At 45.0% G+C, this 59,305-nt stretch overlaps 7 protein-coding genes across 9 annotated transcripts; 5 read left to right on the top strand and 2 right to left on the bottom strand.

Annotated features, from left to right (window-relative positions):
- Positions 1 to 10,623: 10,623 nt before the first annotated feature.
- On the bottom strand, positions 10,624 to 12,842 carry LOC124063887 (C-type lectin BML-1-like). The gene is made up of 6 exons (XM_046397995.1): positions 12,735 to 12,842; positions 12,386 to 12,503; positions 12,154 to 12,299; positions 11,787 to 11,933; positions 11,013 to 11,136; positions 10,624 to 10,746 (listed from the first exon to the last, which is right to left on the bottom strand). Exons 1-6 carry the CDS (start codon positions 12,825 to 12,827, stop codon positions 10,676 to 10,678), a joined length of 699 nt encoding a protein of 232 aa, XP_046253951.1. The 5' UTR covers positions 12,828 to 12,842; the 3' UTR covers positions 10,624 to 10,675.
- Positions 12,843 to 18,791: 5,949 nt separating this feature from the next.
- gpn1 (GPN-loop GTPase 1) lies at positions 18,792 to 24,174 on the top strand. The gene is made up of 13 exons (XM_046397940.1): positions 18,792 to 19,112; positions 19,454 to 19,547; positions 19,748 to 19,854; positions 20,597 to 20,634; positions 21,338 to 21,416; positions 21,501 to 21,595; positions 22,067 to 22,112; positions 22,194 to 22,340; positions 22,484 to 22,566; positions 22,867 to 22,906; positions 22,983 to 23,073; positions 23,370 to 23,486; positions 23,631 to 24,174. The coding sequence occupies exons 1-13, from the start codon at positions 18,945 to 18,947 to the stop codon at positions 23,735 to 23,737; spliced, it is 1,212 nt and encodes a 403-aa protein (XP_046253896.1). The 5' UTR covers positions 18,792 to 18,944; the 3' UTR covers positions 23,738 to 24,174.
- A 4,650-nt stretch (positions 24,175 to 28,824) lies between these two features.
- Positions 28,825 to 33,925, top strand: stmn4l (stathmin-like 4, like). 2 transcript variants are annotated; one of them, XM_046398069.1, is made up of 7 exons: positions 28,825 to 28,943; positions 30,503 to 30,567; positions 30,683 to 30,778; positions 31,146 to 31,351; positions 31,680 to 31,844; positions 31,959 to 31,976; positions 32,507 to 33,925. In XM_046398069.1, exons 2-7 carry the CDS (start codon positions 30,555 to 30,557, stop codon positions 32,513 to 32,515), a joined length of 507 nt encoding a protein of 168 aa, XP_046254025.1. In that variant the 5' UTR covers positions 28,825 to 28,943; positions 30,503 to 30,554; the 3' UTR covers positions 32,516 to 33,925. The 2 variants fall into 2 exon arrangements, with proteins under 2 accessions (XP_046254025.1, XP_046254016.1); XM_046398060.1 differs by having other exon boundaries at positions 28,832 to 28,943; positions 31,143 to 31,351.
- Positions 33,926 to 34,756: 831 nt separating this feature from the next.
- il17a/f1 (interleukin 17a/f1) lies at positions 34,757 to 37,196 on the bottom strand. The gene is made up of 3 exons (XM_046398046.1): positions 36,366 to 37,196; positions 35,262 to 35,488; positions 34,757 to 35,128 (listed from the first exon to the last, which is right to left on the bottom strand). Exons 1-3 carry the CDS (start codon positions 36,393 to 36,395, stop codon positions 34,870 to 34,872), a joined length of 516 nt encoding a protein of 171 aa, XP_046254002.1. The 5' UTR covers positions 36,396 to 37,196; the 3' UTR covers positions 34,757 to 34,869.
- A 6,953-nt stretch (positions 37,197 to 44,149) lies between these two features.
- il17a/f2 (interleukin 17a/f2) lies at positions 44,150 to 46,724 on the top strand. The gene is made up of 3 exons (XM_046398080.1): positions 44,150 to 44,308; positions 45,349 to 45,506; positions 46,343 to 46,724. The coding sequence occupies exons 1-3, from the start codon at positions 44,276 to 44,278 to the stop codon at positions 46,575 to 46,577; spliced, it is 426 nt and encodes a 141-aa protein (XP_046254036.1). The 5' UTR covers positions 44,150 to 44,275; the 3' UTR covers positions 46,578 to 46,724.
- Positions 46,725 to 48,272: 1,548 nt separating this feature from the next.
- On the top strand, positions 48,273 to 50,802 carry LOC124063972 (membrane progestin receptor beta-like). Its single transcript, XM_046398149.1, has 5 exons — positions 48,273 to 48,699; positions 48,788 to 48,900; positions 49,130 to 49,272; positions 49,350 to 49,576; positions 49,852 to 50,802. The coding sequence occupies exons 1-5, from the start codon at positions 48,415 to 48,417 to the stop codon at positions 50,161 to 50,163; spliced, it is 1,080 nt and encodes a 359-aa protein (XP_046254105.1). The 5' UTR covers positions 48,273 to 48,414; the 3' UTR covers positions 50,164 to 50,802.
- Positions 50,803 to 52,329: 1,527 nt separating this feature from the next.
- On the top strand, positions 52,330 to 57,875 carry si:ch73-204p21.2. Of its 2 annotated transcripts, XM_046398007.1 has the most exons (9): positions 52,330 to 52,454; positions 53,254 to 53,316; positions 54,996 to 55,122; positions 55,598 to 55,658; positions 55,760 to 55,826; positions 56,185 to 56,244; positions 56,421 to 56,459; positions 56,621 to 56,680; positions 56,946 to 57,875. In XM_046398007.1, the coding sequence occupies exons 3-9, from the start codon at positions 55,001 to 55,003 to the stop codon at positions 57,188 to 57,190; spliced, it is 654 nt and encodes a 217-aa protein (XP_046253963.1). In that variant the 5' UTR covers positions 52,330 to 52,454; positions 53,254 to 53,316; positions 54,996 to 55,000; the 3' UTR covers positions 57,191 to 57,875. The 2 variants fall into 2 exon arrangements, with proteins under 2 accessions (XP_046253963.1, XP_046253972.1); XM_046398016.1 differs by lacking the exons at positions 52,330 to 52,454; positions 53,254 to 53,316; positions 54,996 to 55,122 and adding an exon at positions 55,136 to 55,429.
- Positions 57,876 to 59,305: the final 1,430 nt, after the last annotated feature.

Below are 59,305 nucleotides of genomic sequence, written 5' to 3' on the forward strand. Positions count from 1 at the left end.
GAAATCTCCATGACAGCAGTCCTCTGTCTCTATCACGGGGCAAGCGAGGCATGTTCAGCCAAACAGGCCCACCGCTGCACAAAGGAGCTGCCAACATGCTAACAGCAGGCTTCAGACCTGAGCAAGAGGCACTCTGGGTAATTATATTTAGAGTGCAGTAGTTTAGTTCATACATGAGTGTGGAGGAAGGAGGAGATGTTTTGTGAAAAGGCTCAAGTACAGGTTTTACCAAGCATGAAGAAAAGAAGGAGCAGGTGAAATGAAAGTGGATTAGATAGAAGTACTCACTATTAGTATAATTTCACAGTAAATTTGCATATTTCTCTCAGAGTAGCACCATTGTGTTACGCCATGAAATCCTGCAGGATGTGAAGTAATCAGAAATGATTTTAAAGTATTGTTAAACCACCTCAGCTTTCTTCGTATAAAATGCACTGTTCTGTATACAAACTGTATTTCTCGACTGCAGGGGGACCCAGGCCTTTATTGGAGGCAGGTTTATATTAGAAACAGGCCTTTGATTCCAATTCCACCTGACTGATAAGTTTATTTGGTCATATTTTAGTATGAAGCCTTGTTATTTCCTAATCTGGTCCTGCTGAAATGGTCGGGTGAAATGGTGTAAGGTAATTTCAGGGTTAGAACAAAATTAAAATGGCCATAAGCCTCACTGTTGGAGGTTTTAATTAGCAGAAAGCCTCAAACCTCCAACTGTGCTCACTGAACCTGTTCAACGCCAAATCAGCAGACGATCATCTGAAATACTCAAAAACATCAGAGGTGACCAATCAGACATCAGGGCCTCATGGAAGCGCAGGTATCCGGGCAGATCAGCAGCAGCAGCAGATTGCATGGAGCTCATTCAGAGTCGGTGTGAGTCACACATTGCTGCTTATGTAACATGACGGCTGTATGTTAAAGCTTCGTCTTTAGCCTTCAGTCACCATGTGTTTGTCACGGTGGGCACCATCACGAGTGTGACCCCACTGTTGGTCGGACAGTCCACCTCTTTGGTCCAGACTTAGGAGATGTGGTTCATACGTCCATGTTCCCAACAGTTTTTAGATCTGAGCCAATGAAAACCCTGCAAACTGTCCCAGGAACCACAAAATCCTCAGAGACTCAGACCGGTTTATCTCTATATGAACTGACAAATCAAAGTCTGGTGGAGAATTAAATCCTGCTGGTGTTGGTGGTTCAGCTGCTGCCTGTAGAGTTTAACCTCCACCAGCATCCAAACCACAGTCACCGGAGACCAGCGACCAAAATAACTTGGTCATTCAGTTTGTGGGTCACGCAATCACATTCAGCTGCTCTGAAAGTGACCGAATCAGCTCATTCAAAGCTGATCTGAGATCTGAGCAAAGCTCCTGCGAGTTGAAGGTGAGTCTGAGGTCAACGCAGAGCAGTGACGGCAGGTCAAACGCCATGTGAACGGCGCGTGAAGGACTTCACTGTGGAGTTCAGACGAGCTTTGATGCCTGAGAGTCATAGCTCAGGGAAGAAGAGAAGAAGATGAGTCCTACTCTTGGCTTGTCATCACAGCGAATTTAAAATCTAACAAGAGACTTTAGCCAATCACAGGTCATTTCCTATTGGCTGTTCTGTGCTGATGTGTGTGCACGCCCCTTCAGATGGTGAAAGCATGACTTGGTGACGTGATTTTTGTCACACTGTCCATTGCTGCAGCACTTCTATTCACCCCAAAGTTTTCTCTTTAAGATCCGAGAAGCCCAGTCTGTTTTGATTGGTCAGCTCTCCTAGGCCTGATCAAGCACCACCCACATCAGCTCTGCGTGTGCTTTTCCCACCACGTCAGTGCTGGAGGGGGCTGAAGGCAATGACTGTACAGCTGTGACATCACATCCTGTCCCGACAGCTCGCCTGAAGGCGCACTTTCTGAGTACGATACTTGATTCAATCACAGTACTTAAACAGAACCAAAACCTGCTAACCACAGAAATCATCTCAAGGTCCAGCGCTGTTGATGAAGTGACTGACAGTGAGGTGGACCAATCAGTTTGTTTTCCTTTAACCAGCTGGTCTGAGACTTCTGTCTCCTGAGGTGTTCAGCCTCAGCTTGGAGTGGCAGAACGTTTCCAGAACGTTGCTGCTCGTCATCATCACAGTTAGTTGCCCTAACTGTTACCGCTATCGTTCTTGGTGCGGACAACCTCCTGAGTGTGGGAGTCTATCAGCTTTAAGCCGAGGACATGACAGGAGGTCAAGTGATTTACCAAAATAACAACACAAAAGGCAGAATCAGAGAAGTCGTTCATCCCGACTCAGTGAGCAGCTGTGAAACACCTTCATGATCCACAAAAGGGACGAGACGGTCGACACACTGAGAGAAAAAGATGAAGGCTCACATTTATTGTTTGCAATGATGCTAAAACAGTCTGGAAGAGGAAGAAGAGAAGAAGAAGAAGTTGTATAGGCGAGTCAGAGAATCCTCGAGGGGCTGAGACACTCGTCTCATATGAACACGCAACAACATGAAAACGAAGACGAACACAACAGACAGAAAAAGTAAAGTGTGTGTGTGGACTTGTAAAATGGGGATCATTTTGGGCTTTTGGGAACACTGTGTGTGGACATGTTTTTCGGGCCCGTTGTCCAGAGGGTCGGCGTGTAAAGTTTCAGTGGTATGAATAAAGTTTTCTGTTGGTGTCCTTCAGGCAGCGATTTCAGCCTGAAGTCCATTCACAGGTCTGTTCTTAAAGCTGTCACACACTTCTAACCCGTCACCTCTTATGCAACACACTCCTGCTGCCTTCAAGTGCTGTCAGAAACAGCATTCTGAGGAAATTTCACACATTTTTATGTTTAATACACAACAAAATGTCACACACAACCTGTTTTGTTTGTTTATTTTCAGAGAATTTCTGGCTTTCCGGGATGATGTGAACATGAAACCTGTGAGGTCGTGTGCTGTGACTGCACTTGTAACAGAGCATTTTTACACTGTTATATTAATACTTTAACTGATTATTTCTCCCACTGGTTTCGTCTCAGATGCGTCAGCTGTGTGGGTCAACCAACCAGCGGCTGTTTCAACACCATAAATGGCTCATCGAGTTTACAAGATGTCTTTGAATGCAGCGTGGGACCCAGTGATCTCTGGGAGATGATTTTTATTCATCTCTCAGTATTTGCTGGGCTCCTCTTGTCTGCTGTGGGAGTTTTCCTCTCTGCTGTTACGTAACAAGCTGAATGAAGCTCGATCTGACCGCCTGTCGCCCTCTCTGCAGAGCTGCCTGATGAGCCAGCTGCACTGCCAGCACGGTGTGTGTGAGGGTGTGTGTGTGTGTTTCTTAACAAACAACCCGGATACACCATCCATCCACCTGACACTTGTTTACTTGATTAATCCCGTCACTGTTTCATCCAGGATCTGCGGGCCACAGGTTGGCCCACCATAAGGTTTGTCCAAACACCTTTATCTGTCTGTGTCCGTCTGTGTGTCTGTCTGTCTGTCTGTCTGTCTGTCTGTCTGTCCGTGTGTGTGTCTGTCTGTCTGTCTGTCCGTGTGTCTGTCTGTCTGTCTGTCTGTCCGTGTGTCTGTCTGTCTGTCTGTGTCTCATCAGTGTCACACCTGTATAAGATGCAGTCACCAGACGCTTCAGGTGTGTCTGAGATGAAAATGAAGGTGAGCCTTAAACGTTTATCAGTCCTGCAGGGTCACGGCAGCACGATGGTGATGACGGTACAAACAGGAGGATATTTACTCTAGTTTTTTGTAATAAACTGTACAGAAACACGCAGTATTTACAGTACTAGTATTCACATATCAGCAGTAAGACCTTATTGCATTTAGCAGGTGAGTTACTGAGTTACTGAGGCTCAGTTTCAGTAAGTCTTAGTGTGCTGATCTCATCACGTTGAGCTTTTCATTACGGATTATTATTTTTGTTATTTTCCTGTAGCTCATTGTTTTGTCTATAAAATGTCAGAAAGAAAGCTGAACTGTCCCAAAGACGTGAAGTTCATCCCGCCTCATCTGAAATATCACACACACGACTGGTTCAGCCGGTTTTCACTGTCAGCTGGAGGCACGTTGTTCACCTAACGAGCTGATCCGACCTCCAGACCTCCACCACAGCCTGCTCAAGCTGCTGTGTGTGTGCGCGCATGTGTGTGCGTACATGTGCGTGCGTGTGTGTGTGTGTGTGTGTGAAGTTGTTGCGCTACAGCCTGACACAACAGAAAGCTCAGGTCTGACCTTTGCTGCAGCTGGACCCGGAGCAAGCGGACCCGGAGGAGCTGGAGGAGCCGGAGCTGCTGTGTCTCCCGGCCGGAGGCGGGTGCTCTCCGTCCCTCAGAGTCTCCGGGCTCGGCGTCGTGGCGGACTCAGAGCCGCTCCTGCACGTGTCGTTCGCTGAATCCTGCGGGGACGACGACTCCATCCACGCGGCAAAAGAGCGCAACAAACGACCCAAGTCCCCCGCCGCAGTCAGCGAGTGTGTGAGGAGAAGGAGCCGGGCTGAGAGAGAGGGAGGGCGGCGCTGCGCACAGCTGAGCTGCCCTCCCCGGAGGCTGAGAGCCGGGCAGGATCCGTCTCAAGTCCGTCTCAGACGCTGAACGGAGTCGTGCCAGCAGGAGGATGAAGCTCCTCTGTGATGCTGAGGCCTGCAGACGCGGATGATCTGTGCGCACTGAAAACACACCAACACCAGTTTAACTTCGTGAACTTTGAACACCGTGGACTCACTCGTGTGTTACACACTGATGGAAACTGGACCCGACAGTCCACCTGTTCACATGTCGGGATCAGAACAGGAGGAGCTGAGCGCAGGCCGGCAGGAAGAGGAGGCATTAAGTGAACAAAACATGAGCAAATCCTCTCAGTGGAGTGCAGGCCAGTGGAACATCAGCGCTAAGAGGACAGACAGTTTGATTAGGTTGCTGTGGTTGTGGACTCCTCTGCAGGCCTCCACCTCTCACTGAAGCCTGCCTGCTGTGTTGCTGCCTCCTTCTCACCTTTTCATCATCAGCCTTTTCCTCCACTAATTTCCTGTTTGCCCAAAGCTTCCCAGCGCCATGAACATTTTAAAAGCAGGTTATTATTGCTCCAGATTTCATCACTTTAATTAGTTCAGATGAAATAAAAGAGCTGAATATGATGATTATTTAGAGGTGCGATGAGCACTGAAGCAGCCTTCGTTAGCCTGCAGTGAAAAGCCTGAGGAACGCTCACATTTCCATCTCAGGAACCGTCCACCTGCTCCAAACTGACCTCAGATCAGAGAAGATACTCTGCCTTTTAAGCACTGGTCTGTTTTAAAAGCAAAGGTCTTCAGGGGGTTCATGGCTGGTATTGTGGATTCTGAGGAAAGCTGCAGTTTGCCACATGAATAACGAATTAATTAACTCTTAGTTGTTAATTTTATTCATGAAAATCTGAGCGACAGAAACAGGACTTTGTTGTTGGGTAACTTCCTTTCAGAACCTGCATTTGGGAAACATCACCCTCCACCTGAGTCCACACTGAGGACAGTAGAGTCCACATGTTCCTGTGCACGATGCAGTCAGGCCTCGGCGATGACCTCCTGTCCACACGATGTGTCGGGGAGGCACAGGTGGAGCTGTGATGCCTCCGTCACCATCTCACAGCATCATCAATCATCCACCCCCTCCTCCTCCTCCTCCTCCTCCTCCTCCTCCCCCCTCCTCAGTTCCAGCTCAGAGAGCAGCCATCATTTATCTTGGCGGGAAGCGAAGCTCTCGGTCGTGAGCGACTCTGAAGTCGAGGGAAGAAAAGGACGAGTTTGCAGAGCGAGTCTGACTGAGGCGACAAATGCAGAACGTCAGCTGTGATATTCTGTCATCTCACTGCTTTACTGAGTCCCGTGAAGCAGCCCTCACACTGTCAGTTCACAGAGACTGACGGGAAGCCCGAATTAAACATCAGTTAGCTGAAGGAAATCATTCATGGCTACTTCCAAGAATTGAAAATTTGAAACAAACTCCAGGTTGTTTAACACATTTTTGTTGACTACATAATTCCATATTTGTTTTGTCATAATTTCAACGCCTTCTGTATGAATATAAAATGTTGAATTAGAAAGTGTGTCCAGCGTTCTGACTGGTTGTGTACACAGACAGCTTTGCAGCTCTAACAGCTTCCACTCTTCTGTGAAGGCTTTCCACAACATGTTGGAGTGTTTCTGTGGGAATTTGTGCCCATTCATGCAGTAGAGCATTTGTGAGGTCACACACTGATGTTGGACCAAAAGGCCTGGCTCACAATCTCCGTTCCAGTTCATCCCAAAGGTGTTGGATGGGGTTGAGGTCAGGGCTCTGTGTGGGCCAGTCAAGTTCTTCCACACCAAACTCATCCAACCATGTCTTTATGGAGCTTTGCTTTGTGCACTGGGGCACAGTCATGCTGGAATAGAAAAGGGCCTTCAACAAACTGTTGCCACAAAGTTGGAAGCATAGCATTGTCCAAAATGTCTTGGTGTGCTGAAGCATTAAGATTTCCCTTCACTGGAAGTCAGGGGCCAAGAACAAACCCTGAGGAACAGACCCATGAAGAGGGCTGTCTGGATACTTTTCAGTAATGAAGAGATATGTCCCAATACTTTTGTCTACACAGTATAATTAATGTTTCTGCAGTTGCTGGTTGTGGTCCAACATTTTGATTTGGATGTTCACGGCTACCTGGTCCGAATGCTGTGTCTTAAAGAGTTAATCTGAGTCTTAATCAGACACAACAGCAGACTTAGCATACCAGCAGAGTTCAGCCGGGTCGAGTGGAGGGATCGCAGTAGGGCAGGTCAGAGGGGTCAGATCTGCAGGGGAGACCCCAGCAGCTGCAGGAATCCAGTTCAGCACATGACCCGACACATGAAGGAGCAGGATGCTTTCATTTGGTACAACCCAGTGTCAAAATAAAAGTCCACTACAAATAAAATACAACAAGTTCTGGTCCTGCAGGGGCTGGAACGAGCCACCAGAAAGCTAACCAGACTAGGTCAGAACCTGGTGTTGGGCTGGGCTAACCTCGTCATTACATGTCAACGTAATTTCAGGGACTGAAAGTTGAACCTGCAGTGTTGATGCTTTGCTCTGCCGCAGCTGTGCAGGAAGTGAATGCATGTTGGCCGTTACATAACTACAGACGAGTTCAGGGACGGGAGGAAAATATGCTGCTGTCAGCGTACTTCACTCATGTCAATGAAGGCTCAACAAAACATGTTCCTCATGTATTCGATATCATGTGAGAGAGATGACTGACCTGAACGTTTCCATCGCCTGCCACTTCATTTGTCTCCTGCAGCACTTTTACCCTCCCCAGTCAGTGAATGTGATGAAGTGTGATCAGTGAATGTGGGGGTGTGGACGGTTGTTAAAACTAAATTAGAACCAAATTAGAAAAAGTAACACCCCAAGATGAAATAAACCAGAGAGAAGACTAACACAGTGAGGACACAGTTATCACACAGTCACAACTTAATCACAGAAAAACAGAATAAAAAATAAAGTAACAGCTTTATAGTTCCTCCACTGTCCAGTCATTTCTCCAGAGACATTGTCTTCTATTAAAAACTACATTTCAAATGAAGTGTAATGTTAGCAGTACGTGTAGTTGGCGGTGGTGTTCCAGGGTGGCACCACCCATCCAGACCCATTTAACTCCCAGCTACGGCCCTGCTCAGAGTCAGCTGAAGTTTATCTATGAGTTCACATGGTGTTTTAACAGTCAGTCTGATGTCCTCCTGCCTCCTGACTGTTTCTCTGATATGGAGACGCGCAGCTAATAAGCATCCATAACTTCCTCCATTTTGATTGTCAGTAAATGCAGTAATCTCACTATGTACAAATACTGTAATACAAGGACATTTTTGTAGAATAACTGACATTGTATTGCTGGACTGTAATTTTGCTGGGTAGTTTGTAATTTTACCTCCAGAGATAAAGTCTTCTCTTAACCTGTCATAATGTGAATCTGATGTAAAAGTACAGTTTTTAGGTATTTGTACTTGAATGAAGTATGTGAGTACTTCCTGTCTGTTAGGAATAGTAAGATGGATTTTTGTACAGCTGAATGAATTACAGCTGATGACGGAGGGGATAACAGAGATCTGATCACAGATCAGCTGCAGTCTGATAGGAGATCAGAGAATGTGAAGCTCTCACAGCCTTCATCAGACTAACACTTCAATAATTCAGTCTTCCTCTGTGAGCTTGAATTATTGAGACGGTGAAACCACTCGGCTGAATGCTTCTCCTCTGATCGGGAACAGCTTTTCTCTTCTCAGACCATCAGCTTCACCAGTCCAACGTGAAAACGTCTGCTTTCTAAAACGTACTAACAAAATGAATAAAAAGCACATTTTGGCCCACAGATTTGCTGATGATGTGCTGCGTGCTTCCGGGTTTAGCTTCCACTTGCTGTTCACAGACATACGCTTTAGCGTGCAGATCCTGTGATTGTTTGATTCTGGACGTCGTGGCCAGCAGCTCGTTCTCTGCAGGAGTCAGAAGATCATAGACGCCGACAGGAGCTTCTTTCACGGAGCAGACAAGTCAGTCACAGTTCAGAGCACCATGTGAACTCGCTTTTCGTGATCCGATCCTTCAGCTGTTTCACTGAATGCTGCGACGCTGTTTTACTGTGAAGACTGAGGAACTTCAGTGAGTGAATCTTTATTTTTGGGTGGACTGTTTCTTTCATGAACATCTCCCAGTAAGGCCTCTCTGTCTATTGTAAATCAGATTCTTTTATTGTGACAACAGAAGGAAGTGAGTGTAAAAGCTGTGACAAGCTTCCTCTGAGCCGTCAGTGAGATCAGGTTGTTTTAAAGAACACGCTGCAGTACTTCCTGTCACTCCTTTGCGTGTGCACGTAAGAAAAGGTGGACAGAGTTTAACAGAAACATTAAAGGCAGTAAGAAATCTTCTGCGCTGTGGTTCAATACAGCAGAAGTCTTCAGCAGTGGAAGCTGAACATGCAGAGCGTGTCGTTAAACTCAGTGAGATTCACATAAAAAGCTGCTCTGACGCTCCTGTAGCGAAACTCAACCGTCGACTTTTCTCTCTCGCCCTCGCATGAGTCGCTAATAAAGTGTCACAATCGTTTCATCACACTCGCCCTGATGAAACACAAACTACAAAGGCAAGTTTTGAAATTATAATGCTGCGCTTTAGCACTTGCTGAATATTTCCTTTCTTTTTAACTGGATGCATTTTAATAAGACACTGCATTCATTTGCATTCTCACAAGCAGGGGAAGAGTTGGCCGTGGCCAGCATGTGAGGGAGTTACGCTGCAGGTTTCAGTAAAGACATTTAGAAAAGCCTCAGATGTTTTGTTGCTCTATCCACTTTTATTCAACCTTCTCATTTGCGGTGTTGTCGTTTGTGTATCTGTATTGTTATTCACTTTCAGACCCCTGAGACCAAGACAAAACATATGTGTCGCCCCCTGGTGGCTGGCTGCAGAACAGCTCATAGGCCCACCCCCCACACATTCGCAGATGGAACATGAGCCAAACTAAAAGCTCAATAAACGTTTCCTCTTTAGATAGTTCTTATTACGCTGATGTTTGTTCAAGTGTTCATTTTTCTGGTGAGTCTGGGTTTCGTTAGTTCTTTGACATGATAAAAAGGGTCTGAAACATCATAACTGACAGCTGTGCGCTCCTCCTGATTGGCTCAGATGGGACAGGGACACGACAGAGCATGAGCAGGTGATGAGGACGTACTGAAAGAAAACAGCTGCTGTTGGAAGCACTGAAACTGAACCAGTCAGGAAATGTGCTACAGAACCAGAACCAGGACCTAAAAGGGGTTGAAAAGCTCAGACCTGCAGAGATGGAGATACTCACAACTTCAGCTTGGGTGTCCTCTCTCATTCCACAAACACCAAACTTTTAGCACTGAGTTCACCTTCACAGAAACTTTTTGAAGGTGCACAAGACCAAATCAGGAAAACCAACAGCAATAAAGGCGGGTTGGTAAGCGTAAAAATGGAAAAGTTCTGTGCTGTTTTGACCCACCCATCACCCCCAACATCCACCCTGCTGGGACTTTGTCATCTGACACCTTTTTGTGTGGTATTTGGATGCAGACCTGTTGTTCACAATCATCCTTTCTTCTTCACTACGTGCAGATGAAGCTGGCTGCTCTGGTTGCACCCACTGGGCTGCAGACAAACGACATTAAACCTTTCATCTCCTCAGTCTGTACATGCTGTCCCTCTTCTTTCACATATTGTAGAAACATGCTGCTATCAGCACACCCAGCAGTGAAAGCTCAGCCCGCTGATCAGCTGTCTGTGTCACAGCACTGTTGGAGCGCCATCTTGTGGCTTCCTGTGCACTTTGCATAATTCCATCCTTCAGCTTACCCCCACATTGTCATTGAGGCTGCAGTGAACGCAGCTCCATTCTGCATCTTCTGCTGGAAGTTTCTTCTAAATTTCATTGTTGACCAAGTAAATCAATTCCAATTTAAAGACAGAAACAATCTATTAGATAACAGAGAAACTGGGCTCAAGACCGTACCGAGAAATGTTTAAAACTCATTGATAAGGTCTCCATGGTAAAGTCGATCTTTTCTCTGAGGACAGTGAGAGGACAGACGGGTGAACATGAGCACTAATAAAAACGACACCATGTTTGCTGCTTCTGAACGTTTATTGTAGTGAAACTGTGTGTCTTCACTCTGAACTAATTGATCTGCACTGCACACACATATGGCCGGTGTTGGCTGCACATCTCGTCGTTCAAGAGTCCCCAGTCTGGAAAACACAAACAGAAACATGATTTCACTGGAGTTTTCCCACTTTGGACAGACGAGCACTTCAGCTGTTTGGTTTACTTTATGGGTCTCGTGTGTGTCACTGCAGCTGTGTGTACTGCTGTGGGTTTACTGTGATCATGTACTCAGAAGTAAATGTACTCAAACTGAGAAGTGCAAGAGGAAACAGAGGAATCTGAGTGGGCTCCTCCTCTCTCTACACACTCCTTCCTCCTCCTCCTCCTCCTCCTCAGCCTGCTGACTTACCCCAGTAGTTCATCTCGACGCAGCCCTCTCTCCACAAGAAGAAGTCTGGCTGGCGAGGAGCCCACCTGAGGTAAGCACCTTTAGAGCCATCAATCCAAACTAAACCAAAATCATAGTCATCAATCTGAAAGGAAGTGAAGGAAAAAAAACAGAGCAGTTGATGCTTCAGTTTGCTCATAACAGCACTAAATTTTATATGATAATGACAAAAGACCTCATCGCTGCATGTGAATCTATCAGTAAACCTTTCGGGTTACATGACAAAATAAAGATACTTGAGGACCTTCCCGGACTTTAATATTTAAAAGTGTCAAAGTCAAAGTGTCAAAGTATACTTAGTGTACTAAGTGTATTTATCTCCTAAAACTCCAACCCAGGGGTCTGCAACCTTCAGTACCAATAGAGTCATGTTTGTCTCTCTTGTCTGCAGCCACAAAACATCCTTTAACTAAAGACAACAGCTGGTTAAGTTTGATTTATAATTCTAAGTATAGTTTATGTTGCATTCATGAACTGAAATGATACAACAGAGAAAACTGTTAACATGAAAACTGACCCTCAAGCCTAAACTGAATTTGGCTTATCTACAGACACATTAAACCTGACGACAGACAAAATGAGTGAACTAAACTCTTATGTTACAAAGAATTATCTACCCGTGGGAGAAGGTGGAGATGCCTCGGTCTTCCATGCTAATGGGAACTCCTAACAACCAATTGAGCAAACCTTGACTGGGCGTTTGTTCACAGCTGAGCAGAAACATTCATTACTTACTGGTGCCCGGTGCATCCCGATCCAGTAATGAGGTTTTCCCGTGTGGACTCGGTACATGGTACAGATCAGATCATTGTGCTCCTTCTCGTTGTGGATCGATACCAGGTGACCTTGGCGGTTGCTGTGTTTGTAGCCGTTACAGACTTTCTGAGACCAACAGGAACAAAAAACAGGAAGACTTAGTCGTCACCATGAGTGCATCCCAGTTTGATCCTCCCTCATTCGAGACAGAAAAACTTCTGGTTCGCCTCTTAGTTTCCATTTTATCTGGATAGACTGCCTTGTGTTAAATGTTCAACGACAAAAGGGCGAGGAAAACGATGCCGTCTCAGTTACTGTCTGACAAGGGTGCGTTTGTTCTCCTCACCTCCGCCTCATAGAAGGGCAGATGTTTCGTGTGGTAGAACGCCTTCACGCAGTACCTGTCACCCATCCGGAACCAGTCCTCGTTGTTGATCTTGTATGGACACGGCACGGCCGGGTACTGTGTACTACACATGTTCTGCAGATTCCCTGTGGCACAGAACACATAAGGTGTGTCTCTGCTGTGTTCATGGTGTCTGTGGAGAACATGACTGTGAGTGTCCTTTGGTTCTTACCGGCTGCAGAGTCCAACATGAACATCAGCACCACCGCAGACAGGAAGGCGGCTTTCGTAACAGGAAGCATGGCTGAAGGCGCACTGACTCCCACCGGATTCTGCAGCTGAAGTACCACCTGCAGGACACGCCAGCAGTGATGTGACACACCTACACATTCTTCTTGTTCATAGAACACTTTTCAAAATCTTTGTGACTTTGTGACCCGAAGCTTTTACTAATCATCTGATCAGAAGAACTCGTCAGAGATTAAGAACCTTTGACTTAAAGGACGATTTCACGGAAAAGCTGAAAAGTTAAAGGTCCTTACTGTTCACCTGATGCACACCACGAGACAAAGACGACTCACCTCAAGTGTTTCGCTCTCGTTCGTCTGCTGTCTGGATGGATGCCAGTCTGATGTGAGCAGTTTTATCATGAACGGCTGATGGCCTGAAGCCATGCGGTGATCAAACACTGAACAGTGAGAGACTTTCCACAGGATGTCACAGCTCATAAACTCCTTCTCCCCGTGAGTAGAAGGAATGTGAGCCAAAATAAACATTCAAAGTATATTTCAATTGAAGTTTTTCCAAAGATGACTGAAAATAACCATAGTGGAGTAAAAGTACAAAGTGGCTGAAATTGTGACATTTCTTTGTATTTCAGATTGGAAAAACCTGATAATGAAGACAGTTCATCAGTCAATGTTGTGGGTGGATCAGCGGTTAGGGTCTCGGACCCGTAACCGGTGGATCGCTGGTTCGATTCCCCGTCCCGGTGTCCATGGCTGAGGTACCCTTGAGCAAGGTACCTAACCCCCACTGCTCCCCGGGCGCTGCACGCGGTCGCCCACTGCCCCGGGTTTGCTGTGTGTGTGTGCACGTCACTTGGGTGGGTTAAATGCAGAGAACAAATTTCGTTGGAGTGAGTTCCCTCCAATGACAAGATATGTCACTTTCCTTTCCTTTCCTTTCAATACTCAGTGTAGAACAGAGGACAGACTGTAACAGAAGCATTGGTTCTTACTTTTGCGTTTTCTCTGCTGTTCATTGACCACTTACTGAATTTAAAGCCAATTTAAAACCAGCAGCCATGGTCATGTGTGGCCTCTCGGCCTTCTTCCCACAGCGTTCAGTGGTAAAACTTCTCCTGAAAGAAGCTCCAATCTGGTTATCAAGCAAACTGCAGCACAGAGACAACCTGAAAGTTTGAACTGACCTGACCTGAGCTGTGGATGCTAACAACGTGACTGTCCTTCTTCTTCTGGATCTCAGTCTCTCTGACCATGCATTAGCTTGGGTTCTTATGCACCAGAGACCTGCGGCATCGCACGTCAAGTTCCTCAAAGAAGAATTCTCGGCCTTGTTGTATTTTCATTATAAATGCTACAGTTTGGGAACAGTATTAACCATCACCAGGTCAATTACCATTTCTATGCTGATGACACACAATTGTATATTTTTGTCTCACCAAATGACCCCAATGCACTGCATGTTCTCACTGGCTCACTAGCATTAATGCACAGATGAGCAAAAACCTTTTAAAGCTAAACGAAGAAAAACTGAGATTATTTTAACAATGCAGAAAGAGAAAAACTGCACTCAATGCTTGGTGGCCTCAGCAAACTAAACTAAAACTTAGTCAGACCATTTTAACTCTGAAAGACCCTGAAACATTCACTCATCCTTTTATCACCAGCTTTACTGGTTTGCTCGTGAAGTCAATAAGGAAACTGCAGCAGGTTCAGAAGGCTGAAGAGTCTTACCTAAAACAAAGAAAATGGATCTCATGACCGCACTGCTTCAGATACTGGCTTCCTTTATCTTTGAGAACCGGTTTTTTTAACTTGTTTATAAAGCTTTATCTGTCCTTGCACCTCCCATTATTTAAAAAAAATATGTTTTTGTCTCTTTAAAATGTTCCTTATGTGTTCCATAAATGTATGGTGAGTGTTTACATGCACCTGTAATGTGAACCTCACTACATCTGGATATAAGAATGGCAGGTTACCTCCATATTTTTAAGATATTCTAATATGGATTGTTTGTTTCCCTGTGAGCCTTCAAAGAATAATCCACCAGCAGCCTCTGGTGCTGCACCATCTGAGGGCTGACTGTTGATCTTTCCAATACGTTCCCACATTCTGTGTTTACAAATCAAATACTGGAGGTTTAATTCACCACCCACATAGTATCAGTGTTGACTCAAAGCAAACAGATCAGAACTACACAGAATGGGAGAATTTGTTAATCCTTCTTGATATATACCAAGTTAAAAATTGTACAGAAAATACACTATATAGACAAAAGTATTGGGACAGCTGCCCATCTCACCAACAGGGACTTTAATGACGTCTCATTGTAAACACACAGACAGCTTTGCAGCTCTAACAGCTTCCACTCTTCTGTGAAGGCTTTCCACAACATGTTGGAGTGTTTCTGTGGGAATTTGTGCCCATTCATGCAGTAGAGCATTTGTGAGGTCACACACTGATGTTGGACCAAAAGGCCTGGCTCACAATCTCCGTTCCAGTTCATCCCAAAGGTGTTGGATGGGGTTGACGGTTAACACGGTAACTTCTGTCTGTGAACATAACCTGATCAGAAACAGGTTTTCTTCAGTAAACTCAGAGTTTTGGTTTGTCTCCTCCCCTTTTCCGCTCCTCCTTCATTCATTCAGTCACGCACATTTTAGTGGAGAATAATTTCTATTAAAATGTCAGGTCCTCTAATTGAGGATCCCATAGATGAGGAAGCTGCTTTAGTTTGCAGGGTGTTGTGTTTATGTTGGGATTTTGAAGCCCAGACTGTTTGTCTCGTCCCGCTGACGTCTTAGTTGAGCAGTACTTTGGTTTTGGCTCAGGGCCATCTCCTGTGCCTGTCAGAGGTGGTGGTCCTCCACCTGTTTTCCAGGCCTTTTCCTTTTTCTGTTGGCTGAGTAGAAGTCAAATGTTACTTTTTGCCCCAATTAATCAGTGAAACGGGATAGATGAAGATGCTTGTGTGTGTGAAATCTGCATTATGGTAAGTATAGCTGCATTGGTTTAATAAAGGGCCACACTTCATACTGATGCTTTTATGATGTTTATTCTCTTAAACGCTGACTCTGGAAAATGGTATGACTGTAAACAGTCACAAAAACATCATGACAATGTTAGCGCCATAAACCTAATGCAGAATCCATCTTGTTTTTTAACGCTGTGAGTCCGTCACAGGTTATATCTCTGTTGGCGCTCTACCCATAATCCTCTGGTCATGACCCTTATGTGACCCGTATACAACCAACTCTTAAAGAGAAAAGGCACAATTTTTGTGACACTGAGTGAGCATCAGTGTCACTGCCCTGAACAGGGAAACACGGGACAACATAATATTACTGTACTCTACTATTAATACTGTACTTTTAACTGTTTCTGCTGGATCAGAGCCAATCCTGGAAACCCAGGTATGCACATTGTACATTTATTCTATCTGTTTCACCTGCTCCACACAACACACCCCCTCAAAGTGAGGGTTAAGGTGAACCCTAACCCTAACCCTAACCCTACATCACAAAAAACAAACAAATCATTTTTTATAACAAAAACTAAAATCATGAATTCATCATATACTCTCGTCAACACATACCACTGTAAGGGTGATGCACATTGAAATATCCACTGAACAATCTTTACTTTGATATGTCACATGGTTTTACAGTGAGGTACAACCATAAGGCTGTTACACTTAAGCCTAATCTGATTGAATTATGTTTTTATATTTCATTTTTAGCTGCTTCTACATTCTTTACTCCCCTGCAGGATTGAACCTGTATGAGAATTAATTTTTCAAGCAGAAGGGATCTGCATTTGAACCTTCCGACCAAGCTAACTCATAGCTCTGTATACTTGACAGATGCCTCCAGGCATAACAGCTCAAGGCGGACTTATCATTATTATTCTGGAATTGTTGACAGAAGTTAAACTCATCAGGTGAGGTGAGGTAAGACTGCTGATATGTCTGGTATCTGACACTCAGTTTAAAATCCTGCTTTAAATGTGTACAGGCTGTAGAAACATCCTAAATCAGACACAGAGTGAGACAAGCTCAAACAAACTGCAGACACAACTAAAACAGTGTCTTTTTCCCTGATGGCTTGAATACGTTGCTCAACTTGTCACTAAGCTTTAGGAATAAAGTCACCAACAGGGTGTGAAAAGTCGCTGAGGAAATCTAATGTGCACCTTTGGGGACTGATTGTGGTGGAGAAATGGCTGACAGCAGGCACAGCCACAGTTAGTGAGGCGAGGCAGAGTCGACACATTGACCCTCACAGTGACCACATTTCTGACAGTGAAATGACTTGGAACTCAGGGTTATCTGGTGAACGTGAGGATGAGGAGAAGGAACTCAAACGTGCAGCCGTCCACAGCTTTGTAAATCTGAACATAAACAGTTGGGAACATTTAATGAACTTCAGTGATGGCAGAGGAAGTAGTTTGTTAAAATGCATTCTTCAGTGGGTTTGGGTGAACTGGGTGAGTTTTATCTCCTGCAGGTCACCCTTTAAGTTTCACCTGTGGAAATTGTGCATTCAGATACCAACAGAGAACTAATTCCTCTCACCTGAGCGTCCCTGCCCACCTCCACACCTGGACCTCGTTCCCCTCATCAGTTATATACCAGATTCTCTGTTAGTCCTGCTTGTCTGGACCTGCCAGCAGGCCTTAGCTTTATAAATCACTGAACTCTTTCTGCTGTCTTTTCCCCATCTGCATACGTCCAAAGAAGCACCTTTATTCAAACCATGTAGTGTGTATGTTTGAGATCAGTTTCTCCTTCAGTGTGCGATGAAACCTGATTTGTTTGGACTTTAAAACACATGCAGCTTGAGCTTCACAGGAACGCCATACACTTGGTGAAATGGTGACTAATTCTCAATTATTTGAGCCTTCTGGTAAACTCAGTGGATTTGGAACATTTAATTATTTCTTTCTCTCTCAGTTTGTCCCCGCATGCAACTCCATATCAGGATAAATGATGTTATTTCGTTTTCAGCAGAGGGTCAGCTGCAGTACACGCACCCAGTAAAGTTGTTTCTTACTGCATTTCATTTTTCACTCGTACTGCTTCCATGTTTCACATTTCGTCCTTCCTCTGTAAACGTGAACAATACCCTGTATTTTAAGTTAAAACCTCTGGTGTGTCGGCCGCTTCATCGAAGCTCAAATGCATTGTTGTGAACGCCCTCGCACAGCATTTAGCCGCCATCTGCTGCACTGCTGTCCACCACTATGGCTCATCCTGATACTTCCTGTCACATCTGTTTGTACAGTCCAGTATCACAGATCAGTTTGTCTCAGGAGGAAGCTGCACAGAAAATGAAAGCAGACCAAGTTTCAAATAAAAATTTGTCCAGTTTAGGTTTCAGTTACATTAGCATGTTTACTTAAGCGGATTAAAAACACATACTGCTGCTTATGGAGTGCTGCTGAAACCTGCTGGGATTACTGATGCTTGAAATTAGTAAACTGTTGGCTTGAAGTCAACAAGAAAATAAGCAGACACTTGTATTCCTATGATCTCACCCTCAGGTCCACTCTGGGAGAGACAAGCAGTAGCAAGCTGCTGTCCAAGAGGACACGGTGGTCTTTCCTGTCCTGTTCTCGCAACCTTTACTTTCTGTTGAACTGCTCGAGGAAAACTGGCTCAAAGAGGAAGTGAGGCTCAGATTGAGGACTGTTTATTGGTTGTCTAGTCATCCGGGATGTAAAATAAATCCAAATATCCATCACAAATTCCAAGAGTCCAAGACCATGGCTTCTCTTCTTGTTTTGGACTGTTTTGGACAAAACAAGAAGAGAAGACATGGTCACTAGATTGGTCACAAGATTTTCAACTCCTCATCATCACAGAATAAGAAACATGAGACATTCAAGTCATTCCAGCACAGCTCAAGTGAACAGTCGATTACCTCAGACTGAACTATCTAATAATCCATTGTGATCTGCTGAAAATTTTACAGTCCTGATCCTGTATATGGTGTCTTCCTGTTTTGTTCTGGTTTCTCCTGGGGAGTCCTTACTGGACGTCAGACCGGACTGGAACACCTTGATGATGGATGACTGTCTCTGTGTTTAGAGAACAGCTGTCAGGATGCGTTTCACTATAGAAGTGAACTTCTGAATCAGTTTGCTATATGAAGTTAACTTCTGTCAAAACATAACAAACAAACATGTTTTACAAATATCCCACTGTATATATCAGCTGTACATATACATTCATATGCATCTGGAAATGTGACTATATTTACTGACCTCATAATGTTCATATCAACTGTGTATACTATCTGTAAAAATATCAATAACCTTATATTGTACATACATGTAACTGCAGATATTATATCTCTGCATCTATTAAACATGTATGTTACAAACAAATACAAGCCCTGAGCATTTTCCTCTTTTCATCTCATCACATTGATCACTTCTGTGCTTTTTTCCATTTACTTCTCTGCATCCTCCAACTTCCTGAGAGCCTTGCGTTTTACGACAGTATTTGCGCCTTTACGGCGCCAAGCTCTCACAACATCAGTCAACATGGCGGACGCGGCGGAGGGTCCCGGAACGGCGGAGGTTTTAACGGATACCCAGGAGAGTTCAGCCGCGGGGAGACACAGCGTGGCCCCAGGCGCTGTTGGCCGGGACAAACCGGTGTGTCTCATCGTGCTGGGCATGGCCGGGTCCGGGAAGACCACCTTCGTTCAGGTGAGTGAACTGGCGGGGGCTAACGGTGGCTAACTGCATGAGTTAGCTTCTTGAGCCAGGCAACAGGATGAACAGACTCACATGGCGGATTTAAAGAGCCGAGCTGCTCCAAGTTCTGATCATACAGCAGTGGATGTTGCAGAAAACAGAAGCTAATCTGCTCCCCTGCTAGTTGACAGTCACTGTTAGCTGTAGGCTCTGTTTAGCCTCTCAGGTGACCGTCGTGTGCACGTTTAAGATCTGTGTGAAGACAGCTTGTTTGACAACACAGACCGACATTTGAAAGGCAGTGAATGAGTACCGAGTCCTGCACCTGATCGTAGTGTTTTTGTCTCCTCCAGAGGCTGACGGCTCACCTTCACTCTCTCAAAGCTCCTCCATATGTGATCAACCTGGACCCTGCCGTCCACGAAGTCCCTTTCCCTGCAAACATCGGTGAGGACCGGCTTGTTTCCTGGCCACGCGGGGCACAATGAGTTCTGTTCAGTTAAACACATACAGTTACAGTACTTACAGCACAGTCCTAATATTAAACTTGGAGGTTTTCAGCAGAGTTGACCGAAGCAGACCGTGTTGTGGTTTTTCGTCCCTCGTGCTGTCTTTAGCTTTCAGTCTGTCTGTCCTGTTTCTTCCAGACATCAGGGACACTGTGAACTACAAGGAGGTGATGAAGCAGTACGGCCTCGGACCAAACGGAGGCATCGTGACATCACTCAACCTGTTCGCTACACGCTTCGATCAGGTGACTCAGTCTGACTGCACCTCCTCCACGCGGTGACGTATTTCAACCAAGGATGTGAAAACTTCAGGTCTAGACTGCTTAAAATTTGGATGTTGTGGAGGGAGTCCCGTTCAGACAGGACTAGTATTAAAGGGAAGAGTCAGATCTGAGCACACAGACTTCAAACTCATACTGATGCCTTTCCGTGTGACTTCACTTCCTGAGGATGTCATCGTCTCTGATGTCCATCCACAATAAACATCCAAAAATGCGCTTAGAGGTCAGACAGGAAAGAGAATGATCGTGTTTTTAAAGGCACAGTTCACAGTGAAATCAGAGCCACACGTCTCCTCTGCCCTGCAGTGCTGTTCATCCATCTGGATAGTGTTGGTGTGAGCTGCAGAGTTTGGGCTGTGCAGACGTCTGCCTTCTCTTCAGTACAATGAAACTCTTAACTTTAGAATACATTTGAAAAACTCAGCAGAAATGTCTCTGCCCAGAAATCATGACTCGGTTACTCACGGTAATCCACGTAGCAGTTTCATGTAGGAGCTGTTTCCTGTCACCTGCTGTGACTGACTGGTCGACTGACAGCTGAGTGCAGATGTACTGCAGATGGGATTAAAATGACTAGAATCACCCCAGATCCTCCAGAAACGCAAAAAACAGTCTAAATGGGGCTTCAGTCAAGACAAAAAGACTAAAGACAAGACAAACTGAACAAAGTGACAGTACTTAACAAGTGTGTGTTTATGCTTTCCAGGTGATGCAGTTCATAGAGAAGAAGCAGCAGAATCACCGGTCAGTATCCTCCAGCATGTTGCCCTGCTGCCAGTCTGGTTCTGCTTTGTCTTAATACTGTTTGTCTTGTGTTAGTCTTAACACATCTGTGCAGCAGTCGCCCCCTGTTGGACATGACTGGGAAAAAATGCAGATCTGCCTTCACTTTTCAGACCCTGAAGCTCAGTCCACTTTTTAAACTGTCAGTGATCAGACTTTTTTCTCATGTCCACTTTTTCATTGATTAGCTGAGATTATCAACCAGCAACGCTGCAGTAGGTAACAAAATAAAAACATTTTAGTTAAGAAGTTGCAAACGTGGTTTTGTTTTGGTTAAAGTAAATTAGCAATCAGAGGAGGTTTGGCTTTCTGTGTACACAACACGACACGTCTGTAAACTCCAGGATGTTAATGGAAGTTTTTTCATCGCACCTCATATTAAGAATAAAGTCATCCCACATCCTCTGGTCATGTGAAAAGGTGCTGCTTTAACCCTCAGAGAAGAACAGACGGATAAGGCGTCTTGGATTAATAGCTGGAGAGGCAGATCTACTCTGTTTCAGTCAGATTCACTGGTTGGAAAGTTGAGCAGGAAAAGTTTGTCCTTTTCCTTCTTAAAATATCTTTGAATTCTAAATGTCAAAAGAGGAAATTGTGAACAAAAACGGGATGTTCCTCCACAAAGGTCTCATCTGTCCCGTGTGTTGCCGTGTGACCTGTGCAGGTATGTGCTGATTGACACCCCGGGTCAGATTGAAGTCTTCACCTGGTCCGCGTCTGGAACCATCATCACGGAGGCTCTGGTCGGTCTGCACGCCAGTTTTGTGTTTGTCTCACTTTGTAGCTCATGTCACAGTCACTTTATTTTACATGTCTGTATGTTTCAGGCGTCTTCCTTCCCCTGTGTCGTCATCTACGTAATGGACACGTCCCGCAGCGTCAACCCTGTCACCTTCATGTCCAACATGCTGTACGCCTGCAGGTACTTCATCCTCGTGGTGAACAAGATGTTTTACTGGGTGTTATTTTGATAGTGCTGCGGACTCAGTGACATCGCTGCAGTGAAGTCAGATGAACAACTCCAATCAGACAAACCTCCAAGTTAGGCAAACATTTGGAAGCTGATCTGTTTGTTGTCAAGCTGTGACAGCAGTGACTTCAGTTCTCCAGCAGGGGGAGCTAAAGGAACACAGCAAAACTCGGGTGTTCCAGCCTGTTCTGACTGCAGGCAGTATGTACAGTATATCACTTTACAGTCTGCTCTTTTCTCAGTTTGTACAAACAACATCAGTGTACATCAGTCAAACTGTGGCTGTTAGCTGTCCCCTCTGCATTGCATTGTGGGACAGGGATATTTGTGAGCTTAATTTGGTTACTTTTCCGATGTGAACGCCGTTTGAACTGTGTGACTCACAGATACGCTCTCACTCCCTCTCGTGTTTCTATTGTTCAGTATTCTCTACAAGACCAAGCTGCCTTTCATCGTCGTCATGAACAAGGTGAGGTCACTTCCTGTCTGCCGTGTTGACCCATTTGTGGCTTGGTTTCTCTTTGTCGTTGACCTGTCGTTGTTTGTGCAGACTGACATCATCGACCACAGCTTTGCAGTGGAGTGGATGCAGGACTTTGAGGTTTTCCAGGACGCTCTGAACCAGGAGACCTCGTACGTGAGCAACCTGACGCGCTCCATGAGTCTGGTGCTCGACGAGTTTTACACCAACCTGAGGGTAAGAGGACGAGATCAGATCAGAAGGCTGCATCAGGAGAGGAGCTAGACAAGAACCAGTCAGCAGCCCAACCAGGAGAGCAAAGCCTGCAGCGCTGGTAGCCCGGTGGACCCCTCCTGATTGAGTTGTCTCTGTGTCTGCAGGTGGTGGGTGTGTCCGCGGTGACAGGCAGCGGATTGGACGAGCTGTTTGCTCAGGTGGAGGATGCCGCTGATGAGTATGAGAGGTGAGTTAGAAGCTGTTGGTGCTCAGTCTGCACTGGGTGTTTTATTTTCTGTTGAAAACCAATCAGACGTGCATGTGATGTCCTGCCCGGTTTGATCTGCTCTGTGCTGTGGACTCTTTTCCAACCTGTTTTCACTCACTCATCACGTCAGCTGTTGGTTTTATGTTCAGGATGCAGGCACGTTAACATGACTGCTCAGCTGTGATGTTTCTCTCTGAAAACTTCATCAACATTCTCACTCTGTTTCCATTCCTGTCGATACGTTTGATAAATTCCCGAACTCTTCTCCTCCGTCCTCAGGGACTATCGACCTGAATACGAACGGCTCCGCAGACAGCTGGTAAGTCGTCTCTGTTTTCCTCCTGCTTTTGTTCGTCCTCCCGTCTCCGTGTTTTAACAGACTTCCTGTCCGTCAGGCTGAGGCTCAGAACAAGAAGCAACAGCAGCAGCTGGAGCAGCTCAGGCGGGACCTGGGAGCCGTCGACATGACGACCACACCTTCAACAGGTAGGGCTGCCTGATGTAGAAAGTCGAGTACTAAATCAAGTCATATTTATGAGTAGCACTTTATTTTACAGGTCTGTAACAGAGGGTTTCAGGAATGATTCTCAAAAACATGGAAATTAACTTTTGCACCTCAGTCTCAAACTATTGGGTTTTTTCAACTTTGAAACTTGGTGTCTTTAAAACGGCAAAATGTGTATTAAGGAAGGTGATGTGGTAGGTTGGGCAAAAAAGTCAGCTGAGTGCAAATTTAAACTTATTTTGTTGTTGTATTTTGCTGACTGACTTCCTGTCCATAGAGGAAGCTGACATGGTTGGGCCCAGTGACCTCATCATGACCCGCGGTAACCCTGACGAGGAGGAGGAGGTGGAGGAGGAGGAGCTGGACAGCGACACGGACGACATCGACCACATCGGTGAGCAAAGAAACCCCAGCCATCTGTTGAAACACTGTAAAAAGCACAAATATTCACAGTAAAAAACAGAATGAAACTGAACGCATGGCTGAACTGTGTGAAGAATACAACTGAAATCTGAAGGGCTTTTTTTTTTTATTCCAGCCACGGAGGAGAGCAAAGAGGCCGACGCTTTTGGAAACTTCCTGACTGAGAGGAAGGAAGTGGTTCAGGTCCGAAACAGAAAGCATGCAATGCCTGAGGGCCCCTGACCTCTGACCTCTGTAGTGTGACATCGAACTCTGCCAGGACAGGAAAGCACCAGAGAAAGACTGAAAGATAATGAGGGAACTACGAAACCTCCCACAGGTTTCCCTCTGTGTGGTGCTGACTATCACCTGGAACACAACCTGTGGACACTCGGTGGATTCCTCCGTCGATGATGGGTTTTTTGAGAGATTCAGATGCGAAATCTGAAGTGTTTGAGCTGAACTTCCTGTCTGATCAGGTGACCTCTGACCCTGTGACTTTGGTCATTCAGTTAAGCTGGTTTGCTGCTCCTCAGTGTCGCTCCTTCCCCATGAACAAAACTTATATTTTTGTATCAGAAAAGTCTTCTGTCCTGCTTCTCGCTTTTTTTGTTGACTTGTGTCTGTGAAAGCACTGAAAGGATGTGTGATCTACAAAATAAAAGTGAGCTTGTAGTTCAGAGTTGGTTTGCTCTTTGTGACATTTTCCAGCACTGACATTGTTCCACTACGAGATCCCATGAGTGTGTGTCGGCAGCTAATTCATTAGTTCAAAAGTAGCCCGATGCCAGCGTCAGTCTTTATGAAGTTATCACTGAAATGAAACGGGTTGTAGCTCACAAACTGGTTTGTGCCTACATAATATCAACCATTACAAAATATTTACAGCCGCTAACTGCAGCTGTAACTGTTGTGTAGAACAAAGCTAATGTTAGCATGATAATACCTGTTCAGGTCAGAAAGCTAGTATACCTGATCATCCAGGTCCTAAGAGCCTCTTAGGACCTGGATGAGGCACATTGAATCAACTGTTCTGCAGCAGGTGCACTATGGACAAAAGTATTGGGACACACCTTTTTTATTACCTTTTCATACTTCAGGTGTGGTATGGGTCTGTTCCTCAGGGTTTGGGCTCGGCCCCTGACTTCCAGTGAAGGGAAATCTTAATGCTTCAGCACACCAAGACATTTTGGACAATGCTATGCTTCCAACTTTGTGGCAACAGTTTGTTGAAGGCCCTTTTCTATTCCAGCATGACTGTGCCCCAGTGCACAAAGCAAAGCTCCATAAAGACATGGTTGGATGAGTTTGGTGTGGAAGAACTTGACTGGCCCACACAGAGCCCTGACCTCAACCCCATCCAACACCTTTGGGATGAACTGGAACGGAGATTGTGAGCCAGGCCTTTTGGTCCAACATCAGTGTGTGACCTCACAAATGCTCTACTGCATGAATGGGCACAAATTCCCACAGAAACACTCCAACATGTTGTGGAAAGCCTTCACAGAAGAGTGGAAGCTGTTAGAGCTGCAAAGCTGTCTGTGTGTTTACAATGAGACGACATTAAAGTCCCTGTTGGTGAGATGGGCAGCTGTCCCAATACTTTTGTCTATATAGTGTAGTTTGATGAGCTGCATACTGACACTGTACATCAGTGATTGCAGACTAAATGACAGAAACTTCTCTCTGAATGAGGAAAATAAACTCCCACACACTTCACTAAACGTTCTGTGTTGTTCTCTGCTGCTGCTGATCGACTGGTCGTGTTCGAGCAGCTTTCTGTTTGTCTTCATTCATGTCTGAGCTCTGTGAATGGCTTCAGATTCTCCGCCTGCCGACCATCTGCCAACACGCTGTGTTCTGTCGCCTACACGCTCGCTGAAATCCGGCAGCGTGGTCGGACCGAAGAGCAGCTGAGTCACCTTCCACTCGCTCCTTTCACCAGCGCTCATTCCAGCCTTCTCTTTTCATGCCACTTTTCACTTCATCTCAGAGGGAAATGAACGGCTTTCGTTCATTTACAAATTCAGATTTTTGCTCAAAACATATGAAAGGTTTACAAAGTATGAACATATTGGGGCTCGGTGTATTTCCAGAGTTTCTGTGTGTAAAGCTTGAAAGTGTTCAGATGAGGTGGATGAAGATATTTGGTTATTTGATTTTAACATCCAGCTCACCCAGAGGAAAGACTTTTGTGTTGAAGGTGAGGAGGTAATAAAGTTCAGGCTCTGCAGTAAGTCACATCAGCTTGGCGTTGCTGTCTGTTTGTGTGCTGAACATAAACTCTGATTTTATTCCAAACCACCAGACTCAATTTGAGTTTGCAAAACTCTTCTCACAAAACGAGCCTCCAGCTGAGCATCTGAACATCTGTGGGAAACAAAAGATGACTGAATCAAGTTCAGTGGTACGACGACCGTCTGTCTGTCTGTCTGTCTGTCTGTCTGTCTGTCTGTCTGTCAGGTGAGTTTCTGGAAGCCTCCACCTGCAGCAGCAGTGACTCACCTCTGCTGACATTCAGCCCGCACTCCTTTCTGTTCTCGCTCCTCCTCCTCCTCCTCCTCCTCCTCCTCCTCAGTGGGCCTGAAAGAGAAACGCCGGGAGTCACGATGTCTCGCCGACACAAATAAAACACACGACTGCTGGCTGAGAGTCAGCCTGCTCATTCGTGGTGGAGCTGAGTAGGACGCACACACAAAACTGGTCCCAGCTGGTTTTAACTGACAGCTGCAGCTACATCAATATTTAGTTCACATTTGTCCCTGCAGCTTGTAGCTCATAAAGTCGTTTCACTGGAGTATTGAACCTTACAGGTAGACACATTCACACCTGCAGCAGTCATGTGACCTCGGCAGTCAGGTTGGGATTGATTGTTAATGAAGTGAACACATCATGACCCAGCAAGCCGATAGCCTCTCACTTTGTCTCTGCTGTCACCCAGTCACTGATGTCCCTCGTCTTTTATCTGTCCAATCGCACGTTGACGTTTTGCCTCAGGTCGGGTAGTGATTTCCTCTCTGCACTCGTGAAGGTTTTAGCTCAACTCCAAGGATGAAAACTGTTTTTCCTCCTGTCGAAGGCGACCAATGACGAACCTGATAATAATTTTCTATGATTCAACTCTTCTTTGCAGTTTTGTGTTTGTGTCTCAACACATTGCAGTGCATGCAGCCTTCTTTCTTTCTTTATCTTTATCTATTCTTTATCTTGGTCATGTTTTCATGACATCACTCTGTGTTGAGCTCACTGACAGTGACATCATCGTGCGGACTCAGAGGTGATGTCAGTGCTTCCAGTTAGTCTGCTGCTGTTTGTCCTCCTGCAGAGCCTGAGTGTGTGCCACACCTCAGCTCAGCTCAGCTCAGCTCAGCTCAGCTCAGCTCTGCTCTGCACAATAAAAGCTGCATGCAGCTCCTTACCAAACATTATTCTGCAGCTGTGTTGATTTTTCTGCTGAATCCTGACACACACACACACACACACACGCATGCACACACACACACACGCATGCACACACACACACATGCACACACACACACACACACACACACATGCACACACACACACACACTCGCACTGTGGAGCTCTGTGTGCTCTCAGCTGATTGGCTGCAGGTGACATCATCAGTTGGGATGTGGAGGTTTCTGTCTCCCCTTGTTGCTGCAGCCTCGCTCACCTTGTTCCACCTCCACACACACACGCACACACACACACACACACACACACAGCTGCTGCAGTAACACATGAAACCTGAAACACGCACAAACCAGACGGCTGCTCAGTGTCATTCTGAGGCTGTGAAACTGAATCTGGTCCTCACAGAGATAGAGCTACATGTACACACACACACACACACACACACACACTGCAGCTGCATTACATCATGTGCTTCAGTGTGAGAACACTGTGTTCTGCTGTGGTGCATGATGGGAGCTGCAGTCATGCTCTTCACATGGAGGTGCTCAGGTTCCAGTGAAAACACAAATCATTTGCTGAGCCCACCCACAGGTGGCGCTACCATAACACGATCCACTTAAGACTGAGTGCTCATGAATGTGCACGGTTTGATAAATTCTCCAGAAACCAGCAGGATTATCAGTCGCTTTAATTGGTAAAATATGGCTGTTGGAGAGAACAGCAACACGGCAGACCAGTGGGACTTCAGGTCCCCATCAAAAGGTCGGTGATTAAAATCGTTCATCACGCCGGCAGCACAGAAACTCTGACTCAAATGCTGTCGTGTAAATCGATGTTGATATGAAAAGTGACAGACGGGCGAGTTTGGCTGTCAGCCACAGCAACAGATGGAGGCGTTAACACACGAGCGCAGATCTGTGTGTGTGTGTGTGTGTGATGAGTAACACTTCATTGTCAGCCTTTAAATTTAGCTCTGACATTTCCTCAAAGCGACCCAGCAAACCAGATGAAACCAGATCAGCCCAGTTCCAGATTTCACTTCATGTTCAGAAGTTTGACAGAACGTGTCAGAGCCTCCTGCCTCTGCACAGGCTGCACAGGTGAGCAGGGTCACCTGTCTGTGTGACGTCATCTGATCAATTTGAGGAAAAGCTGCTCAAAGTGAATCAATAATATGTCGTGTCAGTTAGTCTGAACACAACCAACTCGCTCCAACTCTTAACTGAACAAACGTTAGAGCAAACAACAACATCATTTCGATCATCGTCAGATTTTGATTCTTCTGAGGCCATCAGGTCAGCCTTTTAATCAGATGTTTCATCAAGATGTTCTCACAGGTGAGTTTTGTTTTAAACACATGCAGGGAGCAGGAGGGAACCCTATTGGCCACCCCAGGTGCCACTCCGTCGTCCTTCCCTACGATTGGCTGCCTGCCCAGTGAGAGGCTGACCTGAGTTTGAAGAAACTGTTGGAGGAGTATTTTTGAATGTGACAGATTGTTTTGTGTGTTGCCTACCTACTGCTGCCCACCTGCACAGGTGCTGCAGAAGCCGCCCCACACCTGCTGCTCACCAGCCAATCACTGATGGAGACTCAACGGTCCTGCGTGATCACAATCAGACTTCAGACTGTAAAATATTGGAGGAACTTCAGAGAGGACTGACTGTATATCTGCTCTTGCACAGTCTTGATGTGTCTTTACAGCACTTTAACTCTTCAGTCAGATTGATCAGCTGTTCAATAACTGATAAAGTTTATTGGATGTTTCAAATCAAATCATCCAGCAAAGTCCTTCTGATTCCAGTGAAGAGATTTCTGCTGGTGATTCCTCTGAAACTGAAGCTCCTCTGCTCTCAACACCCTCCTCCTCCTCCTCCTCCCCCCTCTGCCCTGCTGGACCAATCACAAGCCAGTATCACTGCTGGCCAATCAGATCACTGCTGGGTGATGTCATACAGCAGACTGCCGTTTGGTGCTGATGCTGCTGAGCTGCAGATCTTCAGTCTGAACAGAGACCGAGCATCACTGCAGGGTGAGTACACAGCGCACACACGGCGCACACACGGCGCGCACACACGGTGCACACACACACACACACACACACACACACACAGACTTGATTTTTATTTCATGTATTTGCAATTATTTTTTGATCTTTCTGCATGTTTGCATCTCAGATGGCTGTAAACAGATGGAAGCAGGTTTCACTTGTCTGATTCGGTTTTCTTCATTCGTTCATCCATCTGCAGTTTCTCTTCATCCTTTTCATCTTTTCTCTCTTTCTGTCCTTCCTGCAGCTTCTCTCATTCTCTTCTTCTTCATCTTTACAATCAGTTCAATGTTTGAGCTGCGTGCTCGACTCTGCAGAAGGTGCTGCGTTTACTGGCAACAATGACATCATCGCTTAGTCCCTGCACACACACACACACACATTCACTCACACACACACACACACACACACACTCACACACACGCACGCACGCACACACACACACAAAGTTTTAATGTTTTTTCTTTAACGTTTAAGGTTTTTCTCTGTTTGCACAATGAATCTCTTTGTGTTTGTTGTTCAGACTGAAGAAACAGTTTGTGTTTTAGGACATGAATGAAGATTTTGTACGTTGTGAGATTAAAAAGCAATATCAAATCATTATAAATTGTAGGTGTAGTTTTTGTGCAAATCTGCAAACAGTTTGTTTAATTCATCAGGTTATTGTTTCTGGACTCAGTGGTTTTGTCAGGCGAAAAAGCTGCTGCTGCTGTTTAAAATGTGTGCTGGTGGACTTCAGCTGAACGGTGACTCCTGAAGCGAAGCCTCTGCAGCCACTCGTGTCTCTCTGCTTGATTCACACTTTGGATGAATTATTTTAACCTGCTGAATCAAAAACAGCTCACACTCGTACTTATGGGAATGACTCGACTCGACAAGCTGCCCACATCTGACCTTTAAACCAAAAGCAGAGTCGGTCTGGGGATGTGAGAGAACTCCTGTGTCATAAGAACAGAAGTAAAGAGAGGATTGGTCTGGTTTGTCTGGAGGCTGAGATGCAGCATTGATGCAGTGAAGATTACAAAGTTATTGTTGTCTCTATCTGACAAAACATGTTGAAAGCAAAATTGCAAAGTGACTTTAAACTGTAGAACACTCCTCTTTCTCAGTTTCTTCAGTGTTCTGAGCACATTCAGAGGCTCTTCATTTCATTTTGCAAGACTTTGGAGTTAAGCTTGACTTCCTCTGAGGTTCTGTGCCTCCTGCATGAGCTGCTCAAGCTCCTGTAGCAAAGTGATGGAGTCGGTCCAGTAGATCACAGCTGCAACGGCTGCACCAGAGCTGAGGTGTCGTAGGAAGTCGATGGTGGAAACGTGAGTCAAAGTCAGAGACAGGAGTTTAGAGTTTGCTGAGAGGAAGTTTATTTCCAAAGCCATGGCTGAATATTCGGCTAATTTAACAGTCTAGATGAGCAAACAACTGCAAACAAAGAGCCAAAATACCGGAATTACCCTCTGAGTGTGGCATCCCTTACTCAGGGCGAGAGTCAAATGTGTTTCTGCTCACCTTGACTTTAGTCCTCCTGGTCTGTGTCTCCTCAGGAACAGAGTCTACCTCACCACAGTGTCTTTGACAGGAAACAGCAGCAGCAGGATGACTCTAGCAGGTAAAACTTCACTTGTTATCGTTTCTGCTGCCTCTTGTTTATGTGATGTGTCGTCCATTTGACTGTCTGTTCACATTTTCCTTTTTTGTTTCTCTTTTGTTTTCTCTCTCTCCAGCATACAGAGAAAAGATGCGAGAGCTCCCCCTGGTGTCTCTGTTTTGCTCCTGCATCCTCCCTGAACCCAGAGACGCCACAGCTGACAAGAAGGAAGGTCAGCAGCACTCTTTGAACTGTCATAGATGAACCATTTCCAACGCACAGCCATCATCAGTGTTATTAGTTCCATCTGTGCCTTTCCTGCCAAGAAGTGAAAAGGTTTGCTGTGCAAAAATGAATCTGAATCATGATCATGACTCGGGACAGCAGGATTTATTCAGGGAGAAAACTGACTTTCTGACAGGCAAGAAAAGTAAAATCATCACCTGATGATCACTGATCAAACACGTCAGTCATGACTAAAATATCGTTCTCTAGTGCTCATGTTGATGCTAGTGCACAAGGAAGTCTTTAATGTGGAAAAACCCTGCCTATTTATTAGAAATGTGTTATTTTACTGTTTCATACTCTTCTTGCAGCAGGTGTGGTGGATTTGAACCTGTGCAACATCCGCGACATGGAAGTGATCGAACTGAGCAAGCGGGCGAGCGGCCAGGCCTTCGAGGTCATCCTGAAGCCGCCCACCTTTGACGGCGGCCCTGAGCTGAGGGCAACCACGCCACCTCGCCAGAAACCCTCGCTGGAAGAGATCCAGAAGAAACTGGACGCCGCTCAAGAGAGGAGGAAGGTGTGTGCAGAGCGAGTGCAGTTTAAGAAAGTTAGGGAAACAGCAGTCAACAGATTTTTAATTGGTTTTCAATTGTTATTTTAACGTACTGCTGATGGTGACGTCGCACATTACACAAAGTGTAAAAGAGAGCAGGGTAATTATTATGCTGTGACGGAAGTAAGACTACCAATAAAGTTTGGTTTACTCTCAGCGGTCACATCATTGAGACACTGATTGGAGTGTAACATCTATCAAAAATGACTGGGATTCTGCTGGAAAAGCAGAGCCAAAAACATGCATACGCAGGTAGAAGCTGAGTGTAAACCTTCCCGCTGTCTCCCTCTAGTGTCAGGAGGCGGAGCTGCTAAAGCACCTCGCTGAGAGGAGGGAGCACGAACGTGAAGTCGCTCAGAAAGCTTTGACCAAAGAGCGCCAGGAGCACCGAGCTGACGCCGACAAGGAACAGCGGCAGATGCACCTGAACGCCTCGCAGGAGAGGCTGCAGGAGGAGGTGAGGACACAGGATTTGTCACCAGTTTTCATTGTCTCCTACTGAGAACATTCAGATTCTGTGTAATGGAAGTGATATGAATCACTAACGGGATGTTATGGTTGTGTCTTTCAGGACATGCACAGTGTGGAGGTGAGGACGAGTTGGAGCAGGAGGGAGGACTTCTGGGTAGACGTATTGGGGCAGACATGAAGACAGTGGTGCAATAATAAAAAATCCAAATCTAGAGAGCTAACTTTTCAAACAGTATATGATCTAAGGTCTACTTTTGCTATAAATATGGTTAAAGTGTTCCTTCCCAGTTTATCTTTCTATCTATCAATCAGTTTACTCAACAGCAAACTTATTCTTATTTTACCTTTAACGGTGCAGTTTGTCAGATATGGCCTGAATTTTGGTTTTAAACATTTTTGAAAGTGAACTAACATCACCAGAATGTGAAGAAACAACAGTGTTGACATTATGTCAGGGACATGTTGCGTGGCACAGATATCCACTAAAGTTAGCATGCTAAACAGCTAGCCGCCGTCCGTCCTGTCTGTAATACCACTTTGTACCTCTGGGACACACTTCAGCCAGTTATTGAACCATTATCCTGAAAAAATCTAGAGTTAGCGTGTGCTAGCAGTGTGCTAACAGCACCCCCTTTCTTCTACTTGCAGGTGTCTTGATGGCCTGATCACAACACAAGCTGAATTTTACTTGGAAGCCATTTTGGAGGGCGATGAGCTGAGGATTGATGTGCCAGCAACCTGGCAATGCTCCAACTGGGAGGCTGACAGGAAGAGACTCTGAAAAGAGAGAGAGAAGAAGAGAGATGATGAGGAGGACTGAGGTTGAGTCTGACTCCCCTCTACAACCAGGCCTCTTCTTAACAAGATAAACTCTTTACAACGGGAAACTGAAGGACGCTGCAGATTCAGTCATCATTAGGGGATTTACTGTGCTTTGTTGCCATGCCAACAGTGCCAATGTGTTTGTGTGTGTTTGAGTGTGTAGGCTTCAAGGACTCAACGTCGTCGCACAAAGTTATTCCCAATTCAACCAAACCGCAAACGGAACCCAAACATAAACCCAAAGGAAATGTTGCAACTAAGAAGAAGAACCCGCACAGCAACACTCGACCCAACTTCTTCTACGTGCCCAGATGTACAGCTGATCAGAGTGAAACAGCCCCACCTGCTGGACAGTTTACATCATTAAATTTACTGTAAAACAGTACGACAAACAGCAAAGGTTTGATCAGTTATACATGGCTTTTTAGGGATATCTGGTAGCAGCTGTAAGAAAGTTCAACAGTCTGGACTGTTTAAGCTGAGTCCAAGAGCTGTTACAGGTCGAGACCAAGTCAAGACCAGTACCAGGAAGGGCAGAAAGCGGGTATAGTTGAGATTAGACAGTCAGAACAGCCACAATACTGAGAAAAAGTCAGGTTGAAAACACCCACCGGACCAAAGCAAGTCGCCGTTACCACGTTCATGAGATCGAGACAAGTCTGAGTGAAAAATAAAGACGACACGAAGACAAGTGTCAGTTAAAACACCAGGACAGTTTCAAACACTCTCGTGTCAAAACATCCATGAGCCTGAGACAAGTCAGAGTTTAAACATTCACTGAGCAGAGATGAGTTGACGCGAGATCAGGAGTGATACGCGATGAGAAAGAGAAAGATTAAACTACGGCTCTGCTTTATCACAGCCCCCTCAGAAATGAGACCAGTCCAAATAGAAATCAGCATGTTAGCATTCATGCGGCCATTGAAGCTACGCGTCTGCCTTTGCTTCCTGTGTGAACTGGATGAGAAGACGAGCGGTCGACAGCAAACGGCTAACGTCAGCCGTATCACAGGATGCCTTCCTGTCCAACGCCCTGCTGATGTGGAGGAACGAATCTCACTGAAAAGTGACTGATGATCGATTGTCTACATTTTTTACTGCAAGTGTGTTTGTATGTGTCAGTCTGTTTCCCTGGCAACGTCATTGTAAAGCAGTCAGGCTGAGATGATGATGATGATGATGATGATGTTGATGTACAGAAATCACATTATATTTTAAATTCAAGAATAAAATCAGGACACCTTTCTTCATTGTTCCGTTGTTTTTATTGAATCAGCGATACATTCAGCCTCTGAACCATAAATACATTAATATCACATCATGAATAAATACCTGCTGAAGATCAAAACACTTAAATAATAAATGTAATTTAAATAAACTAAATCCATAAATAGAACATAATATATGAAACACATCAATTAATAATCTGAGTTTGAACTTAAGCTCTGGTGTGTAGAGTTTAGAGACAAATGAAAAAGTAAACAAAGAAAATTCAAGGAAATTAAAAAAAAAAACAAAAGAGACCAGAGAATTCGACATCCGATAAATCACGGAGCAGCATGTCACTTAACATCAAACCAAACTAAAGACACGATGAAAAGGCAGACAAACAATATTGAGTTGCTTTCTGATAAACGCGTGTTCATCTGAATCATAACATGTTCACTAATTCCAATCTATAATCTGTCAACACATACGAAACATCTGATCTGTTTTATCTGCCAAACACTTCAGTCGAACTTTCACTCTAAGCAGAGGAGACTACGACAAGCCGTGTGTTAGTCCAGACTCCTGGTTAGAACTCCTCTGTTAAACTGTGTTATTTATTTTATTGAATTGTTTATATCACCAAACTCTGATTTGTGCATGTTGGCTAACGTCAAAATTCTGATTATTCAAATCTCTAATTTAATTAGAAAGAAAGCATCTGTTACTTTCTATTTCCTTTTAGTGAATTTGTACATCAACATTAAAAGATGATTTTCCTAACTTACTGCTATTAATTTATATTTATATCGCACAACAAAGCGAAGTAAAAGTACTCAGTTGATGTAAAACCCTCAAACATTTTGAAAATTTTCTTTTCCAAATGTCCCTGATCTTCACGTTTTTGTTGGTACTCATCCTCCATACAGAAGCTCATGTTGGCGGCAGACCGACCCAGTAGCCGGTCTGGTCCCTGCTGGTCTTCACTCCTGGTGTTGGATGAGGGGTCGGACACACGTGCAGCCCACGGCGATAAGGCGGGACTCCAGACGATAGTGGTAGCTGTGCCCCGCCCCTGACTCCGCCCCCGTTGACTTCACCCGGCGCAGCACCATCACCTGGTGCATGATGGGTCTGGACTCCAAGTTCAGGTCCTCCCGGCCTTCCATGTCCAGACAGCCATGCAGCAAACAACGAGCCTCCGACAGCATCGGAGGGAACAGAGACTCGTCATGGGAGACGCTGAGTACGGAGAGACAGAAGGGACAAAACACTATGAGTATCATCTGTAAATTCTGTCATTAAAGGACCATGCCGCTGTTTTTTAAGGTCTGTGTACAAGAGATGGCGTGGTTTCCTGCGTGTGTTTACTTACTTGTACGTCCACGGGGAGATGGAGGCGTTGTGCAGCGGCCTGATGTGTCTGGAAGAAATCAGAGAGTTGGGGTCGAGCTGCAGGGGGACCGTTTCTACCGTTGCACCATCAGAAGACTTCCTGTGTGTCTTCCCTGAGGGTTTTGAGTGGCCGCCTGTTTTTGGCATGGCTGCTGCCTCCGTCATCATCATCCTCATCATCATCACCACTGCCACCACACAGACAGCCTGAGGAAGAGAAGACGAGGCCGCCTTTATTCTAACACGTGTAAGGATTAATGTCTGAGTTTCCCAACCAAAAGAGTCAGTAGAATGACTGAGATGATGCAACAGTCAAGGCGCTTCATAACAAGAACGTACTGTAATTAAAAATGCAACATATCAGCTGTCATAAGAAATCATAATGCAAACATGTGAAACGTTCACATTCAGTTGATCTGAACCTCATGCAACAAACTAAATGTCACATTTGAAAACAACTCAAAACATCAGAATTTTACATTTGAAGTTTTACTTCAACATATGAAAACTTTATACTAACGTGAGCAAAAGATTCGTTGCTGCAGTGAAATTACTGAATTATGTTGCAGTAAGCACAATTTTCACAACATAAATATGTAAGTGAAACAGAAAATATTGTCTGCAAAATACAAAGTTTCACACAATGTTTATGAATAAAGTTTAACTTTAATGTTATCACATGACATGATATGATGATGATATGATATTTGCCAAAGTGATTTTCTTTGCCGCACGTCTTCTTTGTGCGCTAGAACACGAACGTCTGAACAGCATTTTAATGGTTTCATCTGTTTTATAAATGAAGACATTTTTGGATCATATTGTCACTTTGCATGACTTTTGATGCTGTCATCACCAGACACTTCAGCCAGTCACCCTTAAGCCAATCACATGACCAAGACTCAAAACAAACCCATCATTCACCCTGCTGCTGCCATCAATTGGTTGAGTTTTAATAAGTAATTTCATGGTTTATTGGTTCATATATATATTTTAAACTGTTAATCTGAATTTCTGCGTTTTAAAGTCCACCCTGAACTCAGCAGATTTGAATAAATCCATAAAACAAGTTTGTTTTTCCTACCGTCATCACTTTGTTAGAAGCTGAAAACATGTTGATAGTTTGGAGTCTCTGAGCGTCTCGCTTTCCTCTCTGGATCTTACTCAGATCTGGATGTGATCTGGTCCTCCTCGCAAATCTTAGCTGTGTTCGACTGTTTGGGCTCCTCGGGCTCTGCTGGAGGTTCAGGTGTTTAACCTGGAGGTTTGACGGGAACTCGCTCACGTACAGCTCTGAACTGTGTCCTCTGCTGACTGTTGACGTCTTCTTCTTCGCTGCTGTTCTGCTGGACTCTGGGTTTAGCTCTGATATTTATTCTGATCACAGAGTTGGTGCTGCTGTCGGACTTCCGCCGATGATGTCACCCTTTCTTTCTCTATTGAGGTGTTTTTGATCCTCCTCTCCAAACCACTAAGATCAGACTCGCATGACAAGACCTGATGGTTGACCCACTTTCATAGTTGATGTCAAGGTTTAATTATTCTGCACGCAAAATTTGCAGCAAATTTTCTAGGTCATCTGATCCTCAACAGCATGAAGTGTGCTCGATCACGAAATGAACCTCCACTGTGTCTGATTACACGTCTTCACACTTTACTTTTGGTTTGTTCAAATCAGGAAACCAGATTTTAGACAAAAAAATGGTTCTCCAACCTCTTGTCAGCAGTTTCTGTCTTTTATTTCAGTTTTCCCAGTTTACTGTGGAAGAACTGAGCTCACTGACCAACAGTCCTGACCTTAGCCAATTCAGCAGCTTCAAGAGGAACTGCAACTCAAGCTCGATCAATCAGTCGTGGACTAGAAAATCTATTGATAATTGACACATCAGTCTTACTTATTACTTATTTAATTTCTTTGCCCTGAGCCATTCAGAAGTCTGCTGATTGCAGCCCACTGGACAGGCTTCAGGTTTAACACTGTGTGTAAAGCAGTATACCATTTTCAGCTACACTGTACAGACAAAAGTATTGGGACAGCTGCCCATCACACCAACAGGGACTTTAATGACGTCTCATTGTAAACACACAGACAGCTTTGCAGCTCTAACAGCTTCCACTCTTCTGTGAAGGCTTTCCACAACATGTTGGAGTGTTTCTGTGGGAATTTGTGCCCATTCATGCAGTAGAGCATTTGTGAGGTCACACACTGATGTTGGACCAAAAGGCCTGGCTCACAATCTCCGTTCCAGTTCATCCCAAAGGTGTTGGATGGGGTTGAGGTCAGGGCTCTGTGTGGGCCAGTCAAGTTCTTCCACACCAAACTCATCCAACCATGTCTTTATGGAGCTTTGCTTTGTGCACTGGGGCACAGTCATGCTGGAATAGAAAAGGGCCTTCAACAAACTGTTGCCACAAAGTTGGAAGCATAGCATTGTCCAAAATGTCTTGGTGTGCTGAAGCATTAAGATTTCCCTTCACTGGAAGTCAGGGGCCGAGCCCAAACCCTGAGGAACAGACCCATGAAGAGGGCTGTCTGGATACTTCTGTCTATATTGTGTGCTTTACTTACAGGCCACAGCAAACACTGTCGCCAGCTACCACACAATACTTCTGTTATGTCTGTCCCTTACAGAAACGAGCCACCTGCATGAAGACAATCAATGACAACCAATGAGAAAAGGCCCTCAAAATGTTCATTTAATTTGCTCCGAGCAGAGTCACATGCACTCATTTTCTCTTGACAAATGATCTCATTACCAGCTTTTAAAATCCGTCCTCACCTTCCGTAATAATCAATTCTTTGTCATATCTGATAGTAAATTTAACGTTTTTGGTTGTTGGTTGGGTGAAACACCTTGGGGAAATTTGGGAGCATTTTTCATATTTTATACCACTTAATGGACAATCAAAGAAAACAATAGAAATATCATAATATAAGATTCTTAAATAAAAATGAAGACTGTGATCCAGATCTTATCAGCATCATCAAAGCTGGATCCCACTGCAGTCTGAAAGACATCAAATTTGTGCAGCAGCTTCGGCATGTGGAGGACATTCACAGGTTACACTTATGGGGCTGCTGTCCACATAGTTATGGCCACATTTCCTCTTGTATTTGATGGTAAATGAGAAATGTGGAGGTCACATTAGAGCAAAGTGTGTCAGAAGTGCCGCTGGGAGACCTACAAGCATCCTGCACTGACTGAACCCTGCACTCCTGTGACAATAAAGCATGAAGTCAAAACCTGGACCCTGCAGTATCTGGACTGCAGCTCGACCAGCAGCAGTTGGTTGGTCGTCTTCTGTCTCAAATATAACGTTTTATGTATGTATATGTGTATGTGAGAATCTTTTCTTAAATGACCAGAAAGAAGAAAAGGAAGAGTCTAATCTATCAGATGTTTGTCTCCGCTTGGTGAGACGGTCCGGTTTGATCTGATCTGAGGTTTGTCTTGTCTTGTCTGAGGCTCAGGTATGCGGTGTGACATCCAGTCACAGCTGCTTTCATGTCTGAGGAGAAACTTCCCAATGTGACCACACTGTGGTCCCGTCCTGGGGCCCCTGTTCACTGTGGGGCCCCTGCGTCACTCAGGCTGGCCCCCTCTTTGTTCACCTCTGCTGGGGGTTTTAGATTTGCTGAGTTGCCTGTGCAGTCATGTGCTGCAGGATGTGAGCGTGGTCTGACCTGGTTTACAGTCATGTTGTGACTCAGGCCGGTCCTGACTGCAGTGTCATCACTGTCAGGTGTGTGTGTGTGTGTCTGCCCACGCCGCCGGCTCGGCTCTGACCTACTTTGATTGACGGGTCGATGTTTATCAGTGATGCGAGAGGCTTCCTGCTTCCTGTCAGTTTACAGCCATCAAACTGTGCTGTTTCCAGGCCGAGCGTCGCCGCACTCAAACCCGTTCACGTCTGTGCGTCACATCTGAGGCCGAGCGCTGGTTTGTTCTTCAGAGGATCGTAGTTTCTTTGTGTTTAATGAAGCAGGGAGATGTTGCTGAGCTGCACACAAACAATTAAAAGAAGGAGGACGCAGCTGAAGCTCCAGGTTTACTGTGCCAGACCCTGTGCCAGTCGTCTGTTTTATATGCATATTTGTGAAAGGATGTGAGGCGGAACATCAGCTGATTACAGCAAAAGCCGGCCATGTTCAGACTCATGTGTTCAGGTTGACGCTGATGTCCCAGGAACGTCCTGAGTGAGTTTGTCCCAGTTTGGCACAAACGTCCTCCAAACCACAGCACAACCCTGCACTCAAACATGAGCTCTCTGCAGATTAAATCTGTTTGGAAGCTCAGTCTTCCTCTGCTTCCATCTCGCTGGGCCCCACACTTTGGTGAGAGTACAAATACCACAGTGTAAAATTACTGCATTACAAGTCAGGTTCAATGTTGATGATTACTGTCACACAGCAGGGACTGACAGTGATGTGCAGCAAACAAATACTTCCTACTTCCTTCCTACTTTAGAGTACAACATTTTAATGTTTAACAAACTGCTGGGTGATTTGATTTGCTTTATGTATTTCTTAAGTCATCCTGTGTTTTATAAAAAGTTCATCTGCAAATGAATAAGTACAGCAGTCAGATAAACGTAGTGGTGCATGAAGTATTGTACTACAGTAAAGTACAAGTTCCTGAACACTCTCACAAAACACAAAACTCGATTACATGTGCGTAGCTCCACTGACAGTTCACAGGAGGTTGAAGTGAACTTCTTGGCATCCCAAATGATTTCAGTCACAAATTTCCAGTGAGTTGGGGATTAAAAAGAACAGAAAAAAATGAATGAGTACGAAGGAAAGATGATGTCAGCTGCCCCCCTCCCTCCCTCTCCCTCCCCCTCCCTCCCCCTCCCTCCCCCTCCCTCCATCACAGGGACAAATTACAGCAGCTCACAGTAATTCACAGGAGTTTCCACTGAGTGGCAGCTCGTTGTGCTTCAGTATGTGATGACAGGAATGTGTGTCACCCTCACAGTGAGGGGAGTCCGGCCTGATCAGGACTCCCCTCACCCCCCTCACCTTTCTCACCCCCCTCTCCTTCGTCCTGCCTTTCTTCCTTCCCTCAGTTCCTGCAGTCTTAGTCCACGACGTGACACCTTAATGAGCTGATTATGTTTTGTATTAAACTTATTGAAGTTGTCTGATGACTGCAGCAGAGTGAGACGTCCTGTTCGTCTCCCTGAACTGAGTAACATCAAATGGAGCGAGTGCATGTTCATGACTTCCGGCGTCGGTGGGCTTCCAGGCCGACGGTGACCCCTTCAAGACCCAATAAAAATCTACTACAGCCACAAATAACATCAAATATCTCTTAGTAAAAAGCAGCCAGAGCAAACTCGATGGGCAAACGTCGACCTGCCCGACAGGCCGATGGATTACGTTACTGAATTATAAAAACGTGATTTGTCTTGTCTAACTGACTACATTTCAAAGTAATCTGAGCCACTCTGATCAGCGATTCACTTGTTACATCAGTAAAGTCTGTTCAGTTTAGCTTCCAGCAGACTCATGACAGAAACTTTTAGGAAAGAAAACAGTTTAAAGTGACATTCTGTAATTATGGGCACGTTTCTCATAACCTATCCAAACTAACTCATGTTACGATAAGAATTTGCTGCCTGTCCCAAATGAGGAATGTCCTGAATCCTAATCTAATCCTGCTCTCCTCCACCACACAACCCACGCCTGCAATCCGTGTGAAAAGTGCTGACGGCTCTGACGGTAACCAGCGGCGGTTTGGTTTAACAGATTAAGGCTCATTGTCTCCGGTTTCCTCTCGCTCAGTCAAACGAGGTCAGAGTGAAGTTTCTGATAGATCTGATACGCAGAAATTGTCTCAGAGCAAACCTCACAGTCGACCACATCACAGCTAAAAACCACAACAACACCCGCCTCCACCTGCTGTGATGTCTTCATGAGGGGCGGAGCCACAGCACACAAGGCCTGCTGCTCTCTGAGCCCCGAATATGGAAACAGGAGGTTAAGCTTTGACAAATTAGTGTTAATGACTTTTATCAGCAAAACATTGCTTGTTAGAAATAAATTATTTTTAATCCTTGAAAGCCTTTAAGCACAACTGATGTTAACTCTTTCAGCTCTATGTTTTAAGATGCTGTTATAAAGCAGTTATATAGTTAACATAAATATTCACCTGAAATGTGTGCTGGAAGACGTATTCAGATCTTTACTTGAGACTTGAAATGCACCAATTCAAAGAGCCACATAAAAATACTTCATTACAAGTAAAAATCCTGCTTTCAGTCTGCATCAAAACTACAACAGAGAAGAGTTTGATGATGACGTGAAATCATTTCTAGACATTTAAATGAAGAGATGCTGCACGTTGTCTTATCTCAGTGCAAAAGTATTGAAATTTGTGGTTTCCTGTGAGAAGTTTTACTCTATGCTTTATCAGTACTGAAGTACAGCTTGGGGGTATTTGCACACAGTATTCTGTTACTTTATACTTCTCGACAATATTGTATTTTTTTACTTGGCTACACTTGACAGATCACAGACGTCTGGCTGGACACTGTGGTGTCCCACACACACTGAACTCTGACTCTGGAACTCATATGTTGTTGTGAATTTCCCCACTGCGGGATAAAGGATTGTCTTGTCTTGTCTTGTCTTGTCTTGTCTTCTTATCTTGTCTTGTCTTGTATCTAAATGCTGTCCAGTTTCAGTTTGCTGGGGAAGCCTGCTGGATCAGAGGTGAAACATCTTCAAAAACCACCAGCAAGTCCAGCTGCAACCTTCAACAGCTTCAGCATTTAAGTAAATAAGTAAAAGGTTGATGGTTTGATTCCCTGTCAGCATGTCGATGTGTTGTTCAGCTACAAATAAACGTGGTTAATGCAGGTTTACAACCTCATGACAGTTAGCACACAAAATTAAAGCTACAGAACATATCAAACCAGATCATATGACAGTTGCTTTCAGATTTTGATGAAAAGAAAACAGTTTTAATTTAATATTAATTTTGTAACACAAAAAGCGGTGCACTGACTGAGACAACAACAGGCTGAAGACGAGCTGCAGCTCCCACGCAGGGAAACTGGAGTGTGTCGACAGCAAAAAAGAAGAGCAACTGATGCATCATGTAGATAAGACGACGATGAGGTAAAGAAGTGTGTGTTAAATACAAGCAGACGAGCTGCCGTCTGAATGATGAGGTCTGCAGGAAACAGAGTTTAAGCATTTTGAGGGTCGCTTAACTTCCGTATCAGCAGAGCTAAGAGTTTAATGTGCTCCATCAGGACTGTATGGGCAGAGTTTGATCAGATTTGAATGACAGAAACCGAACAAACACCTGACTGCCAACAGATTCTGATTGGTGCTCACAAGCAGGTGATGCCACAAACCAGCTTACACAAATAACAGAAACCTGTTAAGTAAAGTAACTAAAACTCTTATGTCAGCAGAAAATTGATTTTGCAAGTCAGCTTTATTGTCCTCATACTAATACACAGAGTTGCATTAAGCACTGAGGCAGTTCACAAGCAAACAGGTTCATGTATGAAGCACGTTTCATGAACAGAGTGTGCTTTACTTTGGCAAAAGTATGATCACAAAGTGGAAGTGGCCTCAACTGTTTGCGAAACACAAAAAGAGAAACCAAAGCCCACCTGTAGAGCTCAGCCCCCTGAGGGACTGGATGTGTGCTTCAAGAATGAAATGAGACTTCAAGTGTTAGAGTTCAGTCACAGGATGTGAAAAGAGAAAACCTTTCAGTCTGCATTTAAAGGTGCTGCACTGAGCCCCATCACAGCTTCAAACTCCTGCCTGACTCAGACCCATGAACATGTTGGACTGGGACCAGGCTGGTGGCTCTGAAGATGCTCCAGTGTGTTCATTCAAAGCAGTCCTGCCATGTAGATTCAGCTCCATCTGGCCCTCCTGTCCTGATGTTCAATTCAAATTCTGAGTGTTTATTGTCTTGTGCAGAGTAAAGAAACAAATTCCTCCTTTGTTTTCCGCTGGATGCCGCAGGAGGTAGAAAATTAAAGTAAAAAACAGAATAATGATGTCCGGTGTGACTTTGTTTTTCTTCAGCAGCTGTCAGTATGCAAGCAGAAGGAGGTGGAGAAGGTCAGACCAGGTGGAGGTGATGGATGACTTTGTGTGCATGAGGTGTGTTGAGGACTGATTTTTGACTGGAATGATCACAGTCACCAACTTGGTGTGCAGATTCTTCTTTGAGTATGCGTGTTTGTTGGTGTTTTCACTCCTTTTGAGGCGATAACTGAGAACCACCTTTTAAACCATCTGGAAATCAAGTTTCCTTTGACCTCCAGTAAATTTATGTGTGGCTCACCTCAAGGTCTGATTCTGGGTCCAGTGCTTTTTCCTCCTGACTCACATCAAGTCAAAGTTTATGCAGACGATACTCAAGTTTATCTTCATTTTCTTATACACATTTGTCAGAAAGAAACATCAGGCTGCATGTTGGTTTTGACTGATGTTAGCTGGTGAGCTAACAGATCACGATGTTAGCAAAAGCTGACACTCACACAACAGTGAAACGGAGCGACAGTGATGACCCCAGCGCCTTTTTGAAAAGTACAAATATTCTGATGAGGCACACGATGAGGCACATCTAGGCACACTAGAAACAACTGAAACGAGCCCTGAAGCTTTGCGATTCCACTGCTATGACTCTGTTACAGAAGTCTCATGCATCATTTAAAACATATATTTCTCAAAATTCAACAGTAGTGAAAATAAAGTGGCTGTGAATAAACGTCAGCTCACAGCCTCCTGATTCTGTAGTTTTACTATCTGCCTGTTGCAGATGTTATCAGTGATGAAATGTGTTGATGTCAGACTTTCATCACTCAGATAGACTGCAGAGATAACAGGAATCTCCCGCTCATTTTAAGTGTGGTTATCAGCTGACACATCTGCCGTAATCAGATCTGATAACACCATAAATCTACCTGAACTCAGAGAGTCGCACACAGAATCTGGACAGGAACCGCGGCGACAACATGAAGCTGAGACGCTCCGTCTGCACTCTGCTGGTGAGCATCAACTTTATTAAGATTTTAAACCTGTGATGAGCTGATCTGTGATCAGATACCCCATTTCCAGACCTGAAATTCACCGCCAACACCTCCAAGAATTCAAACGAATGAATAAGAAATGAATCACCGAGTGCAAGGAAATGGAAATTCAGAAGGATTAATAGGCTGCAACTGAATATCAGCTGATATCAACTGTAAAATATCAATATGATACAAGAAGGGAAAAATAACCTCTGCAGCCATACTTTCAGGCTTGTATTGTTTGATCAGATCTTCATTCATGTCCTAAAACTTAATAAAGATGGCCTAGTTAAACAAAATAAGACAAGCACATGCATTCATTCATGTATTTAGTAAAACTATGCACCATTAAATGTCTTTGGAGGTAGTGCAGCACCCGCTCAGAGAGTTCTGATTGCCTGACAGCTTCCTCGAGACTCACTCATGTGCCCACTCGAGTCAGCTCTTGCTCGGGTCCCCAGCAATACGCACCAGGAGTGGAGCTGATAGGATGAACATTTCTTGAGATATGTGAATTAACTGCAATGTGCTTGGAGTCGGGCATTTTGGCCAGTGGAACCACAGTCAGGCTGAGCCTCTCAGTCGCCGCCCTGATGAAAAACATGAACCCGAATCGTTCCTTTCAGTCTGATGATGGACGCTGCTGTGTCGAGCGCTGATGAGAGCAGATCTCTGCAGAGCTCAGACAGAAAGTTATCGATGCTCAGTGGCAGTTTTAAAGAGCTTCCATAAGTTCGATGTGAAGAGTTTTTCTATCATGTTAAGTCAATGTGTATAAATAATCAAATAACCTGAACGTGATTTGTTACAGGAGACGTTGGTCATTTTAACTTCCTTTTATGTATAATAAACATTGAATAAACACGTAATGTTTATGTTTGCATTCATTACATTTAATTTAAGTTCTGAGTGTACAAAGTAAATTGAAATGAATCAACAACATGTTCAGTGTGATACATAATCAACTCAACACTCAGTAGTGGCACATATTAACCGAAAATCTCTGCTCTCCGCAGGTATGTTGCACTGCATTGTGGGTCATCTCCTCTTCCTCCAAGGTTAAAGCTCCTCCTCCTGTTTGTGACTCCATGTTGGCCTTCTCCTCTGAGGTCTCGTCCTCATTCGAAGGAAACGGGAACATCCACCGCAGATCTCTGTCTCCGTGGAGCTGGAGGTCAGTGTGACGACAGGAAACGAACGAACAAACGAGTGGCTGAGTTCATGACAAATGAACGTCTGTGTGAAACTGAAAGATTCAAACAGGAAAAGCACAGACTCTTTCTTATATCTTCTTCATATCCTGATTTGGCCAGGGACTCGTTTGTTCAACTGAACAGATTACCCACACGGAAAGAAAATATATGAGCATATATGTTCTTTATCTATGTCACGTATATTTTCCAACATATGTGCACATATTCAAAATTGGCCCCCCACATATGTGTCTTTCAACTGTATGTACATATATATCCATATATGCACACATATATTTACATATGTATATCATATTTGACAGCTTCAGCTACTTTACAAATGAGCTTTCTCCCAGTGTTTCCCTGTTAAAGGATTTTCTGGGAGTTTTTCCTCAGTCGATGTGAGGGTCGAAGGGCGGAGGATGTTGCTGTGCTGTTATGTAAAGCCCTTTGAGACTTGAACAGCTTGTAAAAATGGGCTGTACAAATAAAGCTGTCTTGTCTTGTCTTTACAAATGAAAAAGTTCACAAAAAGTTAATACAAATACAATCCATAAATGGCAGCTGGAACCATTAGCTGATTAATGAATTAGTTGACTGACAGAAAATTAATGAGCAACTATTTTCTTTATTTAAAAACATTTCATTGATCCAGTTCATGACATCATCCTGTTTAAGTGTTGACTGAAAACACATGTTGACGGTGCTCGTCTGTCACCAGGACTTTCAATCCTGTCTGAGTCCACGTTTGAGGGCAGGACCAGCTCACAAACGTCTCAGATCCTGTTCTAAGCTGACGCTGCTGTCATTTGTTCAGGTCATCCACGGTGAAGAACCGGATCCCCTCCACCCTGTGGGAGGCCGAGTGCAGCAGCAGCTTCTGTTCCAGTCCCAACCCTGGACAGACAGACGGACACAACCTGAACTCAGTCCCCGTCTACCAGAACATCCTGGTCCTGAACCAGCAGGACGGGAAGCGCTGTTATACCGCCTCATACCAATCTGTGGCTGTCGGCTGTACCTGTGTGTGGGCCAGGAGCAGCCAAAACTGAAGCATCTCAACCCGAACCACCTGAACCTGAACCTGAACCTGAACCCGAACCCAAACCTGAACCTGAATCTGAACCTGAACCACTGGCTATGTGTTGATTAAACTCTCCTTGTTGTGTTGCATTGAGTCGAGATAAAAATGAGATAAAAGAGTGACATTATTTGTACCAATAAACTTTAAACTATAATGTTTATACATAATAAACTTGTGTTGTTGTTGTTGTCTCACCTGTGGATCTTTTCTTCACAAAATAAAAGTACTAATACCACACGTTACACGTGAAAGGTCCTGTGTTCGAAACTCAAAGTATCACCAGCAAAAACTATCAAAAGTAAAAATATTCATTCATCATCAGAGTGTATCATGTCATCAATAACTTTTTGCACATAAATTATTAATTTGTTTACATTGCATCAGGTTTAATAAGGTGTGTATGTTAACAAAACAGTAAGCTGCAAGCATGAAATGGTTTTACATGAAAAATGACTTCAACCTAATATTTAATGATGCATTTATGTCTTGTATGTACAATAAATATGAGGAAGCAGCCAGCAGCTGTTAGCTTAGCTTAGCTTAGCATAAAGACTAGAAACAGAGGGAAACAGCTAGCCTGGCTCTGTCCCAAGGCCCCAGTAAAACACGACTGAGTGTTTGTGTCGCTCAGCTGCTGGAGTTAAACAGCAGGTGGAGCTAATTCTCCAGTCTGTAGCGTGCTGCGAGGTGTGTGTGTGTGTGTGTGTGTGAGTGTGTGTGTGTGTGAGTGTGTGTGTGTGAGTGTGTGTTTGTGAGTGTGTGTGTGTGTGTGTGTGTGTGTTTGTGAGTGTGTGTGTGTGTGTTTGTGAGTGTGTGTGTGTGTGTTTGTGTGTGTGTGAGTGTGTGTTTGTGAGTGTGTGTGTGTGTGTGTGTGTGTGTTTGTGAGTGTGTGTGTGTGTGTTTGTGAGTGTGTGTGTGTGTGTGTGTGAGCAGTTTGTCGGGTCTCATGATGTCTGAAATCCTCATTCAGACTCAAATCAGCTCAAATTAACTGAAAACAAGAACACATTGTGGCGGTGTGTGTGTGTGTGTGTGTGAGAGACCATGCATGTGACCCTGCAGGACTGAGCAGTTAGCAGGTCAGTAACTCTCACAGAGCAACAACGTGGACTCGTCCGCAGAGAGAAGCTGCTCAGGTAGGTGTGATCCCTCTGCTGTGTTGTTCCTGTTCGGTCTGCAGTCCTGCCGTCCATCAGCCCGTCACCTCACTTGTTTATCGAGCCAAGTCTTCTCCTACAGGAAGTCACATGTCAGGCCTCTCCAGCTTTATTTGTGCTTTACTATTAGTGCTGCCTGTTGCTAACTTTTTCTCTGTGTCTCTCATTTCATGTCTGCTTGCCTGCCTGCTAACTCTGGCCTTCCTCTGTCGCCGTCACCCGTCCATCTGGCCTTCCTACACCCTCCTCACCCGCCTGTCCGGCCTTCCTCTGCCGCCCTCACCCGTCCATCTGGCCTTCCTATACACTCTCCTCACCCGTCCATCTGGCCTTCCTACACCCTCCTCACCCGCCTGTCCGGCCTCTCCTCACCCGCCTGTCCGGCCTTCCTCTGCCACCCTCACCCGTCCATCTGGCCTTCCTACACCCTCCTCGCCCGTCCATCTGGCCTTCCTACACCCTCCTCACTCATCCATCTGGCCTTCCTCTGCCGCCCTCACCTGTCCGTCTGGCCTTCCCACGCCGCCCTCACCCGTCCGTCCCGCTTGGCTCTGCCTTCCACTGTCGCCCTTCTGTTTTAACCATGTGATTATAAACATTATTTAATTATTTTCTTCGTACCGAAGAACGAGCTGATCTTCTCCCATCATGCCTCGGGTGTCGTTCGCCTCTCCCTCACTGTGCCTCACCTTCCTTCCTCTGCTCAACCGCCTCCTCCCCTCCCTCCCCCAAACTGTGCAAGACGTGGACGTGCCGCCGTTGTTTCGGGAGCGGTTCATCTTGTCCGGGTACCGTCCTGTGGGCCACACGTGGCGTTGCTACGTGCTCAGTCTCTTCCAGATGCACAACGAGACTGTGAACGTGTGGAGCCACCTGCTGGCCGCTGTCTGTGTGCTGATGAGGTTCCTGACGTTCACCGTCCTGCAGGGAGGGGTACTGATCCGTTACCATCCTGTTTGAGCTCCTGCAGTTTGAAAACTTTGTGTTTCACCTCCTGCGGTCTGACCTTTGATTTCCTCAGGGGATCCTGGGTTTTCGGCTACGGGGTCCCGAAGGTCAGGGCTTTTCTGTGGACGTCTCCTCACTTCCTCTGGTCCTTTATGTTTTCTCCGCCATCACGTACCTGAGCTGCAGGTGAGCCGTCCAAAAAGGTTGACATGCTAGCATTAAATTTTAAAAAATGCCACCACTTTAGTTTGTTCTTATGAACTATTATGAATTTGATGGTCAGCTGATTTTTTATCTAGCACCACCATCAGGTCAACATTTTAATTTATTTAATCACCAAGTGCCTGCAGAACTGATGACATTCCCATCAGCCTCAGCTGGAATACAGCTTTAACTGATTACCTGCACGTTGCAGTGCTGCTGCTCACCTGTTGCAGTCCCACTCGGAGCAGGCACATTACTCGCTGTTCTTCCTGGACTATGTGGGTGTGGCTGTCTATCAGTATGGCTGCGCTCTGGCTCTGTGCCTGTACAGCTCCGACGCAGCCTGGACACAAAGCATGCTGGGACAGGTCTGCCAACGTATGTTACGTCCATCACCAGTAAATGACACGATGAGATGCACTGATGATGTTATTTCTGGCAGGTTTTTCTCCCAGCAGCCGCCCTCCTTGCCTGGTTCTCCTGCACCGCCTGCTGTTTTGCAAAGCTTCGTTTCCGGCGGCCGTACCCACTCCACAGGAAGCTCTGTCAGGTGCTGCCGATGGGCGTGGCCTACTTGCTAGACATCAGCCCCGTCGCCCACCGTCTCTCCACCTGCAGCTGGACGAGCAGCTCTGCATTGCCGCTGCACTTCCTGCAGGTGGTGCTTCCTACTTGTTACCAATTTCCTCTTTTATTTATAAGTGATTTTATTTCCAAATAAATCTGTAAGTACATGTAACACACTTGAGGAGGCAGTAGAAGCTGATTGTACTAATTAATTTATAGCACATAGTGCATGAAAATATCAAATTTGAAGCTGCAGGAAGTATTAAGTAGTAATTTTCAAGAATCATAATACATAAATCATGATTATTAATCATTTATTATTTAAATTAATGGGCTGTTTACTGTCGACTACCATTTCTCCACAAGGTGGTGCTGTTCCTGCTGTCAGCGTTCTTCTTCTCTTGTCCCATACCTGAACGCTTTTCCCCAGGAAGCTTTGACATCATCGGCCACGGCCACCAGCTCTTCCACATCCTGTTGTCCCTCTGCACGCTGGCCCAGCAGGAGGCGCTGTTTCACGACTTTCTGTGGCGGAGGCCAGCCCTGGTGAGGGAGTTTGGAGAGGAGCGCCTCCTGCTGGCCTGCGCCTCCTTCCCCTGCCTGACAATCTGCTGCATGATGACAGCAGGCGCTATGAGGGGGCGAGCTCAAGTTCAGCTGATGAAAGAGCAAAGATAGAAGAAGAAGAAGAAAATGTGATTTCATGTGCACAACTTCTGAAGGACTTTCTTTGCGTTTGGGAAGCATTTCTGCAGACAAATGTGGGCTTTTGTAAACGTGTGAATTTGCATGTCTGTGCTGTGTGTGCAGCTGTCAGCTCCTCAGGGCAGATCATCATCATCCTCATCATCATCATCATCATCATCACATTCCAGCACTGATCTTCTGGATTTACTGGTTTCTGCTTTTTGACATTCTTTCAACCCAGTAACACCAGTAAAATTAGTGACGTCTACAGCCGTTGATACAAGCTGATGTTGTAGCTCATGTTATCGTGACACTTGCTGAGTCTTCTGTTCAGATGGAGGTTAGCTTGTGTTAGCTGCCTCTGTGTCATGGATCCAGATGCTGAAGACAGAGCTGAAGTTAAACCAGAACTTCATTCAAAATCCCACTGACATTTGACTAATTAAAAACATGTTGTGTGTCTCGCCTCATTTGAATTTTTTGTTGTTTCCTGTTTAGCAGGTTGGGTGACATAGAGTTTCAATTCATTTCAAATAATTTTGTAAATCTGAAATTCTTTCAGCACCACCACAGCAACAACAATCTCACTCACCTCAACATAACATCTGCATATTAATCTGAAACTATTCACATCAGGGACAATACATGAGATCCACAGTAACTTTAATGTTTTTAAACTACATGCTTTAACTGCACAGTGGATGTTGTTATCTCTCACTTGCACTTCCCTGCAGGCTTCGCTCCACCAGTCAAGCAGTAAGCGTCAGTTGCAGTGTTTGGGTGGAGCTGCCGATAATGTTCCAGTTTCAGTTTGATTTGGGCTTTAATGAGCTTATCAGTCCCAGCTGCTTGTGTCCAAAGCACAAACACTCCCTGTGTGTTTCATTATTTGTTGTAGCAGGGCAGGCTAAAATGCTGTGTCGTTAACTGTTTGGTACCAAATTCTCCATTCTGACACTTTAGTTTTTTAGCGGAAAAGCACCTGTATTCCAATGGAAAGCTGCCATATTCATCCACAATACGAGCATGATGGACAAACATCCTGATTATTGAGCTACTCTTAGTCTTCAGAGTCGAGGTGCTGATAATGCTTGTCTTGAGGGTCCTGAGGGTCCTAGAGAGGAGGCCATCAGGTTGACCCTCACGGCTAGAATGTGATTGGTGTATTTTTTCATTCAATTACAGTGTTTTTTATAGTAAAACTTTCATAAATTTAGTGCAGTTCAAAGTCCTTTACAAATGACTCACGACTAGCATAATAAAACAGAAACATCCAGTAATAAAACCATGGGAGATCAAATATGGCAACAAGTAAAAATATATACAAACTGATTGTGAATAAACATGAAAAATAAAAAAAAGCACAAAGAATGGACACACATGTAACTGCTAGCATCAAAAGAGAAAACAGTCCTCTTCAAACAGCTCATTGACATGCTGTACAGCTAACGAGCGGCTCACAAATCCACCCTGTAGTCAGACGGGGTTTGTTTGCTGGAACCAGCAGCGGATCAAGACGCTAACTTTGAGCTAACAGAGCACACAGTGGCATTTTTTTAAGTCAACAAACTGTCAGTGTTGAATAATTATACACATTCATGAGGAAAATGCTATGTACGAAGTGCTTCATTTCCAGCAAGGGCTAGCTTAGCATCCACGTCATTTAATATCTCTTAGAAAGTAAAAAATATCTTTAAACTAGCAACCTAATAACCTCTTGGCAAGCAGAATATCTAGCCTACTACTACATTAGCCTACCACTTATCCAGTGAGCCAGTTTGTAGTAGTTTTGCCACTGACAAACCTCACAAAGACAAAATGCTTTTATGAACCTTTAAATTTATTAAAGAAACTCAAAGCTACAATTTAGGTTTGACTGAGTTTACAGCAAGATACGACAGTTTATAGTGTGTGTGTGCGTGCATGTGCGTGTGTGTGTGTGTGTGTGTGTGTGTGTGTGTGTGTGCGTGCATGTGCGTGTGTGTGTGCCTGTGTGTGTGTGTGTGCGTGCATGTACGTGTGTGTGTGCCTGTGTGTGTGTGTGCGTGCATGTGCGTGTGTGTGTGCCTGTGCGTGTGTGTGTGTGTGTGTGTGCGTGCATGTGCGTGTGTGTGTGCCTGTGTGTGTGTGCGTGTATGGGGGTGTCTTTAAGCAGCTCAAACAGCACATCATCTCAGTGTTTGTTCAGGCTATCAAAGAGCAAACGTGCAGCAGGAACAACCCACAACCCTCACACAGAGTATCTGAACGTGAACTCACAGCTGTCTGCTCCATGGACACAGGTAGGCTCATACACAGCTCCTTTCTAAACGTTTACTGACTGTTTCATTTACAGTTAATAATAAGTCAGTGCAGATAGTTTTTCTGTCAGCTGTAAAGAGAAGTTTAGTTGTCTGCAGTTACTTGCCACCTTTGAGTCAATACAAACACAGAATATATACCACTTGTATGGGAAATGGTACACACAGACCATTTGTGTTATTTTATATTTTAAGGTATTTTGGCAGAAATTCTGATGTGTGATGAATCCTGTGTGTGATGGCGGCTCATTCACAACATGTGAACAGTAAGAGCAGCAGTGCAGCGTTAGCACGTGTTCCCTAAAACCGAGTGCATTTGCACATGATGTGACACATGTGAGATGCGTATGTGATTTTCATTTTCATGCACGTCACATGTGATGAAAACATACATCCATCATACATCAGTAATGCTGCTGTCATATCAACCCGCACTAATGTGGTTTTGGAATATGTAAATTATGTTATTTCCTGATTCCTTTCTCTGCTGGTTGCCACGCAAATGGTCAGAAATAAGAAACAGTTTGGCACAAGATCAGTAGTGAGCTTTAGAGCCAGGTTAGCAGTTTCCCTCTGTTTTCAGTCTTTATGCCAAGCTAAGCTAATAAGCTGCTTATTCATGTCAGTCTCATCATGTAACATTGTGCCATGTAAGTGAGAACCGTATTTCCCAAAATGTTAAACTATTTTAACAAATAACTGATTTATTTGAGCCTGAGGAATGTGACACACCCTTCCACGCTGGTCTCGGTGGGATGAGCTTCACTTGTTTGTTTGACAGGAGTCCGTCAGGATGATTAAACTGCTGCGTCGGTCCTCACCGAGCTCGACCTGAGAGAACAAGGTAAACATCTACAGACCTCCTTCCTACTAAACAGGAAGTGACATCACACAACACATACCATGCATTTTGTTATGCATTTCTGACTCAAGGCATTTGCACACATTATGTGATATTTTATGCTGTTTAAATAAATAGGACCTCATGTTCATTGAGTAATGTTCACACTCCAGTTTCTCAAAGCCTGTACTTTAACACGCCGCACACACTGCAACTGATGGCCAACTAGCACCTGCATTCTGTGCTCACAAGAGAGTAAATAACTCTCCATGCCAGCAGGGGGCGGTGGCCTGTATTCAGCATTCAACATGCTCAATCAGCTAAAAAGCTGATCCCACCTGAGGAGCCGTCGTTACGCATCAAACTTTATGTTATAATCTTGTCCTTATTAGTGAAAATACGTGGAAGTGCACGTTCACAACAGAACATGATTGGCGTGTTTAGGTCTCCGATCACGCTCGCTGTTCGTTCCTCTGCTGTGTTTTTATACACGTGCTCACACGGAGAGCCCAGGCTCTGACCTTTGACCTCCCGCCTGTCATGAGTTGTGTTAATAGCTGGCGCTTATTTACATGAAGTGAACCACAGAAATGCAAATGTGTAGTCATAAAGTTTCTGTATCGCTGCTGTGTTCACTCCATTGCGTGCGTCACGCTGTAGCTCCTCCTCCTGCTTCTCCTGAAAGCTCTTCAGTTTGCACAGGCATGTTGACAGAAACTGAAACCAAACAGCCTGCAGCATATTTTCACTGTGTGATGTTTGTGTGCAGCTGAACCTAACATTTCATGTTGAAATTCTTCAACACATCCTGCAGATTAAACAACGAAATGTCGTCTGTAACTTCCTCCACCGGCAGGACGTCCTCCTCCGAGTCTCAAACTGCCTCAAAGTACTGCCTCAAAGTACTGCAGGGACATCAATTTGTTTAATGATGTCATGTGTAGTTTACGTTAAAATAACTACTTTGCCATTATGGTGACAGTACGATGCAGGTGGTTAAGGTTAGTGAACGGCGCTAAACGCTGACTGTAGGAAACAGTTATGGTGGTGGAACGTAACTCACATGTACTCGAGAACTGTACCGAAGGCACCAGCAGTAGGATTTAGTGCCAACTAGTGGTGAGGCTGCAGATTACAACTAACTGAACACTCCTCCCTTTCTCCCTAAACACTACACACTGCGCCTTTAAGTACTAATTTGAGGTACTTCTACTTTACTCAACATGTCTATTTCATGCTTCTTTGTACTTCTACTCCAGGATTGTATTTTTACTATCTCAGTCTGCCGGTTTTACTTCATGTTCAGATGACGATGATGTTGACTGAAGGACGTAGTGTTCTTTTGACAAAACAGCTAAATAAGCACTACAAAAAGCTGTTACTTTGCAGTGTATCTTCACAGTGTGGTATTGGTACTTTTACTTCAGTAAAGCCTCTGTACGCTTCTTCCACCACTGGTTAGGACATCTCACTGATGCCATCTGGTATGAATTCTGTCCAAAGCATCAAACCCTTTTCCCATAATCCAGTGCAGGTGTGTTCAGCTGTTAGTTCACGGCTGACGAAGTCGACCACGCCATCAGTAAATGTCAGCCTGAATTGTGTCACATTCCTGTCACACACTCGGAGGTCACACGGAGGTCAGCCCTCACGTGACTCACTTCCTGTTCTCTCTCTCTCAGCAATCATGGCTACAGCTGGAGCGGAGGTCATTGGCTCGTGGTTCCTGTGGTCAGGACCCGTCACTTTCTTCATCCTCCTCCTCCTCCTCTCCATCTTCCTCACAGCTCTCTGCAGTGACTGCAGGAGGTCAGCAGCTTCTTCACTCTACATGTTGACAGTCTAGTTTTTCTATTCTGTAAGTTCACAGGTAGGTGGAGGTGCAGTTAAACAGCAGGTGGCGCTAGCTCTCCAGTCAGTGGCATTAAACCACCACAGAGGAAGGGGACACAGACACAATACCACTTTGTCACTGAAGGAGCTCAAGGCAAACTCAAGCGATGGAAAACATGATGGAAACCAGACATTTCTGTTAGTTTCACGTATTCATGTCTTGAAACGAGCCCCAAAGCTTCGGCATCACACCTGACGTCATGAGAGGTTGCTGTAAAGCTGCGTAGGTGAAGGTGATGTGCGAGGAAGGCGAACATGCTGTTTCAGTTAGGATGTAAAATGTGAACCTGCAGCCCAAGTTTGTGCAGATAAATGAGGCCCATCAAGTGCTTCCAAAGGTTCATCTGACTGACCAGAAGTTCACCTCATTTGTCTTTTTTTGGTTTTCTAGACATTCATTTGAGCTGCAAGATTCTGAGGCCGACAAAACTCCCCCGAACCTCGTCAGGGTGGTGAGAGACCTTTGACCTCTGAGATTTTCATCTGTTTCAAACAATGAAAGCTTTGAGAGGATGGAACGTTGATGCAACATGTTTTTAACGCTGGCTGACAGGTGAAGCTGGAGGAGGCCATGGGAGCCAGAGAGAATCCAGCCATTGACGACATCCAAAATGATGAAGGTGAGTGAACGTATGAACAGCATCACATTTCACCAAGAACAGACGAGCACTGAACAGACAGCTGAAAACAATAAAAGTATCGACAAAGTCAGATTAAGGTGAGAATGGAAGCTCCAAAGTGTCAAAATGTGTCAAATGACGTATGTGTCAATAAAGGACAATCCTCTCTTATCATTATGGAAAACACAAAGAGGTCACATCTTCTTAAAATAAATATACTTTTGTAACATTGATTTAAAGACTGTCTGTTGTCTTTCACACTGTCAGAAGATAAGAAGAGAGTGCTGCTCGGTTTGGCCCGTTTTCTCACTAATGATGGGTGATTTTTTGTCTCTGCTCCACCCTTCACCATTTGTAGCTGCTGAAGTCTCCTTCACTCCCTGGAGGAGCCACTTGGGGGCGCCACAGAACCACGAAGGTTAGTCTGCCTCCTCCACGTGTCAAAGTGTTCAGGCTGTGTCTATCTTTAATGTGTGAAGGCTCCTGATTCTTTCATTTGATTTGGTCTCTTGTCTTATTTCTGTCTTGCACTCTGATTGTTCATGTCTTAATTTGTTTAACTGTGTGTGTGTGCGTGCGCGCGTGTGTCCTCAGGCGTTCAGACCAATGGCAGCACAGTGATGAAGACAACAAGTGAGTCTGCTGCTGGTGTTTTGTGTCCTGTTGTTGGAGAAATTCTTTTAGGTTTTTCTCTGTTCCGTTGTGTTTATGATTTATGGCTGTCGACACTTAGAGCATGTTGGACACTGAGTCACTACACTTCCCATGATGCTCTGTGTGTTCCACTCCTGCAGAGGAAAACGCTGTCCCGTTCACTCCGTGGAGGAGCCACCTGGGGGCGCCACAGAGCCACGGTCGGTAAACACTCTGAGGCCTAAGGGACACAGGGGGTGTGGCCGCAGGTGGACGTTTCTGTTCATTAGCTGCACATAATTAAAATGAATTTTTTCCCTAATTAAAGACTTCCAGCTTCTCTAACGTGAAACTTGCTGCTTTGCTTCTCTTATGTGCAGCTGAACAAGTTGCAAAGGGAGGACGAGATAAAAGAGAGACGACAGACAGACAGGAAAGAAGAAGAATTAGTAAAACTTTTCTTATTCAGTTTGTCTCTGTGTTCAGATCTGAACAGCTCCATCGGGGGACAGCCGAGCAGCGGCGACAGCAACGCTGACGTGTCATCACCGCCCACCAATCCCGAGGCAGACGGGGACAGGAACGCAGTGTACGCTCAGGTCAGCAAGAAGGTGAGGCCGACCACGCCTCCAGTTCATACACCTGAGGAGGACGAGGAGGACGAGGAGGACGAGGAGGACGAGGAGTCCTCGCCTCCACTGCCTGACAGGAAGCCTCAGCTGGAGGGATGATGACGGACATGAGACAAAGTGTGACAGGACAGCAGCTGAACAGGAAACACCAACGATGATGGACGATGAAAAACAACAGCGGACGAACGAGGGAGGAACAGAGGATAAATCATGAAACAGAAGATAAAAGAAAGATGGCGTCTGTCCCAACGTTTTTCCAACATTTAGCTCACATTATCCATCAGATTTCAGATTCTCGTCCTTCCAGGCTTCCTCTGCGCTCTTAGAGCTGCAGCAATGATTCATCACAGTCACCTTCATCAAACATGTCGTATTATTTAAATATTATGTAAGGAACATTGTGGTTGTGACTGTCAGAAACTCACCTGAACTCACCTGAAGGTGTGGGAAACACTGTGGCAACATGCAGCCTGTTGTGCCTTCGACGATGTTTGGTTCTGTAAAGGTTGTGTAAAGGTTGCGACGGGAGCCGATGAGCACACTGACACTTCACAGAAGTTGTCAGTGTGCTTACTGAAAGCAGAAACTTTGTCCTGCTGGTGGAGATTTGAGGGGCTCCCCTTCCTCTGATCAGCCTGATCACACCGGGACTTTTCTGTAATATAAGCTACACAGTTTTCAGAGGTCTCATGACACAATATTGCTTCATCATGTGAACGTGGGTCATCAGGTTTGTGATTGGTGGATGCAACTTCAGAATAAAGTTGCAGCATTCAGAAAATCATTATGAGTCAGAAGATGCTGCTGTGTCATGCTGATGCCCAGCAGCCGAGCTCTGTGTGTGTGTGTGTGTGTGTGTGTGTCTTCTCGTAACACCCTGCTGTGAGTCACAGTTCGGCTGATGAGTTCTGGGGATGAAAACCTGCCAACAGGCACGTTCACCACAACAACCTGCTGGACGTTTGCTGAGTGTTTGCTGAACGTTTGTGTGGTCTGTTTGTTCAGGACCAGGCTCTGCTCCACACTCAGCCTCGGGATCTGAATCCACTGTCCTTCCTGATCTGTGTGTTTTCTGGCACAGGACAAAGTTGGAAGTTAAAAGTGAAAGCAGTCAGATTTATTTCACGTTCTTTCTGTTGATACAGAGTAATAATTTAATGGTAACATGTCGGCTTTAAGAAAAAGAAGAAGAATCACTTTATTGACAGTATATATATTTTTACAAACACACACACTGAATTGGTCTTCTGCATTTGACCCATCCTTAGTTGAACACACACATGCAACACCCGGCAAATGACATGCAGTGAAACACACACAGGAGCAGTGGGCAGCATCAAGCGCCCGGGGAGCATATTGGGGGGTTAAGTGCCTTGCTCAAGGGCACATCAGCCGGCTAATGGAGGGGGGGCATTTTTCACATTAATCACTCCACCACACCCACATTTTTCCTGCCCATCCGGTGGGGGAATCGAACCGGTGACCCTCTGATCACAAGCCGCTTCTCCAACCTCTAGGCCACAGCTGCCCCCCACAGAAGGTCCTGGGTTTGAGCCCCAGTGGAACCAGAACTCTGACTCAGTCAGTCAAGGGTAAGAGTTAGGACTGTTTTAATCAAAGGAGTCCTAATCCAAAGCAGGCAGCAGCAGAAACACAGCAACAAATCTGTGTTTCAGTTAGTAACAACAGGGAAATATCTGATCATGCTAACTGACATTATTCAGTCAGCGTTATTAGCATAAGTTTTGATAATTTGAGATGTATTTTGTTATTTGAGTGAAATTTAATTGAATTTATTGAAACAGCATGTTCAGATGCAGCTCAGATGCTTCAGTTGTTACTCCAAACGGGTTGGATATTAGCATGCTAACATGCTACAGCTAGCAGCTGCATGTCAGCTGCTCCGGTGATGTCATCATCAGCTGATCAAACGGCTGTGAAGTGCATTGTGGGTGATGTGATCACAGAGGAGATGAACATGAGTCTGAGCAGCTTGTGTGATTTATACCCAAATCACTCAACAGTTTCGTTTTCCCACAATGCAATGCACAAAAGAATAAAGGAAATTACGAATTCAGTATTACAGTATTACTTTTCTCAGGTGTTTTGTGGTTTGTACTGAAGTTCATGATCAAACTGTCACAATCACTTCAAGTGTGGAGGCGTCACTGATCAGCTGGTTTTATCGCAGGATCCGCGTCTCCGCTGCTAATC

Source organism: Scatophagus argus, chromosome 1 (assembly GCF_020382885.2).
Source record: "Scatophagus argus isolate fScaArg1 chromosome 1, fScaArg1.pri, whole genome shotgun sequence".
Lineage (NCBI taxonomy): Eukaryota > Metazoa > Chordata > Actinopteri > Scatophagidae > Scatophagus > Scatophagus argus.

Bases quoted from the DNA above. Each gene is read 5' to 3' on its own strand.
- LOC124063887 (XM_046397995.1), bottom strand. From the start codon at position 12,827: ATGGCTTCAGGCCATCAGCCGTTCATGATAAAACTGCTCACATCAGAC. The intron at 11,934-12,153 runs GTGAGGAGAACA...TGTTGGTCTCAG, and splicing joins TGCCCTTCTATGAGGCGGAG to AAAGTCTGTAACGGCTACAA. The intron at 10,747-11,012 runs GTAAGTCAGCAG...TGTGTTTTCCAG, and splicing joins CGTCGAGATGAACTACTGGG to ACTGGGGACTCTTGAACGAC.
- gpn1 (XM_046397940.1), top strand. From the start codon at position 18,945: ATGGCGGACGCGGCGGAGGGTCCCGGAACGGCGGAGGTTTTAACGGAT. The intron at 19,855-20,596 runs GTGACTCAGTCT...TATGCTTTCCAG, and splicing joins TCGCTACACGCTTCGATCAG to GTGATGCAGTTCATAGAGAA. The intron at 23,074-23,369 runs GTAGGGCTGCCT...TCCTGTCCATAG, and splicing joins GACGACCACACCTTCAACAG to AGGAAGCTGACATGGTTGGG.
- stmn4l (XM_046398060.1), top strand. The intron at 30,779-31,142 runs GTCAGCAGCACT...CTCTTCTTGCAG, and splicing joins CACAGCTGACAAGAAGGAAG to CAGGTGTGGTGGATTTGAAC. The intron at 31,352-31,679 runs GTGTGTGCAGAG...GTCTCCCTCTAG, and splicing joins CCGCTCAAGAGAGGAGGAAG to TGTCAGGAGGCGGAGCTGCT.
- il17a/f1 (XM_046398046.1), bottom strand. From the start codon at position 36,395: ATGTTTTCAGCTTCTAACAAAGTGATGACG. The intron at 35,489-36,365 runs GTAGGAAAAACA...TCTCTTCCTCAG, and splicing joins CTTCTAACAAAGTGATGACG to GCTGTCTGTGTGGTGGCAGT. The intron at 35,129-35,261 runs GTAAGTAAACAC...CTCCGTACTCAG, and splicing joins ATCTCCCCGTGGACGTACAA to CGTCTCCCATGACGAGTCTC.
- il17a/f2 (XM_046398080.1), top strand. From the start codon at position 44,276: ATGAAGCTGAGACGCTCCGTCTGCACTCTGCTG. The intron at 44,309-45,348 runs GTGAGCATCAAC...TGCTCTCCGCAG, and splicing joins GCTCCGTCTGCACTCTGCTG to GTATGTTGCACTGCATTGTG. The intron at 45,507-46,342 runs GTCAGTGTGACG...TCATTTGTTCAG, and splicing joins CTGTCTCCGTGGAGCTGGAG to GTCATCCACGGTGAAGAACC.
- LOC124063972 (XM_046398149.1), top strand. From the start codon at position 48,415: ATGCCTCGGGTGTCGTTCGCCTCTCCCTCACTGTGCCTCACCTTCCTT. The intron at 48,901-49,129 runs GTGAGCCGTCCA...TGCACGTTGCAG, and splicing joins ATCACGTACCTGAGCTGCAG to TGCTGCTGCTCACCTGTTGC. The intron at 49,273-49,349 runs GCATGCTGGGAC...ACTGATGATGTT, and splicing joins CGACGCAGCCTGGACACAAA to ATTTCTGGCAGGTTTTTCTC.
- si:ch73-204p21.2 (XM_046398007.1), top strand. From the start codon at position 55,001: ATGGCTACAGCTGGAGCGGAGGTCATTGGCTCGTGGTTCCTGTGGTCA. The intron at 55,827-56,184 runs GTGAGTGAACGT...CACCATTTGTAG, and splicing joins CGACATCCAAAATGATGAAG to CTGCTGAAGTCTCCTTCACT. The intron at 56,681-56,945 runs GTCGGTAAACAC...CTCTGTGTTCAG, and splicing joins GGGGGCGCCACAGAGCCACG to ATCTGAACAGCTCCATCGGG.